Here is a 72089-nt window from a genome sequence, read left to right on the forward strand (position 1 = left end):
TCCTTGTAGACAGTGGATCAGTCCCGTATCTGGGTTTTGCCTAGTCCATAGACCATGGCCTTGTCAAAGGACTAGTCCTGAGGCATGTGCAACATTTGCACATAAAACACACAAGGTAAGTGAGGGTGCACCCTCGTAGGTGGCCCTTGAGGAATGATTACTCATACTTGGTATTGAACTCACAACTTATGGGCATTAACCGTTTATCAGTCTAAAATTGCCATTGAGCCAACCCCTCAAGGTTATGATTATAAATGTTCAATATCCATTAAACTCAAATGTAACCGTACAATTTTAAATTACATCTTCCACTTCATAAACAATTATATCACAACACTAATTTCTTCTAATTATACACGCAACACCTTAAGGCATATTACAACTAAGAGATGCATAACTTGTGATGTTTGCATGACTTCCGATTTTTTACTAGTCAATACATTTTAGATGACCATTATTGCAAATGTGTGAGCCCATAGGTAGATTCACTTTACTATTTACACTGTGATGAACAAAAACTCCCATTAATGTTGATTCTTTTATTGTCTAATATGCCTATCTATTACTCAATTACATCAACTTGCTATGATCTTCTTTATGTCAATCAAACAAAGTTCACAGATGACAATTGATGAAACAATAAGGGATAAATTTCATATTTTTTAAAGCAAAAAATAGAAAAATCTAAGCTTAAGGATCGAGTAGACACCATGTATGTCTGGCAAGTGAGACCAACCATTCGAATGGTTAGCACCTATGAGATTGTCTAATATATATATGGAATCATGATAATCTGACTTAGGCACATAGCATTCTCAATTGACACCCCTGACGTGATAGGGTCGGGAACTGTAGATATGCATTCCTTAGGATATAAACATGTACCTTTTAATGGGGAAGCACGGTTTTGTATCCCTAGGAATGCACATTTATGGTTCCCGAACTTGTCACATCAAGGGTATCGATTGAGTATGTCACGTGCCTAAGTTAAATTATCATGACTTATATATATATAATGCTAATGTCTAATACGTTGTCGGGATATTCCTCAATTTGTCTTTTAGTGAAAAAGACAAATGCATATTAGTCTTTTACATAGTAAATGTTTGTTTACATAATAAATACCACAAACATTTAAGGGGGGGTTAAGCAGACCGCCAACCAGAAAAAAGAAGGGCCTTACATTCTTTCATATACGTGCCTACAGGCATCCTTACATATGATGGTCTTAAGATTAGTAGGGAGGCTTAGAGGGTCCAACCTAATGCTACTAGGGGTAGTAAGGTAACTTGCTAAGAAGTCTGCAGCTTGATTTGTCTTTCTAAAGCAGAAGGAGAAGTCAACCTTGTGGAACAATAAAACTTTAGCTTTGATGGCTTTGACCAGCTTCTCTTCTTTCCAAGGGGTCTTGTTTAGTCCATTTATGTAGTCGATAGCTATTTTTGAGTCCGTTCTAACATTCAGGGCCCTAATGTGAAAGGAATTTGCCATGTCCAAACCTTTAAGAATCGCTTGAAACTCATGGTACAGAACTGATTCCCCATGGGTGGTTTCCGCCAAATGGACTAAATGCTTTGGAAATTAATGCTAACATAATAAATACATTTATTAACAACATAATAAATGTATTTATTGTGTAAATGATTAATATACCCTTGTCTTTTTTACTAAAAGACAAAATAATTAGGGGTATTATTGGGAAAAAAAAGTGTTGGATAATGTTAACGTCCCCATGAGGTCTTGGACGTTAGCATTCTCCTATATATATATATATGAGTCGGGTCCGTGTACACACATATCTACTCATATATTTACAACGTGTTTTGTCCTAGTGGTTAAAAGTTTCGGATTGAACTGATTTTTGGTGAGGATTATCTCTATGATGAGGAGATCATCTCACCAAAAATCAACTCAATCCGAAATTGTAAACCTCGTCAAAAGTGATTTACAAAAAATGGACGGTCCACGATTCTTCAACTCATAAATATGGGGTTAGAAGTTTTAGAATTAGCTGATTTTTGGTGGGGATGATCTCCTCGTCATAGAGATCATCCTCACCCCACATAGGACAAAACACGTTGTAGAGATATGAGTAGATATGTGTGTACACGGATCCTAATCATATATATATATATGACCATAACCAAGAATTCCACACAAGCAAGTATCAGTAATTTGTCGAAATCCACATCAAAGATTTTAAATAGAAAAATGAGAGCACGATTAAAATGATTGGAGTCACCATGATTTTAGAGTGACAAGATACATAAATAATCAACAAGAATGTTGACATTTTACAACTAACAACAAAGAACATAAGAAATACGTAGTAGTTGGAACCTTGTATTCTTATCAACATGGTAAAGGATTAGGGCAACAGGGCGGGTTTGGGCAAGATTTAGCTCAACTCGTCCCCTGCCCCAATAGTTGTTGCTCACCTTGAGCTCATCCTGACCTCGACTCGAGTCTGACTATTTTACCCATCCTCGCCCTTAATAATTTTTCTTGAACCCGCCCCATCCTCTCTCAGTTTTTTCTTTCTATATTTATGTTTTTTTTTTTTTTTGTGGGGGGGGGGGTTAAGATTTTATATGAACCTAATCAAAATTATAAACAACTACTGAAATTGGCTGAATGAGAGGTCTAATGTTTTGAAATGTTGAGATAATAATTTGAGGCCAACTTTGTAATACTTAAATGGTGTGTTTTAATCTTTAATTGAGGTGCGATAAATAATTTAATAAATTTAGGTGTAATAAGTAAAAGTTGGGGTGCCAATAGCAGCTCTCTCTCTCTCTCTCTCTCTCTCTCTCTCTCTCTATATATATATATTGGGGCGAGGTGGGTTGGAGGGCTGAGTGGGCTGATTGGCAGGGTGGGGCGGGTTGGAGGGGTGGTGTATATCAAAACCGTCTTCGCCCTAAAACCTAATTGGTTTTTCATTTTTAATACCAAAATCGCACTAAAACCGTATAAAAGCGTTAAAACCTGACCCTATAAGGGTGGGTCGGGGCGGGGCGAAATTGCCATCCCTAGGAAGGATGGAAACGTTAGTACTTAAAAAATTTGAGAAACACCAATAATGATTACATTTTGCTCACAAATCAAACTTTACATTTCCCCCTCCCACTCCCCCTTAGTGAACCTCGACACAAATCAACTTGATCACCAATGTTTTAAGTACCCAATCTATAATTGGACTAAAAACTTGAAAATTTTGTCAGACCATTGTGGTTTAATTCGGTCAAACCGACTTATTTCTATTAATAATTAAATTTTAAACGTATGTAAATAACTTATTTGTGAAGCAATAAACTTTCAATCATGTAATAATTTACTTTTTTTCAATATTTTTTGATATCTTAAGATAATTTTAACAATCTTGTTAAAAGTCTCCTAACTATACATTCATTAAAATTAAGGATTTTCTATAATTAAATAGAATGAAAGAATTTTTCTAATTATCTTCTTTTATTTAAGTAGAAGGATAACGTTATTAAGATTATCACATTGTTGAAATAATAGTCTTTACTAAAAATCTTATCTTGAAAATAAATTTTTTCCATTTTTTTTTATATAAACCGATTCATAAAAGTCTCTCTTGTACTCAAGTGGATGGCTGAACCACAAGTTTGAGCAAACCATACTTTTTTTTTTTTCAATTTCCGGTTCAATTTGATCTGAACCAACAATTTTACAAAATTCGGTCCAGTTGGACGACCGAATTTACCCAGAATAGTGGTTGTAGTTGCAAGTCGCGCGACTTGCTACTTTGGTCTTCTCGTTCCAATCCTCCAAACCACATGACATTATCACCTTCAATTGTACACTTGTAGAACTTCCAAGCAAGGCCAATCAAAAAGTACATTCGATCGATGTGTAAATTATAGAGCTTTGGTAAATTGTTCAGTAAAAAAGTGGTTAATTGAGGGAGAAGCGCCTTGTCCTATTCTCCTTTTACCACTATTTCCTTAAGTACATCCTTTCCCATTGTTCCCTCCTCTATCATTGTTTCCTTCATGTTTGCACCACTCAATTTCAAGATTCTCCAATCACTAAAGTCTTTGCCCCATGGTTCCCCCTTGGAACCCCATACAGGACTACCGTCGATGGGTATCACGAAAGTGACGAAGACATTGATTTTAGTTTCTGAAAGCTTACAAGAGGGATGAACTCCTTCCATATGGTCGTCAATTTTGGTAGATTGGAAAAACCCATTTTCTTAACTTAGGGCTCACAACATGATCTCTTCCTCAAGTAGCCCCCATTAAATTAAATACCTCTATCCTATCCAAGTCGAGTATCACTAATTTTTCTAGATTTGGCAACCTTTACAACAAACAAAACGGTAAAACATTGATTAATTAATTTATTCTAACTACGTATACACAAAACCTTTTCAAGTTTTTCCAATATACAAAGATCTCTTTGGACAAACATTTGATATTGTATACATTTAAGTGTAGAGTACTAGTCAATAAGTTCAAAGATGCCAACTCTTCTAATCTAGCATTACTTTAATTCTATCTCCCACTCACCAAAACCAAACTCCTTGTTTAGTTCTTCAAAATGAGATAAACTTGGCAATGTTACTTGGGATAGTTTCAAGAAGAGAGTTGTATGATAAGTCTAACAGCTTTAGATTAGTCAATCCCCCAATTTCCTCAGACAGCCTTCATATGCTATTCCAACTTAGAGAAAGTATTTGAATTTTATCAACTTTCCTACTAGAGATATATCACTTAGAAAATTATTTTCTAGACAAATTGTCCAAAGGTTTATGAAGGATGATGGTTTAGATCTAAAGCCACAAGAGATGTCATCTTTATAAAAAGGTTATTAGGGATTTTGTTCAAAGTGGGATTTTCTAATGATAATAAGGAAAAGAGTTGGGGGCATTGAGGTTGATTATCGAGCTCACTGATTATGTTCATCATTAGTGATACTCACTTGTAGTTCGGACAAATCGTTCTACTTCAAAAGTTGGGGTACCAATAGAAGTTCTCTACTTTATATATTTGGAAAATTCTAGATTTAACACACTGGTTTTGGTTCTCCATCAACATAACCATTGGGATATTAGAGATTCCCAAGACAAATGTATCCCTACGAAAACATTTCTTTATCCTTAGAAGATTGGAATTGATATCTAAGAATTCTGCACGTTTCCTCCAATCCTAAAGGTCATGTTGATGGAGAGTCACGGTTGAGGCTAAAAACATCCAAATTTAATTAATCGAACCGAGTCCTGTCTATCGACTTTTGAGCTGACTCGGCCATGTTTTAACACATAGCTTTATTGTGAAGTACCTTATTATGTGAAGTTGAAGCAAATATCTTACTTGGTTATAAAACAATCTCTCTCTCTCTCTCTCTCTCTCTCTCTAACCAATCTCTTCTTTCTCTAGTGTTCAAGCAAATATCTTAGTAATAAAACAAGCTCTCTCGCACTCTCTCTTTTTTATACATATAAATGATTACCTTGTGAGTGAAGAAAAATGCATAAAAAGACAAGATATGGAGTCAAAGATAAGAAGACCAACCATCCTTCTCATTCCACTTAAGGTCCCCCTCCAGACCGTTTTCCACTCTACCCATCAACCAACATTACCGACAGATTATTAAATTAATTAACGTGCATTGTAATTAGGTGTACACTGCTACACCATATCATTCCATATTCTACTAATTAATTTAAAATTAAAACCATTCCCCCTCCTTCATTCCTCTCTTATCATCTCTTTTCCATATTCTAAGCAGCCTCACAACCATCACCATCACCATCATCATTCCCTCCCCATCAAGCCTTCTTTCTTTCTTTCATTCTATATCTCCATCTCTATATATAAAGTATTTAATTCTTCTACATCAAATCTGTTGGAGAGAAGAAAAAAAAAGGTTGAGATGAGGAAGCCTGAACCCATAGGGAAGAACAATATTAACAGTAATAATAAGAAGCTTAGAAAGGGACTTTGGTCACCAGAAGAAGATGAGAAGTTAATGAAGTATATGTTGAACAATGGGCAAGGTTGTTGGAGTGATGTTGCAAGAAATGCTGACTTGCAAAGGTGTGGAAAGAGTTGTAGGCTTCGATGGATTAATTACTTGCGGCCTGATCTCAAGCGAGGTGCATTCTCGCCTCAAGAAGAAGAGCTCATCCACCATTTGCATTCCATCCTTGGAAACAGGTTGTCTCTCTCCTCTCTCTCTCTCTCTCTCTCTAACCAATCTCTTCTTTCTCTAGTGTTCAAGCAAATATCTTAGTAATAAAACAAGCTCTCTCGCACTCTCTCTTTTTTATACATATAAATGATTACCTTGTGAGTGAAGAAAAATGCATAAAAAGACAAGATATGGAGTCAAAGATAAGAAGACCAACCATCCTTCTCATTCCACTTAAGGTCCCCCTCCAGACCGTTTTCCACTCTACCCATCAACCAACATTACCGACAGATTATTAAATTAATTAACGTGCATTGTAATTAGGTGTACACTGCTACACCATATCATTCCATATTCTACTAATTAATTTAAAATTAAAACCATTCCCCCTCCTTCATTCCTCTCTTATCATCTCTTTTCCATATTCTAAGCAAGCCTCACAACCATCACCATCACCATCATCATTCCCTCCCCATCAAGCCTTCTTTCTTTCTTTCATTCTATATCTCCATCTCTATATACAAAGTATTTAATTCTTCTACATCAAATCTGTTGGGAGAGAAGAAAAAAAAAAGGTTGAGATGAGGAAGCCTGAACCCATAGGGAAGAACAATATTAACAGTAATACTAAGAAGCTTAGAAAGGGACTTTGGTCACCAGAAGAAGATGAGAAGTTAATGAAGTATATGTTGAACAATGGGCAAGGTTGTTGGAGTGATGTTGCAAGAAATGCTGACTTGCAAAGGTGTGGAAAGAGTTGTAGGCTTCGATGGATTAATTACTTGCGGCCCGATCTCAAGCGAGGCGCATTCTCGCCTCAAGAAGAAGAGCTCATCCACCATTTGCATTCCATCCTTGGAAACAGGTTCTCTCTCTCTCTCTCTCTCTCTCTCTCCCTCTCTCTCTCAAAAGCAAACAAAAGATGATTATAGGAAGAGTAATATAGAACATGTGAAGTAATGTAATACAATGTATGGGATATATGAGATCATCTTCGATGAATCTCATCATAATTTACAAATTGTGGTACAGATCATGGGAAATAATGTAATTCGATGCTATAGGATCATCTTCAATGTATCTCATCATAATTTACAAATTGTTAAGGGAAGATCTCTGTTGTTAGTAGAATCAATTAGATAGTATTTTCTAATTCAGTCATCATGAATGCACATGGTTTTGGTACACGGCTGACGTGTTAAGGACACAAAACCATAGATCTTTTTCATCAGGATACACAGGAAAAAGACGTGCAATTCTGTGCCCTTGCCACGTCTGCCGCATATCCAACCGCGTGCATTCATCATTATTCATTCTAATTAGGATTACTCATTGAAGAGAAATGGTTGTGATGAGAGAGTGAGATTTGAAAAGAGGATTTCTCACATCTTTCTACCTTGAAAATCATGTTTGAGACTTTCATTTGGCACAACTTTTAATTATCATATACAAAAGAATTAAGAATAATTTCATTTCACAGATTTTAAGGGACAGTACATTACAATTTTCTTTTGTTCTTTTAAACTTCTGTATTGCAAGATTTTAACATTTATGAGTGCTATTAATTATTATTTTTTATCAAATATAATGCTAAATATATGAATTCTTCCTTTTATATATATACCATCCTATAAAGTATTATTATCTTTATTATATATAGATATATATAGATATAAATCCACTTTTAATTTTTTAAATATAATGTTGAAAATCTCTAGGATTGTTGAATCAGACACTCTATACCTATGTCCAATTGTGAGACCTGTCCCATTTTCCATGCAACATAGATTTTAGTGATATTTAAATGATTGAAGCAAGAGTAGTCAGAAATGTAAAAACCACAATAAATTCAATGTCATTCCAGCATTAGTGTTGAAGCAATCCCTACGAAATGTTAAATACCCAATACTGATTTTTTACATTAAACACCTCCACTTCAAATAGCCACCCTAAGGGTATTTCAGTCATTTCGAAGACTAAGGAGACTTGGTTATCCATAGGTCTTAGAATACTCTTCAAAAGGACACATATATTCGATATCTGCACTTCAAGTTAAAGACTTTACACCTCTAACTAATTCTGTTTAGAGATTAGACACCATTCCTCCATGCAGACCATGAATTAAAGGAAAAACATGTCTTCTGTTATTGGTTTTATTGAAATTACATGTATCTTAATTATATAGTTTATATAAAAAGTCAATCTTTTAACCTTTAATTTGATTTTATATAATTTAGATGGTCGCAGATTGCGGCACGCTTGCCTGGACGAACGGACAACGAAATAAAGAATTTTTGGAATTCCACAGTGAAGAAAAAATTGAAGAATTCATCATCATCAACATCACTTTCAGCAAACAAAAGTGATTCTTCAGAATATAGAGATGTCACAAGAGGTCTCATGTCCATTAATGAACATGACATTATGACCATGTGCATGAACTCATCATCGTCGTCGTCATCATCCATGCAAGCTATGATGATGGGAAACCAGTTTGACCCATCACCTCTACTTGAGAATAGTTACAATGTACCAGCTGATGCTGCTGCTGGATACTTCAATGCGTCCACCTGCTTAACACAAATTGGTATAGAAGATTGGTTCTATGGGGGTCATGGGATCATAGGGAATGGTATTAATATGGGGGTAGAAAGGGAATTATATGTTCCTCCATTAGAGAGTATAAGTATAGAAGGGATTAATAATATTACTGATAATGCCACTGAAAAGACAAACAATAATAACCACTTAAATAATATCAACATCACCAACAACCACCATAACAAAGTAGAGAACATAATTGAGAGTGGGTGTTATTGGGAAGGAGAAAACTTAAGAATGGGAGAATGGGACTTGGAAGAATTGATAGAAGATGTCTCTTCATTCCCTTTCCTTGATTTCCAAGTTGAATAATTAGATAATAGCCCTCCCTTGAAATTATTTTTTTCCCATGAAGAGAATATATGTTGAAACCCTCCTTTTTTTTTTCTATAAATACCCAAACTCATGTCACTAAGAAGCTCATGAGAGAGGACAAAAAATCTCAAAATTACAAAAAATACCCCCAATAAAACCTTGAAATCATTTTATTCATGAAAAAATAAATAAATAAATTGGGAATAAAGGTCACTAAGTGCATTTGGTTAGGTGACAGCAAACATTTTGTATGTACATTTACCTTATTTTCCTGTAAGTGAGGACACATTGATCATTTCACCAGCATCAGGGATTGGATGAATCACAATGATGCTTGTGAAGAGACACGGGAATAATCATGTTGAACGTAGAAAGAGAGGGTCATTAAGATTAGTTGGTAAGTTGTAGTTATTATGAGATGTAAATGTGGTGGATGTTGTTACTTGTGCTTGAGAAAAGTAGGTTGTACCACACATTGATGAAGAAATAGAAAATCTCTCTCTCTCTCTCTCTCTCTCTCTCTCTGATGTAAATGAAATAAAGGGAAAAAATGGGATCCAATCACATAGATAAATAGGGTTTAATCGCTTAGCAAAGAGGTCCACTTGAAACCATGTAAGTATCATGTGAGATGCTTATATATGTTATTTTGTTCTCATTATAACATGAATTAGCTCATAATGTTAGCTGTTAGGTTCAACGCAATTGGATTCTTCTATCTTTCTCCTCGCACTTATGTGTAAAAGAGATGGTCAGCAAAGGTAATTAAATAATAAAAATGGCATGTAAGGAAAACATGTTCATTATAATGATATGTTTTATACCAAACATTTGGAGTTCGATAGTCAAATCCTATTCCTCTATTCCGTTTTGTTCAAGCCAAGTCCTTAATTTGTTATTGAGAGTAAGTTCATATCTACTTTCATTATCTTCATCGTCCACATTCTTATGGCTCTTTTTCTCTCTTATTTAGAATCTTCATCTTGAATATTTATTTTAATTGGAATATCTTTAATTAGCCTTCATTGAATATTATCAAACCTACAAGTGATTTTTTGCTCGCAGACCTATGAACAAGTTTGTTCATAACCACCATCCATTTGACAAGTGATTAAGAAGTCATAACCAAAAAGAGAGAAATAATTTTCTCTATCCTGCCCACAATAGAAAAAGAAATTTTCTGATTGCATCACCTTGTACCATCCAAAAAATATGATTTGATGCCACCGCATTGTAGAGGCCAAAATCCTATGAACTTTGATTTTTTTATTTTTTATTTTCAAAAAATGTTATTTTTCACTATTGAATTTTAATTTTAAATTTGGGAATTTGGTAGTCATCTATTTTCAACACCTTGGATCAAGTTCGATTTATTTTTTTAATTTTAGTTTTTCCATGAAATCTAGAAGGATGTAGTGTGTGGTATTGGGCCCAATAATCCTTTTCAAGACTTGAAATATTAAATTAAAATTTATGGGCAGAGGACAAGTGGGTAGGAGAGAGAAATTTCCTCTCTTTCCATTTCGTCTTTTAGCGTGCGTGTCAAACAATTGTGGTGTTGTGAGCAAAAATACACTCCTTAATTGACTATCTTTTAGTTTACCGCTTATTAGAATTACTCCTATATTTTCTCGAATGTGCCTATTTCTAAATTTATTCAGAAAGCTTATAATCATTACCAATTAAATGAATAAAGAGGCACTTTTAATGATTTCCCCTTCTAATTCTACCATAACCAACTTGCCATGATTTGTGGATTATAAAGTTATATATTTTAAAACCCCAGGTTTGGTGAGATGGCCAAGATCATGCCCCAGTAAGCAGAAGAACGTCTTGAGTTTGAATCTGCCTTAGAGGTCACCCTCAGGGATTTATCATGGAATTTTTTTGGTACATATGTGTGTGCGGGGGGGAGGGAGGATTGCACTTGCCCTAAAGATTAATCGAGTACTCTAAGAAGATGAGATGCCTCGGGTTTCAAAAAAGAAGAAGTGATAACTCATCTTATAAGTGACACGTAGATGGAGTGTCATTTGAAACTTGAGATACCAAGATGAATGAAGAATCATGATTTATGTTGAGAGATTGCAACAATCACATTGGTTTCCAACCTGACATGATACTTCGCCTTTTTCTTGGTTCAAGTCTTCCAATCAAGGGCGGATTTATAGTGGGGGTATTTTCCTCTACAAGAATTTTAAAAATCTAATGATTTATAAACTATTGCAATAGATAACAACGATAGATAAAAAAAAATGTTGGAGTTCACTTTTCATTAAAGTTCGAAAAAGGGTAATGCCTTTCTAAAATTCAATTTTCTTTTTAATTTTACAATTTAAGAGGGATTAATAATTTTAATTGGAGTTCACTTTTCATTAAAGTTCAAAAAAGGACATTATCATATTTGTTGTAGGCACCCCATTTTTTTTGCACTCGCTCGATTAATTAATTTGTCAACCCGATTGCGACGATTCCAGATGATAAACGAATGTTCTAAGGATTTTTGTTCGTTACTAGATATGTTTTCAAAGCTCAGATGAAGTATTCCACATAAAAAAACTTAGAAACCACACTACAATAGGAAAATGCAACCCTAAACATAGAAATCATTATTTTGGGATTAAAATAAGTTTACGAGAAAAAATGTAAAAAAAATTGAACAAATTATCAAAATATCCTTGATACCAAAACACCCTTAAAGATTGCATAACGCTTAGAAAAATCCTTTCGAATATATAAAATGACAACTAAAATTAAATAAGCTATTTCGTCAATTTTCACAAAGTTTAACAAAGTTATCAAAATGCCCTTCATGGGGTCCACACCCATTTCACTTTAAAAAGTCATAAATGACACAAATCGACAATTTTAGTAAATTCCTCACGAAAAATCTATTCCAAAATGTCAGAAAACAACCTCCCAAAGCAAAATCATAGATGGCAAAACGGCAATTTTTAACTCTAAAATTTAAAATCTGAAATTAATAATTAAAAATATTAATTAAGATAAAGTAAAATCTTAATAAATTAAATTAAAATCTTAATCAATTAAATTAAAATTTTAAACAATTAAATGCAATTAATTAAATGTGCGGACTCAACTCCAAGTGGCGGCCCATTTATTCAAGTGGGGCCCACCCAATATTTAATTAAAGAACCCTCCCTGGGGGGTCTCAAAGAATATCAAATATTTAATTAAGAACCCTCCTAGTAGGGGTGTCAATGGGTACTCATTTAACCGAAATCGAACCAGAACTAGAATCGAAAACCCCAGTACTAGTTCCCTTTTTATTGGAACTGATTAGAACCGGGTCTAAAATAGAATCAAACGGATAGGAATAAGAGCCGTTAGGTTCTATCTAATGGATACCTGTGGGTACCCGGAACCGATTTATTTTGTCACTTCTTTTCTTTTCATACTATAGATGATTTAAGGTATTTTTTATTTCAAAATAAATGCATATTATATAAAATTCTTCAATTACAAATTATCAATTGGAGCTTAAAATGAGTTCTCTTTTAAAAACTCATTTCTTTTAACCAAGATAAAAATTTTATTTTTGAAAAAAAAAATCATTAATTTGTATCTTTAGTATAACAAATTATAACTAAGTTAATACTGTATGGATAATGTATTAATTTTTTAAAAGAAGAAAAATTATAATTATTTGAAAAAAAAATTCACATTCGATTCTTAAGAATTGGAACCCACCTGTGATTTTTGGTGGTTTCGGTTCCAGTTCCATTTATTTTGGAACTAAACTAATATAATGGTTATGGTTCTAAGCTCCTTACGAATCAAACTGGAACAACCCATTGACACCCTTACCTCTTGGGGGTCTCTAAAACTTAAAAATTTAATTCTACGTAAGTTAAATAAATCAAATCCAAATGTTAACCACTTGAAAAATCATAAGAGGATTAGTTAGAGATAAAGCTATTTAAAAGAGATATTATCTAACACAAACCTTATTAATAACTTTTTTAAAAAGACAATCCTACCATCTAATCTTGTATACCTTCTGAAACCCTTGGAAATATAAGTCAAAATCTCCCTAAAACTCTCTCAAAATCCTAAATTTGAAGTCTCAACTCAACACCTATACCCCAGGTCTTGATATTCAACCTGAAAATACCCAGAAATCCTAAAAAACACTTGGATTTAGTATAAAAAAAAACTCAGAATTTCCGTCTTGAAGTTTGGGAGCAGACCTAGAAGCAAATACAAACTAACTTATTCGTAAGAGGAATGCTTACCGCCAATTTTGTGAGAAAACACATCACCAACAATCAATCGTCAATCGTATCCAAAAGTAATTATACTAACACTAGAAATTAGGTTTTTTACAATATAGATTTTTGGTTTTAATATAGACCGACTTTGGTCGGGTGGGATTGGTGCCTAACACTTTCCACTCCCATAACCTGATTCCTGTACCTGTAATCTCTTCATAGATTTTTGTTTTATTTATTTAGAATTAATTTTCAGTTCTTAAACCGTAAGATTAGGTGATGACTCCATAAATCCCGAAGATCATTAAAACAGATCTACACCAACGGATCGATACGCTTTCACTTGCAAATAAGTACAATACTTATCATCATGCAAGATATAAAAAAAAATCAATATGGATGATATTCACTTCAACTGATTAGAAACAAAGTTATCATTCACAACAAATTGAACCAGAAAATTTGTGGCCAGATGGATCATCTCACTTCAATGATGCATGAATGAGATCTCCTTGAAGCGGAAAGAAATCTCTAATTTGTCCTAAACAATGCGGATATATTTCCAGTGAACCTCATAGTTTCATGTTGATATGCAAGAAGAAACACATGAGTTCTATCAAGGCCAAACATCGATAGGAGCCTTCATGATTATAAGTACATAATCTTGATCAAATTTATATCTAAGGGAAAAAAGATCTTTTAAGCATCAAAACAAATCTATATTATCATTGGTTTATGTTTGTATATGGCTTGTCTTCTATTGGAAGTAGCTTTATGTTGGTAAAATTCATTGTGCACTAAAGAGAAATTTGTTGGAATAACAATTTACTTACGGTATGTTTGATTGCACAAGGGAAATAAAGTGAAAAATCATTTTCCATGGAAAATTACATTTTCTATGTGTTTGATTGCATTTTTACATGGAAAATGATTTTCCATCCTCCTCTAAAAGTCTCACAAAACCTAGATTTTAATTTTCCACCCATACTCATTGGAAAATGAAATTTATCCTTATTTTTCATTCCCAAATCAAAACCCTAACTTCATATTTTCTTCTTCTCCCCCTACCACCACTACATTCACCCTTTTGTCGTCAGCCACCGCCCTCCTCCCTGTCTTGTTCTTTTTTTTCCTCCTTATCCTCCTTTAGCCACACCCTCTTCTTTTCCTATCCTCTCCTCTTTTATTTCTCCTCCCTCGCCCCAACCCTCTCTCTTTTTCATTCTCTCCTTCTTCCATTTCTGATTTTTTTTAAATAAAATCAAACAAAATTAAATTTTCCAACCCTACCTATTTTCCACTACTATTTTTCATGGATTTCAAATTCTATGAAAAGTCACTTTCCATACAATCAAACATACCCTCAATAAAAAATACTTTAATTTCCTTACTAAGTGGAGTTTCCTGACCATTCATCCATGTGGCATCCAAAAACATGATCAGATGCATGCCACAAGGACGTAGGTCACAAAATTTTAAGAACTCTCAAAAAAGAAAATAAAATTTACCATTGTATTTTAATTTTAAATTTGAAAGTTCTATGGTAATTGTCCATTTTCAAAATATTGGATCAAGCACCCCCTCCCACACTTTTTTTTATGAACTCTAGAGGGTTGTGGTGTTGGATTGCCAATGTGGCAATCCATGAGGGCCAAACAACCCTAGTAAGATTTGAAATCTAACTAATATTTTGTTTTGTTAAATATTAAAAATACCCCCCTATGTTTTGAAAATGATGACATGCATCCATTGACATCAATTTTCTACAAAGACTAAGGGGAAAAGACTTGAACACTCTCATCTTCAACCTCTAATAAAAAGAACTTGGATATTTCTTCTAAAAATTAATCATCTTCAACCTTATTCAATAAATTTTTTAACCCTCATAAACTATTTTAAGATTTTATCTACTTCAAGTTTTCAACCTTCAAATCTCAAGGCAATATAGAATTTTTTAGGAAGTATGAAATGATAAAATTTTAGATTGAAAAATCTAGGATTTTCTACAAAGAGGGCAAGGTAGAAAATGATGGATTAAAATAAAGTTAAATAGATTAAAGTTACACTAAAAGTTGAAGATCTTGAACATGACTTGTTTTGGGAAGAAAAAATAAATAATATTTTTTTAAAATTGAAAATGATGGGATTTTGGGTAGAAAAATCTGGGATTTCATGTAAAGAGTTAGTTCAAGGTAGAAAATGATGAACTGAAGATTAAGTTAAGTAGATATAACATGGAGGTTTGGAGAGCTTGAAGATGATTTGTTATAAGAAAAAAAATCAAGGCTTTTGGCTAGAGGTTGAAGATGAGGGCATTTGAGTCTTTTCTCTTTAGTCTATATAGAAGACTAAAGTCAAGGGATGCATGTCATCAATTTCAAAACATAGGGGGATATCTCTAATATTTAGCAAAATGTAGGGGGGCATTTCTAAATCACGCAATTATGTATCACTTCCCAACTAAAATTAATACAATCCGTTTAAATTAGGAAGTAACATATCCACATAAAAAAAAGCCATGAATTGCCACTATCGACAGTAACCCATAAAAAAGGAATAAGTTGATTTCAACTATCTACTCTGACCTTTTGATTTTGATCATGTGCTTTTTGGTTTTCGATATCTCTCCATCAAGGTGAAGAAAATATTCATACCCAACGTTCTTTCCCAAAGGGAGAAGCTGATATTCTCAGTCTATTAATATTTGATTTTTAAATTTAGTTAGGGTGTAATAAGTAAAAGTTCGGGGTGCGAAAAAGTTCTCTAAATTCATAGGCAACTCATTTTAAGGTGCCTGAGTTTTTACAAGAAAAATGATATTGAGAGATTGTAACCTAGGTTTCGCAAAAATACTGAAAATATCTCATTATCACTCATTGACGTAAGCAATATTGTCAAACCACGTAATCTCTTTATGATGTTTTCTTCCTTTTTATTTGTGTTTTATTTATTTTTTATTGCTATCGCAATCTTTTACATTTATTTTCTACAACTAGATAGAGACTTTAGATTACCATTTGAATGAACACTCAAGTAGACAATTAGTTGTGACCAATTACAAATTCAGGTGGCATTCAAGAATTTGTTTGGAAAGTGCTTTTGGAATTTTAAATATCATTTGGTAATATATTTGAGAAGTGCTTCTTGCCAAACTTAGAAGGTAAAATGAAAAAAAAAAAGAATTGAGAAGCAATCCAAATTAACTTCTCACTTCCAACATAAGAGGGTCACTCACAAAACTTAAATTTACTAGATATTTGGATGCCAATCTCATACTTTTTACTAAAATACTCATTATAATGTTTCTAAGTTATTAAATCAATAATCAGAGTGGTCAAAACTTTTAATATAATTATTACAATGTTAAAAAAAAAAAAAAAAATTCGAAAAGGCTTGGTTTCGATGACTTGTGAAGAATAACTTATAAGAAAACAAATTATCCTCACAACAATTGGGATTTAAATTTATTATAATAACACACATCTCAAAGATACTTATCTCCGATGATGGATGTCAATTATATTTAAATGATTTGCATCATGAGTTTTTTCCATGAGTCACCGAAACCCAATCTTTTCCAAAAACACACTTTCTAAACACTCAATGAAGGGTCTTGTTACCGTATGTCTTAGAACACACATTAAAGTGCAATAAATACACCTTGGGAATAAGCATATGGAATATTTTAATAAAAAAGTATATTTTTAGAATATTTTCGGTACAAATTTCAATTTCCCAAGTGTATTTATTGTACTTTAACAAGTACCCTAGCTATTAAGACCCCTCAATAAATGTTGGATTTCGCAAACACTTTCTAAAGAGTGATTGTTTGCTCACAGCGCTCACAATCCAACACCATTTTGACATGTGGTGTTGATGACATAAGCAACTAGAGGAGTATTTTTCTCTTTCTTCTTTAGTGGGAAAAAATAAAATTTCCTAATTAGATCACTTTGTGGCATTAAAAAACATGATCCAATTATTGTAGAGGATGAAATTCTATGAATTTTAAAGTTATTTTTTAACAGTTGAATTTTAATTTTAAATTTGGGTGCTTAATAGGCATCTATTTTCAACACTCTTGATCAAGTTTGAAATTTTTTTTTTCTCTTTTGACCATGAGTTTTTTCATGAAATCTAGAAGATTATGGTGTTCGATCACCAATATGATAATCCATGTTGACCCCACAATACTTTTAATATTTGAAATCTAAAATTAAGATTTTTGAATAGGGGGGTGTGTGAGCCGGAGAGAGAAAATTTCTCTCTTATTACTTACGTCTTCAGCGTCACATGTCAAATCGATGTTGGATTGTGAGAAAAGAAACATTCCTTTCTAAACACTCGATGGATTGATGGATTTTGCAACTGTGATTCTTTTGGATGTGCACTTAAATGTTTGACCTACACCTTAGTTGTCCCACCTCAAAAGATTAATTTGATTTATAAATATTTTTCACTCATAATTTTTGGTCACTGAATTTGAGTATTTTTGAATAATTTAAATCAATCTATAGAAATCATGAATGAAAACAAATTCTTGGTTTCGAAGACCACTAAAAAAAAATGGATCAGACATTTTTATTTTTATGTTTATTTTTTTCTATTAAAATTAGCAAAACTTCTGACTCTATAACTGTATCAAAATTTTATCTAAAATTCCACGTGTCATCTCTCTATTGCAGGAGTATCTCGTTCTTCCATTTTTTTTATTTTTTGAGGTCAATCTCTCTTCTCCAAGTTGCGAAACATAGCACGTGCATTGCTGTGTTGAACGGCACCATACGTGTAAAGGCATTTTTGTCTTATTCAGATTCCTCCACTTTTTCTGTATTTTTTTAATTGCTTTGTTGTTGTTCTTTCATTCATTCGAGAATGATTTGGTTTCCAAACTCCAGAGGTGCTAACGTGAACTGTGGGCGCACCATTTCTTTGATATTTGAAGAGAACTGATACTGTCACTTGTTCTTTATTTCATTAAGCTGCTCCCATGGCGCATGTTAGTGACGTTCTCGCGTAAATCCATGCGTGTGCCGGTGCTTTTGAGAACGACGAACATCGAAATTTCAGAAGGACTTCGTAATATATATAAATAAAAAAAGGAAAATGCTGGAATGACAGAGAGGAGACAAATATGATGGGGTGGTGCGCACATAACCGTAGATGCTTTTAACTCGTATCTCGCGGAAAAGCATATACGGTAATGTGCACGACACCACAAGTTTTTGTCACTTGTGTCAGCCCAGAATGACTCATAAAAAAAAAGGAGAGAAATTTTTTTTCTGACAAGCCTCCTTAAATAATAAGAAGTATTAAAATACCTCCTTTCATGTAAGAAAATTTGAGTTGACCCATTGACCTTGAATTGTCGTTAGAAAGAGTTTGGATCCTAAAGATCTGGGATTATGATAGATATCTTACTCCCTACCATTTGCATACCATTGGATGCCCCATTAATCAATGAATATTTTTCTACCAACTATACCCTACACTTTCATAAATCAAAATCAAACTAATTGGTGTTTTTTTAATTTATGGATTCAATTATCATCTTATAATCCACTCATACGTTCAAAGTTGTGGTATCAGATTTGATTAATTAGATTGAATCATGAATTATTTTGTGTAGTAGGGTTGATGAAATTTAATGAATTTGTACAAATCAATTTCTGAATCCAATCATTTTTTATTCGTTGAATTTTGTCATTAGGTTCGATGAAATAAATAGTGAAAGTATAACATATTTTGTAAATTAATTATAATTACAAAAATTGAGAAGCAAATCTAGATTTTTGTTTTTGAGTCATTCTAAAATGATTTCCGTTGGACACTACGTTGATATGGTAGTATTGAGAAAGCCATAGATTTTTTCCCTTGAGATACCAAGAGAAAATCTATGGTTATTCCATCACTCATGTCAACACAGTGTCCAATGGAGTCTGGGCAATCTTTTCCTTTTTTTTTTTTTTTAATAACGTTATTGTTGTTAAAACTTATAACTTACATGCGTAAATTAAACTTGAGAACTTAAGCACATTAAGAAATGAATTATATTTTCCTACCTCTATGAAATGGATTTATACAAGAATGAATAATCCACGTATCCAAATTTGAAGTTCAAGGACATTATAATATCATAGATAGATACTTAGATGCAGTTTCATCCTACGCTCGTTTTATTTCAAAATTTCAAGGTCATTGCCCCCAGAAAAATTGCACAACGTGGCATGTAAGAAAGGTAGGGTATAAAATACTTAATCAACTCCCGGAACCACATATTACTTGGTTAATTGAATGTCAAAGTAGGAGGGATGTAAATCAAAATTTTATAAAAATAAAAGGATGCAAAAGGATATTCTTTATTTTCCAAGGGGGTATTTCATAAAAAAAAGTAACTGTATAATTAAGTGTCCATACTGTCTGCCTGAGATCAAGATCTAGCGGACCAACGACATTACTTTATAACCTTAACTACTCCCCTCTTTCTCTCTGTCACCCCATTTCTCTACAACTCGATTCTCTGACTTAGCGCCATTAATGGCGTCTCTCGTCCTTACTTCTCCCTACAACTTGGGGGTTTGTTCTCTTCCAAGTTTCAGATCTCGTTCAATCAAATCGTCACCAGTGAATCTTCGATCCAGTACCAGATCCAATGTTCTCTCTCATCAAAATCGAAATTCTTCACTTCCAAATCCACTCAAAACACCCTACCTAGGTTTTCTTTCTTCGAATCTCTCTCCAAAACTTGTTAATTCTACTCTCTCATTATCGAATCGAAGATTCACTGTTCGATCATCGGCTTCTACTGCTTCTACTACAGTAGTTCCTACTGAGCCATGGCAAGGAGCTTCGTTGAAGCCATTAATGGCTTCAATCGCGACTGGAATCATTATCTGGTTCATTCCTGTACCAGCAGGTGTGACGAAGAACGCATGGCAATTACTAGCGATCTTCCTCGCCACAATCGTTGGAATCATCACTCAACCATTACCATTAGGAGCTGTTGCTTTGATGGGATTAGGCGCATCTGTTCTCACCAAAACCCTAACTTTCGGTGCTGCATTTTCTGCATTTGGTGATCCAATTCCATGGCTAATCGCTCTTGCTTTCTTCTTTGCTCGAGGATTCATCAAAACTGGGCTTGGTAATCGAATTGCTTATCAATTTGTGTCTCTCTTCGGTAGTACTTCGTTAGGGTTAGGTTACAGTTTGGTGTTCAGTGAGGCACTCCTCGCACCTGCGATTCCTTCCGTATCCGCTAGAGCAGGAGGAATTTTCCTTCCATTAGTTAAATCTCTTTGTGTTGCTTGTGGTAGCAATGTTGGGGATGGAACTGAAGGTCGATTAGGATCTTGGTTGATGCTCACTTGTTTTCAGACTTCTGTGATTTCCTCGTCGATGTTTCTTACTGCAATGGCGGCAAATCCATTGAGTGCGAATCTTACGTTTAACACGATAAAGCAAACCATCAGTTGGACCGATTGGGCTAGGGCTGCTATTGTGCCAGGTTTAGCATCGTTAATAGTTGTGCCATTGCTTTTGTATGTTATCTATCCACCGACGGTGAAAAGCAGTCCAGATGCTCCAAAACTTGCGAGGGAGAAGTTGGAGAAGATGGGGCCGATGTCTAAGAATGAGATTATAATGGGAGCTACTCTGCTTGTTACGGTATAAACTCTTACCTTTCTTGTTCATGGTAGTTTCTGATAGAAAATTGATTGTTGTTGTATTTGTTTACAACGCTCCACCATGCATGACCAATCATTGTGACAATTGCTATGTTCTTCTTTTGAATGATTCTGTAGACTCAGAAATATTGAAGTGCTAAACTTGTACTAGATATTCCCTTGCAGTTGCCTTTAAAATGGTTTCAGTATTTATTTTGTTGTATTTCAACTGTTTGACTGAGGATCTAACCGATCCAATGTTTGATAGATATGTCTGCATAGTATGATTTGTTAACCATCCTTAATTTGCACTTTGACTTCATAGTTGGCAAATTGTTAGAACAACTTGAAGGTGCCAACTTAGCTAAGTTGGTAAGGCTCGTGGAGTGTTAATATCATGACCTGGTTCCAAACCTGTTGAGCCCACTTTCGCCTCTGCTGACCACTAACCCTTTCTTACCTTGCAAAAAAAGTGATTCAATCGATAATCTTGATCAACAAATGGATGAATCTCCTCAGCACTGTTGTAAATGGTGGGGTTGTTGAGGTAGGGCATTGGGACCGTTGATGTTTGAGTTTTAAGCCTCCCACTTTTAAAATGATTAAAAATTCAGATATGAAAGAAAGATGAGTTACTTGATTGCACTAAACTGTCTTATGTTGCCTTATGCTTGATTTGTAAACCTCATGCTTCCATCTTTGCATTGTGTACTCTTCCATGCAGAGTACACATGAAACACTAAAAAAGGGTAATTGTTTTCCGTCAAAATTTATGATTTTTACACCCTCTCGGCCTCTCCCTCGATACTGGATGGAAGAAGTACTGGTCTTCAAACCAAAGATGTGAAGAATCACCTTCGGATTGTTCTGGTTGTCCACATTCTTGTCTCATGCGAAGGTTAATGTGGCTTGGCCTTGTCAAGTTCAGGTTTTACCAGAGAAATGGAACTTTGAAAGTAGGACCGAAGCTGCTGATTTTTATTGATAGATTTGACGCTAGTGAGTGATTTTGGTTTTGTTTGAAGAAGTACTATTATATTTGGTTTCTGAGAAGTTATGTATTCTAGAATTTGGATATGAGATCAGTTTTTGATAGGTTTTGTTTTAAATACCATGAGTTTAATATTTGAGATACTGGTCATTCAAGTTTTGACTGATTCCGGTGAATTTTATCTCAAGTTGTGTGTCGTAAGGAGTGAATATAAATCCCAATTTTTTTGATAAAGCGTGATGCGTATTTCTAATAGCAAACATGTGAGGTGTGTACCTAGCGCAACCTTCTCCCTGTTTGAGGAGTACACATTAATGGGTATGTGCTTCTAAGGCCTCGACTGGATGCCTTCTATTGGGAATTGCCTCAAGGCATGCTGCTCCAAATGCTTTTTTCAAGCATTCCTCCCTTATGATGGAATACATGTTAGGTTGATCAATATTGGCTATAGAGTTTGTTGTGAGAGTTCTTGGCTGTACATAGCCTCAGATTAGGTTGGTGTTATGGACTTTCTTTCTTTGATGATAAGAATAATCCCTAGAGGTACAAACATTTTGATGTACAATCTGTTTTTCCAGAAAGAGTTTGCCTTCTTTTTTCAGGTTGTAAAAAGCTCCTTGTTCTTTCAACCGTGATTTTTCCAAAACAAATTTACCCATAAAAAATTGTACACCATACATTCACAAAATATCTTCCTATAGAATGAGTAAAAAAAAGTTGACCTAGGTCTTTATTGCATTCTTGTGCCACTTCTAACCCTACTTTCTTGGAAGTCAAATCTTCCGTATCATTTTTGCTAAACAAGCGATTTACATGTTTTCCAAAATGCTTTTTATTCTTTTCTACAATTTTATCTCGATCATTCCTTCCAAGATTGCAGCATGCTTTCATGTTTTGAACTTGATCTATAAATTAGAAGAAATACAGAAGAACTAGAACAAAATAAGAGTAGTGAATAAAGAGTACGTACATGTTTAAAGAAACTTTCTCAAGTACCCAACATAGGAGAAACCTTCCTCTAGTGAACTAGTGTTGCGCTAGTTTAAAGGATGTAATCGACACTTGTGTCACATCATCAAAATAAAGACTCAAACCTCTGGCTTATATTTCTCTGTCTTTTCTTCTTTCCTGCTTTCTCTTTTTATTTGTCAGACAGATATTTTCGACCTCAGGTCTCTCTCTCTCTCTCTTTATTGTTGTTGTTGTTGTTGTTGTTTTGAATTCAAATGAGTTTCTTACCCCTACGGAAAAAATAAAAGGAATTGCAAAACCATCACTGAAGAACTTTATAGATCTCTAAATCAGTGTACAGTGCTTCACCTGCCATCACTTATTGTGATCAGCACCCTTAGCCCCTGAATCATGGCTGTAAAGGGTTCTAGCTAAAGTTAACTCAATTTTATACAAATTAGAGCTACTCCCCTCTCTTTGAAGAGAAAGCCTACTATCCACTCTGGTAATATTCTCTTCCCTTCTTCACTAATGTGCAAGAAGGATGGCAGCTGGGAGCTCTATTTTTTATTTTTTTGCTGGGATCAGTATAATATGGCCTTCACCATACTTACTATTCAAGGGTTCATTGTTTGTTGGTCATGTACCAGCATTATCGCTTAATCATTTGTCGCTCAAAATTCCAGAGTCGGCTAAGGTATGCATGTCATTTAGTGTGTCTAGGAAATTGATCACATCCTAGCCAAACGTATTTTTTTTTGGGTCTATTAGATTAGCTAATCTCCTACAGTGTCCACTGGTCCATAAGATCACGTTTAACGAACATCCTTCAAACTCCAAGGACCATTGAAATTATTTTTAATATTTTAAAGGCTGTGAAAAAGAGGTATGTTCTCTGCTTCACTAAATCAACCAAACCAGTGGGTCCAAAAAGAACTATAATATTTTCACACAAATGGGGTTTATAGTGGAGCTGTGGAGCAATGGCAGGGCTTTTGCAGATGATTCAGCTATGATATTTATGGGCCATACAAGTCAAGTTGAGATATGATTTTCGGAATTTCATTACCTTCATGTGTCACTTGAATGATGACTTGGAGTCCATCAAATCCAAGGCAAGTGGAATGAGTACATAGATTCTGAAAATGTGCGCACTAATTCAGCTACATTATAAACCTTTATAGAGGATGCTTTTATCCAAGAAACGGCCTTCATGAAGGAGTTTTCACCCTGGGGTTTATTATATGTGTAGTTCAACCTCTTATGTTATATAGCTTTTCAGTGGTAATCTGTATTTTCATTTGCACCTGGCATGCATCTATATCAATTTTCAAGAGGCACAAGAATATATTCTTTCTTCCAAGACCCTCTATGGAAGCTTAGAAAACTTTTCCTTGAAATATTTTTCCTTGTAATTTTTACCATCCTGAAACTTCCAAAACAGTAGGAATTTCTTATGAGGAAGATTTTCCTAGGAAAAAAATCTCAAGTTTCCATACGTGACTCACTCATGTTTTGGTATCTGGGGTAAACATCAATTTTATTTTATTTTTTTGGTGCCATGCTGATAAAACTCCACTTTGATTGAATATACATTTTTGGAGATTCAGTCTACATTGTTTGCTTATGTACTTGTTTGCAGTTTCTGTGGTATTACTTTCATGCCTATGTGGAATACTTTAACGAGTAGAGTTACTATTGTGTCCCTGGAATTAGTGAGCCAGATAAATGTTTTTTTGTGCATTTTGATGCATCCAGGCACAGGTGTGGACATTCACATGCAGAAATGAAACATGCATGCTATCTAGCCATGCACATCAAAAAAAAATCTACATGCGCATAAAACTTTTATGTTTTGTAGTTTTCCCATGGAATAATAGTTTCAATGCTTTCTGGATCTTGCTATTCAGGTGGGGCTCTGGATTTTTGGAGGAATGCTGAATGTGGATGCTGTCACTGCTGCAATTCTTGGTTTGTCTGTCCTTCTCATATCTGGAGTTGTGACGTGGAAGGAGTGCTTGGCTGAATCAGTTGCCTGGGACACCCTCACCTGGTTTGCTGCTCTTATTGCCATGGCTGGCTATCTGAACAAATATGGTCTCATCGCCTGGTTCAGCGAGACTGTAGTTAAGGTTTGTTTTGATCCATCTTCTGAGAAGTGTAATCTTTTTATTCTTTTTTGCATCCATTTTGTCACTTCATTCATGGTTTGTTGATACAGTACATAATTAGGTTAAATGGATGTTATCCATTGAACCTAGTTGTGGCTGAACCATAGGTTAATACATCTAAAACTTTTAATGGTGATAGAACCTGTTTTTTTTAATATAAGTAGACCTTATAAAAAAACCATCCTTCATAATCGTCAATGAGGGTGTTATAACAGTGTCTATGTCATACCTCACTACATTATATATGGAAATATAAACAAACCATGATACAATGGTTATTGTTAATTACACTTACCTGGATGGGGTCAATGGGTTATCACAAAGGTCCATGGCCTAGGTTAGCAACCTCCATTGCATGCTGGAGGGGTGCCCCTCCCCAAGTGGGAGAGTCTACGCCATAATTTTTTATAGTTGGGGTATGCATTCGCACAACACCTATTATGGTTAAAAAAACAAATGAAAAAGGTCATTATTAATTATTATCCATGTTTTAATGACCACTATCTTGCTACGTTAGGATGATCAAAATCAGTCTTAACGGGGGAGAATATCTAGTCCTGGAGACCTTGGGTGAATCTAAAATGGCCAAAATGGTCAAGGAAGAGGAGAGATCAATTGACGAGGGAGAAAATTGGAAGAAAAAAAAGGGAACATGAGATGTTTGGATGGTTCATAAATCGGGTTGTCAATGTCTAGTAGGAATAGGGATCCAACGATGATTCTTAAAGTGGAAATTGGTGAAATCAAAGAGTTGGAAGTAGCATACCATCAATCAGAATACATGCCATTGCCCTAGACAAGGAAGGATGGAGATGGGGAGGAAAATCTTGGGGTCTTGAAGCCAAACCGGGCAAAAGTGGGGATAGAAAAGGGGGGCAATGACATGGCAGGCAGCTGGAGTTTTCTAAAGGATCCAAATCAAGAGGGTGTTGAAATTCGGGGGTTAGGGATGAATTCATGTGATCTTCAAGAGTCTAATGGTAGTGTTAGGCGGAGAAGAAGGGAGGGGGGGTCAACAAGTTTGATATGGGGATCAAATCATATCTTGGAATGTTAAAGGATTAGGGGAAAGACCAAAAATGACATCTGTAAAAGATATAATTAAAGCAAGGAATCCGCATAAAATAATAATTCAAGAATTTAAATTGCCTTCTACAAGATTGTTTGATGCTATATTGATGATGTGGAACAAAGATTTCCTCGATGTTTTGGATCATTTGATTGGGGCTTTCTCAGTTGCAATTCTTTAGAAATGTTCTTCTGAGGATTTCATTTGGGTGTTCATAGGAGTGTACATTCCAACAAGAGATCGAGAAAGAATTGAATTTTGGGAGGAACTGAATGATTTGACATTTTTTTGGGATAGGCCTTGGTGCGTGGGGGAGACTTCAATGTAATCACATTTGGATATTAAAAGAACGAAGGGTTCCTATCTTCAAGAAAAATAAGATTATTTGAATAATTTGTTAATAATAACTTCTTGGTGGTAGTCTTATGGAGGGTAGGAAATTCACATTGTCAAATAACCAATCAATTCTAAGAGTGTCAAGCCTAGAAAGATTCCTGGTTTCGTCAGATTGGGAAGAGCATTTCAACTCAATGGCCCTTTTCAATGCTTGTTGGGATATTGTGGCGGGAGGACTTTATGTTTCTAATCAAAGAGTTTTATGAAAATGACTTCCTTGATTATCACTCTAACAACACTTTGTGGCTTCAATTCCGAAAAGAGAAGGGAGTAGTGGACGTTAGAGATTTAAGACATGTCAGTCTTGTGCGGTCAATTTACAAAATTTTGCCCAAATCGCTTGTAGAAAGAGTAAAGGAAGTCATGTGAAGCATACCTGGATCAGAACAGGGAGTTTTTGTGAAAGGACATCAAATTCCAGGTGGCATGTTGATTGCTAATGAATGTATCGATTCAAGATTGAAGAAGGGGGTTCTGAATGTAATGTGCAAGCTCAATAATGAAAAAGCATACGACCATGTGAGTTGGGAGAATCTGAACACATGACGATTCAAATAGAATTTGGAGAAAAATAGATAAGATGGATCATGAAATGTGTATCGTCTGCATTCCTCTCCACATTGGTCAATGGAAGTCCAGTTGGTTTCATAGGAGTTCCATAGAAGAAAGACATGGGCATTCTCTCTCCTCTTTGTTATTGTTGCCAAAATTCTTAATCGTATGTTGAGAGGGGCCCTTGACATTGGGGCAATATCTGGGTTCAAAATAGGGTTGGATGGGTCAATGGTTACCCACCTTCAATTTGCGGGTGACACAATTATTTTTCTGGATGATTCAATTGACAACATAAGATTCCTTAGGGTTTACTAATTTGTTTTGAGGTGACCACAGGGTCAGTGTTAATCTTCATAAGAGCTAACTCTTTGAAGTGGGTCATTCTGATAATATTTCACAGTTTGTTGGATTTCTTGGCTGCCTCGTGGATACTTTCCCCTCTTCATATTTAGGTCTTCCTCTTGGGGCAACTTGTCAGAGCAAATCCATTTTGGATCTTGTGTTGGTTAGAATAAAGAAGAGTCCTGAAAATCAAAATATTTGTCAAAAGGTGGAAAGGTGACTTTGATCAAAAGCACTTTGACAAGCATCTCAATTTACTTTTTATCCCCTTTCGCCATCCCCAAAATCATTGTAGTTTGCATCAACAGACTGTATTGCAATTTTCTGTGGACTATCAAGGATGTGAACAAGAAAAACCATCTAATCTAGTGGAATCAAATTTGCCTCCTTAAAAACTATGGTGGCCGACGCATTACAAGTCTTGGCACAATGAACTGGCTCTGTTAGGGAAATGGTTTTGGAGGTTCGGGAATGAGGGGGCCAATTATGGAAGAGGTCATTAAATCTAAATACAGAGTCAATAGTCCGGAGTAGAAAAGCTGCTTGGTGTCAACTCCTTATGGGTGTAACCTTTAGAGAGGGATTCGTAAGATTATCCTAAAATTTTGAAATAGACTTACGTTTGATAAAGGGTCTAGAGTAAGATTTTGGGAAGACCACTGATGTGGTATTCTTATCTTTAGAGCCAAATTTATTCGTCTTATTTCAAAGAAAAAAAGCAGCTTTGATTAAAGATTTCAGGATTCATTTTGGGGATCAAATTTCTTTGGTTTCTGGATTCAGAAGAAGCTTTAATGACTGAGAGATCCATTAAGTTTTTGGCCTTATTAATTGCATTTCTCATATTCAGATCCAACTTGCTGGTGGAGGACATACAAGTTTGGGGAATTAGCAGGGATGAGAAGTTTTCTGTCAATTTTTTTTATAAGTCTTTCACAAGTACCTTTCCAATTTCAGCATTTAGGTTCCAAGAGTTCCTTCCAAGATTTCCTTTTTTTGTGGTTTGCCTTCTTAGGAAAACTTCTTACAATGGACATCATGAAAAGGGGATTTCAATCCATCAATTTCTGCTTTTTGTGCAAATTGAGTAGGGAATCGATAAGTCATCTTCTAATTCATTGCCCATTTGCTAAGGAGGCATGGGATAATTTTCTTTCGTTATTCAAAGTGCCTTGGTGCTTTCCTTATTCTATTTTAGATCTTTTCCAAAGATAAGTGATCTATGACATTCCTTAAGAAAATATCCTTTTGACCTATCAGAGGAAAAGAAAGATCCTTTTGGTCACCACCCCATTCGTCATTTGTTAGGGCATTTGGTTGGAGTGGAATAGTAGAATTTTTTAATGGATCGAACACACAGTTCGTGAGGTTCTATAGTCCATGATGGACCTGTTATTCTCTTGGAGTAGGCAGTTTGAAGAATTTAAATGAGTTTTTTTTTTTTTTTTGTAAAGACATTATGTTTAAGTGGGATTTTGTCTGTCTTTGTTGAAGGTTATTGTATTTTCTTTGCTTTGTTTGGCTGCTGTTTTCTGTATTCCTTTTTTCTTTAATAAATTCATTTTATACCCTATCGGAAGAAAACAAAAACATTTAAATCTTATCTCAAACTGTCTAGGATCGGTTATGCTACTCTTGTTCGTCTGTTCAATCCTATCTAAATGGGTGTCCTTTGATTAGTAATGTCTTAATGTGCTTTTATTCATCTTCATCTTCAACATCTTATCCCAAATATTGGGGTCAGCAACATGAGTCGTATTTTGCCTTTGATGCAGGACAATGTAATCCTAACCTAAGAAGATGATTTTGAGATAAAAAATAGTATCAAGAACAATAATATTCATAAAATAAACCAACATAGGTCATTCTCAGTCTTGAGGAGTGGATCCTAAGGGTGTGTCAGCCACAATCAAATGTTTCATCCTCGGGATAATAGCTTACATTTTTTTGTTTTGTTTCGGCTCTCATTACTCTGAATCCCTGTAGTGGTAATAGAAGATTACTTCTACCAGGGCAAGGTACTTATTCAGGAAGTCCATCCCCTACGTTGAAGGATTAAATGTAATCAAGTAAAAAAAAAAAAGTCTGTACTCTATGAAATTGATATTGGAACGATCATATGCACTAGAGCTACTATCATGCAATTGAAATAATTTGTCAGGTTCAGTTGATGTCTGCTAATGTTTACTTTTAAAATGATGCACTCATGGTCCTTATGGAGAGGCATGAAGGTCTCCCTTTTGGTGAGAACAATCTGTATGATAAGGAAATCATTCTCTCCGGAATCAGCCCATTTTGATATTTCTCACCTTGTGAAAAATTGTCCACAAGTTTTAACAATTATGGATAGGATTTCACCATTTACCTTGGACTCATATTTGATAGGGTTACCCCATGATCGCATCATTTTAAACTTCAACAGATTGTTAGCAAAATGATTTTTTTTTTTCTAGTTACTGATAAATCCGTTCTTACTAATGTACTTTTTCACAACACATGCATTGCACGTTCTTGCTTTCAACATTTTGCCCATGGGAACACAGTTCAGTTACTCAACTATCTGCTTTGTTGCAGTTTGTAGGTGGGCTTGGTCTATCATGGCAGTTCTCATTTGGAATTCTGGTTTTGCTCTACTTCTACTCCCACTACTTCTTCGCCAGTGGGGCTGCCCATATCGGTGCCATGTTCACGGCCTTCTTATCTGTAGCAAGTGCCCTGGGCACACCACCACTCTTCGGGGCCATGGTACTCGCCTTTTTCTCCAACCTCATGGGTGGCCTCACTCACTATGGCATTGGGTCTGCCCCAGTTTTCTACGGTGCAAACTACGTGCCACTTGGCAAGTGGTGGGGCTATGGGTTCCTTATCTCAATTGTCAACATAATCATCTGGCTTGGTGTTGGAGGAGTTTGGTGGAAGTTCATTGGCTTATGGTGAAGCAACAGATTTAGGATTTCACCACCCCTAAATGCAACAATTTACTGATTTTTGTCTGGCTCCGTTGCATTTGCATTTGAGGTAGGCTTTTAATTTTATTCTACGTCAATTCTTTATTTTCTTGGAATGAATTTTGGTAGCATTGGGATTAGACTTTGTAGACAAGGGTATACGGGTCTGCTTAGAACTGGGGCTAGAAACTCGAATTCAAAATTTTTACGTGGCAGAACCACCTGCTACTGATGAGATAGTGATTGGTTGGATGCTTGAGAGAGATCATGATCGTTTCTTTTTGCTCATCTGGAAAGTGGGAAACTAATACCTGATTAAATGGAAATATTTGCTGAGGTGGTACTGGTAGGCCTGAATAAAATTTCCATTTGATCTTGATCATGATCCATGATCATATTGATTGGAATCTCTGATACTACTATTATTGGGTTTCATCTTTTTAACTGCTAATTTTTTCCTTCCCAATAGTGTTATTCTTCTGTGGAAACTCTGATTCTATAGCTATCGGTTATGTGACCCAACACTTGACATCATCAACTGGTGCTGGGCGCATTGTTCTATTATCTTCTGATCAAGTATAAGATCGTGACTATAGAATCGCTTGGTGTCCTTATTGGATTTTTGGATGTTGACAGGTTCTACGTTTTTGTGGACCTGTGGGCCAAAAATCGTCTGGTGATTTCTAGTTATCTTATACTAGTAAAGTGCACGTGCAAAGCACGTAGATATATTGTTTATTACCCGTAAAATTATAATTCACTATTTAAAAAAAAAAAAAAAAAAAAAAAAGGATTTTTAAAATTCTAACATTTTATAAGCACCCAAATGTATCATATATTTGTTACCCGCCTAATTGCAAGCAGGACATCAATGGTAGGAAAGTAATTGCTTTTAAACTCAAATAGAATATATGTGATATGTTGCTGATTACATATCAAGTAAAATAGAAGGAAAGATGTAAAGATTGTGATCAAATACGAGATGCTCAATCTTTTAATAATTTCTGAAATTCTGATATCACATTTACCGGAGAATTCTGTTATTTATAACAAAGTTTACCGCAGTTAAAATGTGCAGAAATTGCTTACAACTAACTAAATAACATTGATAGCAGTTATGTCATGTCAGCAATGACACAGCAGCATAGTAATCCATGTGGTGCCAATGTAGAGATGGTACACATCATTCCCCACCCTTGGCCTCAAGGTCAAATGTAGGAAATTGTTCATGAATAGAAAAGCCCATGATTCCCAAGTTGCATCCTCCCGTGTTGAATTGCCCACTGCACTAATACTTCAGTGATTGGTTTAATACGCTTTTTAACAAATCATCATCAAGAGTGGCAATGGGTTCAATTTGCATGACACCATCATCCGAAAATGTCGGAAGGGAAGAGGACCCATCTTCTTCTTGAGGAGTGAAACATGAAAAACAGGATGGACTTTTGAAGTACTTGGGAGAGCTAGTTTGTATGCAACTACGCCAACTCATTCTAAAATATCATAGAGTCCAAAAAATCTGGGAGATAATTTTAGTGATTGTCGGACAGGCACGAATGTTTGACGATATGGCTGTAAACGAAGATAGACCCAATCGCCAACTTGAAATTCTCGTTCGGATCGATGTTTATAGCTTGGACTTTCATTCTTTGTTGAGCACCTTGGAGATTTTCTTTGAGTAACCGTAATACACGATAGCCATCATGTAATTCAATGTCTACTTGATGGACTAAAGAGCCTGCGGCATATAATGTGTTGTCCATATAAAACTTCATAAGGTGTAAATTTGGTGGCTTCAGGATAGGAAGTATTGTACCACCATTCAGCCCATGACAGTCATCGAGCCTAATGATTTGGCTGTGCTCTTGTGAAACATCGTAAGTATTTCTCAATGCATCGATTAACAACTTTGCTTTGTCCATCAGTTTGTGGATGGAAAGCAGTGCTCATCTTTAATTGGGTGCCTAGAATATGCCATATTTCTTTCCAAAAGTTACTTGTAAAAACGTAGTCACGATCACTCACAATGGATGATAGCATGCCGTGTAATTTGAACACATTATCAATAAAAGCTTGAGCCACTGTTGAAGAGCTGTAGGGGTGAGATAGCGCAACGAAATGTGCATACTTTGACAAGTGATCAACTATAAAAAAAATGACACTTTTTCCTTGGGATGATGGCAAACCATCGATGAAATCCATTGTAATATCGGACCATACTCTGTCACTTATCGGTAGAGGCAGTAATTACCCAGGTGGTTGCAAATTTTCTGTTTTATTTGTTTGGCAAACTTCACATTCTGCAATATGGGTACGAATGTCGCGCTTCATTCCCTTCCAATAGAAGGTGTGAGTGACCCGCTTGTATGTCTTCTTATACCCAGAATGGCTGGCTGTTGACGATCAATGGAGTTCTTCTAATATCTCCTTGCATACTTCAGACGATGGGCTTAACATCACACGTCCCTTATATTTCAAAATTCCATCTTCAAGAGAATATTTTGGATTTGTTACATTCTTGTTGCTTGGTCGTGCACTAATTTCTGGAGTGTAGGATCATGAATATCCGAAGCTTTGATGCCCTCTATGCCATGCCAAACAACTTTGGATATGGCTGAAATTGTAGGCTGCTCAAATTGTCTTGATAGCACATCGCCTGTCGTATTATCCCGACTTTTCCTGTAATAACCACACAAAAATAATAATTAAACATATAAAAATAATTTATAACATATAGATAGAAATGTTATTTCTATCATTCTATACATTTATAATAATTTTTTAAGGGTAAAAAGGTAATTTCACCTAGGGATAGTTCAGTTACTTTGAAAATATTATTATCAAAAAAGTATTTCTCATTTTACATGAGTTTTATAAACTCTTAAATTCGAAAAATCAGAATTTAATCGAAAATTCAGAATTTCTTTATATTAGGGATGTAATTGTCATTTTCATTCAAGTAATTTGTATTTTTGGACACCTAAATTTCAAAATATTACTTCAGCCAAAATATAAAAAATGCTTAGAATGTAATTTTACAAAACATATCAGATTTTCTAAATTTTAGGAGATAAAAGATTTTTAGACTATATTGGCCTTCACATATTTTTTATGACTTATTTATTTTCTATATGATTTATTTTGTTATAATATTATATTTATCATAATATATTATATAATAACATTTTAAAAATAATATGGTGATATTAATGGTCTTATTAATTAAAAGTTGAGAAATTTTTGAAAAATGGTATTTTCGTCTTTTTATGTAAACTCTAACGAGGAGGGATTTTCTTAAAACTTTTCAAAGTCAAAATGTGCCTCAAAATATCATATTTTAAATTTTAAATTATTGTTAAATTATGTGAGAGAAAATAAAATAGTTAATTGATGCTTATCCCATAAATTTAATAATTTTGAATTTGTAAAACTCTCTCATATCACGTGTCGCTTTCTTATTGCGTAGAACCCTATTTTTTTTATCCAAAAGTAATATGTATTTTAATATTATTGGTTTATTACATTGAACTCTAAGATGTTTCCATGTAGTTTAAAAAAATAATAATTAATGGTCATAATAAGGTAGAAAGTATTTTAATCTAAATGGGTGCAAACTATAAGATCAATGCCATACCAATTTGTTGGGAACCTAAGCTACTATTAGGGGATGAGAAAAATAAAATTTTGAACTTCTACAAACCCTAAAGGTCTCCTCAAATTCATGATCACCTCACCCCACCTAAAATATTTAAAGAAACATCATTATTTCCTTTAAAAAATACCATCAGAGCTTTTGCTCTCGAATGAAACACGAAAGTTCTTCATTTAATCAAGGTCTAAAACATGCTTCATTATAAGATCAAAACATTAGATAGGTGCACATCTATACTTTTTCTTGATTTTTTCGTTATATTTGAAAAAAAAATTCAACTTTTCTTGACGTAAAAAAAATTATGGATTTCTTCTTATATATCATTTATAGGAGAAAAATTCGTTAATAATGAATGAATCATGATAATAATGAGATTTGAAAAATGATATTTTTTGCATTGACATAACGGATTGGTAAAATCCTGATTTAGTAAGAAGGAGCTAGAGTGCCCTAGGGTGAAAAGTCTCAAATGTCCCGCGAAGGCCCCGTGTTATATAGGTATATAACCTGGTGCATGTATGCCCCATGTTATGTGGGTGAGATCTTTGCATGAATTATGATTGTATAACCTTTTTTTTATCTTTTACAAAATAGAAAATTTACAATATTCTTCATTTACTTGATATAATTATTATCTCGATTAAATCATGCGTGAGTATAGCAGTACCGATGAAAATTTTTGTCACGTTTATACAAAAATTTCAGGTACTCATCCACTTCTTAATCGAATTATCGAAAAAAAAATCATTTTTACGTTTTTTTCTTATTTCATTTTGTTTTATGTCGAAATAAATGGTGAAAAGTATAAACACATTGTGATTTATTTTTTTAATTTTTATTTTATCCTATTTGTGAGCTTTATGTGATGAGTCATTTAAGAAGAATGTTAGATTGACCTTATTAATTTCTTTAAATAATGGAATGAGATTATGTTTTATTACTATTTATTTATGAGTTGGGAGTATATTATATATAAATTAAATTTCATTCAATAAATTATTAATTTTAGAATATTCCATCAATGTGGTTTGATAGAGGTCAAAAATATATTTCTGAAATGGGCAAAATCATCGAAATCGGATGAATATTAAATTTTATATGTTTTTTTGAAATAAATCATTAGAATGTAAATTTCTGTTGTCTTTGTAAATATATTCTGTTTTGACCCATTTTTCTCTCAGAAATATTCTTTTTTCTAGAAATGGTTAAAACAAAAAAAATTTAGGTTTATGTGTTGGCTTTTCAACCCCACCAACTATTCACAAAAATATTAAGTGTGTAGTCTGCAGCGACCATTTCTTTAAAATGGAGTTGTTCTACCCACAATGGGACAACACATATTTGCTAATTTTTTCTGAAATTTTCTCTCGTATTTTCTTCTATAATGTGTAACTATTGTATTTTTATGAAAATAAATTGAGTTGAGAATCAACAGTTTAGAGAACTCACCATATAAGGGTGCTTTAGTAATTGAATAAAATCATAAATTTTACATTGTCGATGTTTACTACTAGAATAGACTATGTTATAGAAAGTTTTTTAAGTGTTAACTGTGAAATCCCTTTTATCAAAATCATACATTTTTTTCAATGTCTGAAATAATTTATAATTTTTTGACCTTCAATATTCAAATCTACATCCTGACTCACAGGTCATGGTTAGGGTCGTGGACCAAATTTATGTTTAAGACTTTGACATAATTATTAACTGGTCGGGTACGGATTAGATAAATTTTCAGAAAACCCTTACACCAACACAACACAACACAACAGGACCCAGTCCTACCTATTGCCACCCACAGTTGACGGTAGGCTTGCAAATGGATCGAGTTGGGCCGAACTTCCTAATGGCCAAGCTTAATAGTGTCAAGTCAGGTCGAGGACCACTGGAGGGTATTAAAGCCTGAGGCCAACCCTACAATATTCAAATTTCGGGTTGGGCATTGATAATCGGGCCTATGAAAAATACTTAAGTACAATGTAAAAAAATATAATATACATAAACAAAATTTTGTACATAAAAACTTGACACTGACACATTAATACAAAAAAAATTCATATTTTTATTCATTTTTATAAATTCTACATAAAAAATATCAGCAACACATCAATTACCTTATACAAATTAAAAATCGGAAAGAAGACAAAGTGAAATGGATTTTTTTATTAAAAATATATAATTTATATAAATATTTATTTAAAAAAAGGATAGACAAAAATATTTAAAAAATTGGGGGCTGGTTTTAATTTAATTAAAATACCATATGACACATGACATGACAATGATGAAATGATATGAATTGAAATTTTAATTTAAAAAAAAAAAAGTTAAATTTTAAATATTCTAAAATATTAAAGATTCTACACAGAGAAGTCAAATCATTTGACTACTAAAATGAATCACGTGTGCAAGCATACGGACGGGTTGTGCGGACTTCTGCCGGGCCAATTAAATCAAACAACATGTACGTACAAAACTGAGCGGGCCAGGATTGGGACAGGCCTAAGTTTGGTCTGGGCCGAGTTTTGGACCGAAAATTGGCCAAGTCGGGCTTTGGGCCGACGGGCCAAATTTTCAAGCCCAGTTGACGGTCAATATAACTTATGGTTCGCCTAGTTTTGCCTTTGGTAGAGGTAAGGTATAACATGCCCAAGCTGGTAGAAGGGCAGAATCAGACAAAAACATAAAACTACTATCGTGATGCCAAGTGGACCAATGCATGTTTGGGACTATCATCTCTAATAGAGTAGTTCAACACAGAATCAATGAGTCGCTTTCGTACAAGAGAGGTGTTCGATAGGAAGAATCGCACACGTCATAATACCACCAATGAGGTGACATCAAATCATGGTGGGACCCATTTAGGCTCTGGTTCCTAATCTTTTGTCGTGATTCAAATTTCAAACGAAGGAAGCGTTTGTTTGGGATTCTTAGATTTTTAATTTTGATTGTTAAAATCAGATTAGATTCTGATTTTAGATTGTTACAATCAATTTTGAAAATTAATTTCCAAAATCTATAATCTCTTTGGCTACAAGGATCCTTTAAACCGATTTCTGATTCTAAAAATTATAATCTCGTTTTAGCGTTAAAAACATAAAAAGGGAAAAGGAAAAGATTTAATAAATGCAAGAAATTAATATTCTCCCACTATTTTGTTTTAATGGATTCCTAATCACGAAAGCAATCATTTTCATAATCCAAAGAACTAAACATCATTTCAGATTCTAGGATTGGGTTATGGACAAGATTTGATATTTAGAATCCAAACCCAATGGCCAAAATGATAGGAGCCCACATTTCCTTTCAACCATCTATTATTACCATTTTAATGGGAGAATCTAGCCTCATACGTGGAGAGATTTTTTTTTTCTTTAACCTCTTATTTTACTAATAAAACACCCACTTTTTCCAATTTTTTACCCTCCCCCCCTTGTCAAATATAGACAAAAGACTCACGATAAATTAATTTTTAAAAAAATGGCATGCGCATAGAACCATAGATTTTTTCCTCGAGATATATTAGGAAAAAATCTATGGTTTTGTGCACATTCCGCATCAGTTGAGTATCCCACCCCCCGTTAAGTCTATTCTTAATAGTAAAGTCAAGTCTTTATGCATGTTGGTCATCAAAACCCTTATAGAGAAACCAAACAAGCTTTAGATAAACTTAAGAGCTCGCTTTGATTATTAAACTGTCTTACGAGTTACAACTCATATATTATGTATTTTTTTTTTTTTTAAGAAAATATTCAAGAAATGAATAATCTCATCCTTCACAGCCATATACCAGTTAGATTTATCTATTATCACTGCCCCCATCAACTAATCTTATTCTTGGATCTTGTTCATGATATAAAGAAATGATCAATAAATATCACTTTGGATTCTCAAATGGCTCTCAATTTAAGTACTCTTAATTGGTAAGACAATTTTTTATTAATAAAATTAGACTATAATCCTCCAAATCAAGATCAAGTATGCCTCTTATTAACATTCTAGGCGATCTAACTCCTTTGTGGATGGACATTCCTCAAAGTTGAAGGGGAGAGATGATAGTAAGATGAAAAATGATGGGTGTGCTGTTTTTCCATTTCCTTTTGTTATAAAATTCGTCAATTGGGTTCCTACTTAAGTACAAAAATCTCTTCAAGATCTAAAGAATCTGATTTTTAGGGTAAGATAATAGTGATCCACAAAGAAATCAAAAGTTATTTTAGTCCTCACAATTTATCCCATTGTTCCTCCTACTTTTTCATAACACCCCATTTGTTCTACGTACATAACTAGAAGGGGGTAAAAAAAAATTGTAGGGGTATTGTTAAAATTTTTGAAGTAAAAATAGTAAAAGAGGAAAAATAATAAAATGGATAAAATATGGGTAAAAGAGTAAATGTAACAAAGTTAGAAGGGTGAAGAGTAAAAAAAATAAAGTGAATCCCACAAACTATAACTTGATAGGAGGTTTATCCCTAGAACTTAAAATGGGTTAGATACAATTTGGATATGAGTATGTCATATTCATATCCAAATTTTTTATTCGAATTTATATCCGGATCCTAATAGTTAAAATCATATCTGAACCATTTTACTTTCATCAAATCTATATATAGATCCGATCGAATTAATTAATTCAGGTTAGATAATGTCAAACCATTGAAGGTTATTTCAAATAAAATTATTAAAATGTAGTCAAATGGTAACTTCAACTCAAGATCTCCCTATTTTGAAAAGAGGTCTTCACCACTACATCCAACTATTATTAGTTGATGGAAAATAACTTGAAAAATATAAAAATACAACTTACAAAGTAATATATCATTTGGATCTTGTCGAATATAAGAATGGATCTATATTCGACTTGAATCAAGGGACATCAACCCATATCCGAACCTTATATTAATTCAAATATACTTGATGGAATCAAACCCGTTATATTTCAGATAAAATTTGTCCCATTTTAAATCTTATTTATCCCATGAAATTGTAATTGATGGTTGGTTTATCCCTTGCACAACTATAGCAAGGTGGGCTTACTATTGTGTTTTATTATATAGATTTTATTAATTAACATATTTAAAATTTTAAAAAAATGGTGTAGCAATATAAGCTCTCCCTCGCTTATAAAGTAAGCAATTGCCTATTATGATTTTTTGCAAAGTCACTTACTTTTGCTTTTGCCCACTTAATTGAGATCATTCACATTTTAATAATGGCCTTTTTAATATTTATTTAACTTTACTTATCCTTTCTTCCATAGTTTTAGCATTAATATATTTTGATGGGATATTTAAGTACTAAATACCATACACATATATACTTATATAATACACCGCAATGCCCGATCCCTCCTTTAAATATTCTCTTGCCAAGTGTCATTCATGATTTAATAATATAACAAATGATGTCGATCATGCTAATATCACGAGGAAACAATTCTATTAATGTTTTGGTTCAACCAATGATCTCTATCCTATCTAAGCATTTTTTTTTTTTTTTTGGGTTGGAAAAAGATCGAATGGGTACAAATCATCAATCAGACTCATCCTTTCATTATGAAGAAGTGGGCCATATGATCATGAGATCAATGGGCCTAAAAACTCGACACATGGCAATTTAGGGCATGTTTGATTTTTTTAACAGAGTCTTGGAGGCCTAGGGAACAATGTAAGAATAGATGTGCACCATACCATGTTAAATTAATTTGGTTTTTAAATTATTTTCATTAAAAAAAATATTTCCTAGAGTAATCATAAAAAGTTCATGTAGTGGGCATTAAGGTATAAATATATTACCTTTTTAGAAAGAAAGGCAAGAAAAAGATGAAAACTGCATCAGTGGTGGGGCCATTATGTAAAGATGTGGGAGGCTTGGTTATTTATTTATTAATTATTTTTTTCTTTTCCCTTGTTTATCTCCCACCCCACCCCACCAGTTGCTCTCCCTTCCCTTTTTTTTTTTTTTTTTTTTAATGTATTATTTTGAGGATCCCGTGACTCCTTAGAATGACTCATGAAAAAAAACACATGATCTCAATCCTTTAAATGCAAAATCCAATGATTGAGATTTATCTTTGGGATAATTATCTTTGAAATTTGTGTTATCAAGATACTCATAAATCTTAACCGTTGGATTTTGTGTTTAAAGGGTTAAGATCATGTATTTTTTTCATGAGTCATTCTTAGGAGTCAACATATTCCAACCCTTATTTTTATTACATTTGATTTGCAAGATTTATGATTATTATCATTATTAATGGGACAAGTGGTGAAGAATTTTTTTATGCCAAATTTTACTTCTATATACCAAATTCAACAACTTGGTCCTCCATGATTCTAAGATTAGCAACCAAAAAAAATATATAAATGAAAAAGAGTCTTGATAATCTGACTCCCCCATGTGGCATACTCAGAATACTCTCCTGACATGGCATGTGTTAGAATCATAGATTTTATGCCTCGGAGTACACATCTATATAAAATCTATGGGATGTGCAGATGTGTATCCTGAGGCATAAAATCTATGATTCTAACACATGTCACATTAAGAGAGTATTTCAAGTATGTCACGTGGGGGAGTCAGAAAATCATTACTCCTGGAAAAAAGAAAAAAAAAAAAAGCAAGCAATAATATAGACATTTAGTTGAGGGCAAAGTGGATTGCGATAGGCGCATTTTGGTTTCAATGCTTTGTGGCATAAAATGACAAATGGACACTAAGTCAAGTCTTGAAAATGCCATATAGGTAGCTTGCAAAGTAGACTAATTAGGTCAAGTCAAGTGACACACTACAACATGTACATCAAATAATGAGCTAACATTACATGTTTGCCTAGTCAATATACTTCCCCTTCAAATGCATGGTACCACATACATTACGCCAAATAATAGGTCATATGGCATTTCAGGGAGGGTGCCATGCATGTACAACAACCTTTCATGTTTCTGTTCCTCTAACTCAATTAGTGTGCTTGGCTCTTGACAGAATTAAGGTATAGTTCTTTAGTCTAGGGAGAAGACTTGTCTTGGACACCTCCAACATTGCTAAGGTCGACAATTCACTATCGGACAAGGGAGCTTAAACAGAAAAAACTTTGAATCAGACATCCCGCTTCAAAATTTTGAAGGAACCCCCTTCCTTGGATTACATGTGGCATTTAAAAGGATGTATCTCAAATATTTATGAAAAAGTAGGGATGTAGATTAAATATAAAAAGTCATGTGCCATAATGCGAAGAGGTTCCTTCAAAATTTTGAAGCGGGCTGCCCGCTTCAACGTAGGAATCAGCCTAAACAGGGTTCTATATGGAGAAGTCAACAAGATGTCACTAAATAGTTGTCTATGTTGATTCCAATGAGACTAATCCAATCAACTGAGGGCATCATTGTTAGTGCAGTTGCCCCCCTCAACTCTTTGAGTAATTAAGCTAATCCTTTGGTTTATATAAATATTTGAAACACCCTCTTATTTCAAAATTGATGGTGTGGCCCTCGGTGATCTTGTTGCCCCTCCATGGTGAATATTGGTGATACCCCTTAGTATTTTTCAAATGATGATATGCCCCTTTTGACCGTGTTGCCCTCTCTCCCCAATTTTAGATACCCCTCTACATTTTATGATATTTGAGATAATTCCTTTTGTTTTCGAACGGATGACATTCCCCCTCTAACCTATGGTAAAAAAAAAAAGGATCAGATACGGTAATTGTTTGGTGGGTTTTCAATTGGGTTAATTTGGATAAATTCGTTACAAAAAATTGAAAATTTTGGGGAATATACCAAAGAAGTTTTTGGTATTCTAAAAAAAAAAAAAACCATCCATAAAAATTTTATCTTCTTCTTGAGATTTGAATGTTGAAAAAAAAAATTACATTGAAGGATAAAAATGTTATCATCTTTCACAATTAATTGATAAATCACCGATTAATTTTTTGATATGTCAACTTAATCAATTAATCCATTATTTGAAGCGTTCTATTTCTGGAAAAAAAAAATATTGGAAAACTTTGTGACTACATCTGCTCCACCGCCCCACCCCTATATAACTATTTTTTAGTATAAAAATAAAATTTTTGGGTTATTTAGACATCCCTCTATATTTTTGGTGAATATTCAAGGTACAATTTGCTTTCAACTAATAACATGGCCTATTTAACTTGGGAAATGTTCAACACCCTAAGCTTTACCCTACACTTTAACAAACGTGTTTTGTCCTACATGGGTTAGAAGTTTTGGAATGGGCTGATTTTTGGTGAGGATGATATCTATGATTAAAAGATCATCCTCACCAAAAATCAGCCCATTCTGAAATTTTTAGCCCCATGTTTACAAGTTGAAAAATCGTGGACCGTCCATTTTTTGTAAACCATTTTTTATGGGATTAGAAGTTTTGGAATGAGCTGATTTTTGGTGATGATGATCTCCTCACCATAGAGATCATCCTCACCAAAAATCAGCCCATTCCAAAACTTCTAACCCATGTAAGACAAAACACGTTTGTTAAAGTGTAGGGTAAAGCTTAGGGTGGGGAACGGACCCATTTAACTTTATTCTTCTTTTCTAAACTAACAAAAAATAATCAAACTATCATCATTGTCAACTTATAGTCAAACACCTTATTTTTTTCTTATTTAAACAAGTCATCTTCTAGCTCTTCAACCTCTATAGTAAATTAATTTTAACCTCATTTTCAATCCATTGTTTTAACCTTATTCTTTAGATAAAGTAGATTTATCTTAAGGTTGAAGATTAGAGTAAAAATATTTTCCTAAGAAATTAAAGATAACTGATTTTGAAAAGAGAAATTAAATGGTTTTTTTTATTCAAGGTGAAAACGAGGGTATTGAGATCATTTTTCATTAATCTATTAGAGAAGACCAAAGTTTAGGGGACATGTAGGTGTTTTGGTGGGCCAAACCCGAACCCAATGGGTTGAACATGACCTTAGGTAAGGTTTTGGACCCAATTAGCTGTGGTTGGGACTCAAGGTTGGGCAAAAAAATTTGGCCGACTCAAGCATAGGCATCAAACCCGAACCTAACATGATTATAACTTGAAAATATTTTAAACATCTTTGTTTCTTTCTTATTTACATTTCACATTTCAAACTTCAGTTAATCATCATCTTCTCATTGTTTACATTTACTTATAATTTCAAATATGTGAAATCTTCAATATATTTTTAGGATAAATAATTAAAATTTTATATTCTTTTACCTACCACACTCATAAGTCATTATCACTACTAAAATATATCTTTATTATTATGATGAGAGAAGGCGAAGTAGATGTGCTTCCGACACCAAAATTTGAGTGGTCATAAATGCCCTCACTTTTATATTAATTTAAATTTAATACAATCAGGGCCATTTTAGTATATAAAAGAACGAAAGAAAATTGAAATGTGCGGCCTACATTCATGCTGTTTAGTATTCAAAATTACAAAAGTATGACTATGCAATCTTTAAAAACTCTTTATTCATTATTTTAGAGTACAAATAAGCTCTTTTAATATGTGCTCGTGTGTGTGTGTGTGTTTGTGGGTGTGTTTGCACATGCCACATTCTAGTAGTATTAATGAAGAATGAACCAAACCGATCAACCCATTGGTTGGCCTGAGTATAGGATTTAATGCCCGAGACCAAGTTGAGGATGGACACGGGGTGGTGTTTGTCAAGTGTGGGTTGGGCAGAGGTTGATTCCAAACCCGACCCAACCTGCCCAAGTTGCAGCTCTATAGTTAATGTTCTTAAATTGATGATATTGCTCTCTTGACTTGGGTTGTCTCTGATAGACTAATTATGAATAATAAATAACTTAAATGTCATTTTCTTCAACCTCTAACGTTAAATCCTTAACTAATGAGGAGGGGATCCAATCTCTAAGAGATGAGAAGATCTCTTTAGGAGTAGAGTTATCTCATATCTTCAACTATCTAAATCTCTTGCCTCTTATGCCACTATCTATTTTTATTATTCATCGACAACAACGACCCAACAATTATTGTCTCAGTTTAGGTGGAATTTAGAGACAACTCACCCAATTCCACATCTAACATGTACGTCCATATAAACATTGGATTATCCACTCTCTTAGATATGGAGATTTTGTTGTAAGGTTGATAGTTAATATTATTTATTGGATTTTATTGAGTGTGAGATTTGAACTCAAGAATTTATTTTCTCTTGAGTGTGGTTGATATAAGATTTTTTCATTTTTGGTGAAACCTTATTTAAGAGAAAATTTGTCTTATTTGTGATAATTGAAAAGTCAAAGATTCTTTAATTTTCTTTCTTTTGAGAGTTGTAGAAATAATTCTTTAAACATTTAGGCAGTATTCGTTTAAGCTTCAAGAGTCTTTTTTTTCTTTTAAGTCAAAAAAGTCAAATAAATTATGTTTGATTGGACTTTTTTTTGCTCCCGCGGATTTCAATTGAAGTCCAAAAGTCATTCCTAAAAGAAGTTGTCCAATAAGGATTTCTTCAAATGACTTTTACAGAAAGTCAAAAATGTAAAATGGCTCAAATATAGTTACCAAAATACGTTTCATCTTTAATTAAATTTCCAACCAAACTTAACATTAAAAAATGAAATGAGATTACTAAAATACCCTTCATCTTTAATCAAATTTTCAACCAAACTTAACCTTAAAATTTTTTTAAAAAAAATCATCAAAATACCCTTCACCTTTACCAATTACCAAATACCTTCATCTTTAATCAAATTTAAAATCAAACTTAACCTTAAAAAATAAAAGGGAATTACTAAAATACCTTTCATCTTTAATCAAAATTTTAACCAAACTTAACCTTAAAAAATAAAAGAAAATTATCAAAATACCCTCCATTTTTATCAAAATACCTTTCTTCTTCCAAAATATCCTTCATCTTTACTATCAAGACCAAAAAAAATTCATCATCACTACTTTATTACCAAAATACCCTTCATTTTTATGTGGATGTTAGATTGTGTATTATGCATGTATTTTCTTTATCATATGTTTATTTTTAAAATGAAATGCTGTCAAAATTTTGATAGAATTATAAAATTTATAAATTTATTTAAATTGAAAATATTTATTTTTATAATCTTTTAATATAAATTTATTATTATTATATATATATCATTCTTTATGCATTATCAACATTAAGGGTATTCTAATCATTTTACTAGAATCCAACAATAAAAAGCTATTAAATAAACATTAATTTCTGGCTTATGTGCTTCTGTAACGAACAAGTTTCTGTTGAATGTAGCTTTTCAAGCTCTGGATTTCTACTTATTCCATAAGCTACCTTCTAGAACTTGAGTTGGCTTATGTAAAGAACATACCCTTAGTCTCACATCAGGTAAATATAAGACTTGTGCTCAACTTATAAATGTTCTCACTCTCATACTTGTTTGAGTGTGAGAGAAAAAGGGACTGGGCCTCGCGCGCACATAGGGGCCTAAGGTACCATGGGACTGCAGGTCATTGTGTTTAGGGTCACTCCGTCAAAAACTCCCAGTACGCGTGTACGCATACGATGGGCGCACAGGGGATGCAAATCTCAAATTTAAGCCTCATTGCTCAACGTACACCAACTGATTCAATTAAGTTCGTCGAAGGTGTGTTATTTTCGAGTGCACGATTAACAGACTTGGAACTGTTGAATCTCAAAAATCGATTGCCGACCGACTGTACTGTTGATATCATCCTAAGGGGGTGAAATTGATTTTAAGGGCAACGGCTTTTCCATAACTTTGTCACTCAATCAAGTCGATAAATTCATTCCAACTATTCTTATTATCAGATTTAATATAACCTTTTTTTTCTAATTCAGATTTATACATTAGGTTCAACAAAATTCTCATACTATATTTATTTATGATAAAAATAAGTTTACTAGTTTAACTTGAAAATGAAAACATAAGCCTAATAAATTTTCACGTTTATTATATATACTATGAGCTTATGTTCGAAGTAATGTATTGTTGGATTAGAACACAAATTACAAATGTCTAGAAAATTTATGTTGCTTTTTTCTTGAAACAATCCATGTTGATGTAATGAAAGTGAAGAACCCACAACAATGTTAGAACACCTCAAATAAGTTATGCTATTACTTAAGCAACTCATGCATTACCCACTCACGACACCCCGACATACCCACACCAATCTTTAATAATAATAATAAATAAATAAATAACTATTTTGCCCAACACGACTTTAATGAGAACTTCACGATATTAGATTTTTTTTTTTTTTTTCTCTTTTTTGAGGTTATGAGATTAGATGTTGCTTAGGAATAAAATGCCAAAAATGACATCTATGGTTAAAGGGTTTGGCTCACCACTCTAAGGTGAATCTCATTGTAACACTAAAGATTAGGAGTCTGAGGGGAAGGATGTCAGATCAGATTAGGTTCATTGCCCTTGGCACTATTATGTATATCAATCTTGGTTCGAATGCCAATTAACCCACAATTAGACCCAATTGTACTAGAGAAATTAGACATTGCACTTGTTTCACATGTAATTCATTTTCCTTCCTTTACACTTGCACTTGTTGCCCCCAACCCTTTTCAAAACACACCCCCAATCAGTAACAAATCACCGCAGCAACTTGCTACCTATATGTTTTTTAATGGGTTCGATAAGAAGTCACCAAATGGGTGCTTTTTGAGAACACATTGGGGGCAGTGAGTGTCATGAGTCCCACCTTTTAATACAGCTCAAATCTAACAAGATTCCAGAAATATGAAGTCATATAAATTCAACAATAAATCAAATAATACGAGGTCCAAATTAAAGAACAATCCCATATGATTTTGCAATAAAGCTCCTTAGAAATAAGATAATTCATTAATCTCGAGATACATTCATTGTGAACCTAGAATCCCTAGAACTTAAAAAAGGTTGAGTTCTCTATAGTGAGGCTCTCTAATTTTTACTAGGAAGATTGTCCTTCTAATCGTGAGAGAAATGGTAGTGAGGTTATATATATGGTCCCAATAACTTTAAGGAGTTGGCTTAATGGCAATTTTGGACTAATAAGGTTGTGAGTTCAATATCTAGTATAAGCATTAATTCATCAGGAGCCACCCGCGAGGACGCTCCCTCACTTAACTGGTGCGTATGATGTGTGGGTATTACACGTGCCCCAGGACTAGTCCTTGGACAAGACCATGGTCTATAGTCTAGGAAGTAGTTGGGAGTTAAGAATCAAGAATTTAATTGAATCAAATGAGAGACAAAAGTCACATAAAGGTATTATATGACTCATTGATCGTAACTGACATCCCACCAACTGGTGAATGGTCCTTAATTTGATTTGATTAAGGTGTGGATGACTCATACAACAGGGATATTTTTAATTATGTAATCAAAATATTATAATGAATTAACTTCAAAATCTCAGGGTTGTAGTTGATATATAAACCCATCAAAATTGTGTGTATAATTTGTTGTTATAGCTGACACGATTGATTAATTCATTGTGTGTGGCGTTGTATGATTTAATTGTGATTCTTGATGTGAAGGATCTCGAGTTATTGATGGCTAACCAGATTTTTCCTCGAACAATAAATCATTGACATTTTCAAAAATACTTTCAAATATAAATCGGTCTTCGACATTAAAAAAAAGTTAGGAGACTTCAAAGCAAACTGACTTGGAGCCTTCAAACAAAATCAGCACGCGTTCCATTTTAATCGGGGGAGTTTGTAATTGCTCAGTTTCGAATGATCACAACCATTGGTTTATGGATTTGAACATATAATAAACATTAGAACAAGATGATTGGTCTCTTAGCTTCAATAATTGGGCTCAGTGCATGAGAGTAGAACACGAGACGTTTGCAACCTCAACCATTCAAACACATCGGGCTGTGTGCACGTCTAGATTAAGAGCCCTAGGTGTTTCAAACTCCAACAAAAACATAATCACGTAGACACCTTACCTGTATTATAGGAACGGGACACCGTATTAGTTCCTGAATCTTTATGAGTCGCAATCCAAAGGTATCCCATTCCTATAACAATATTAGGTATTTATGTGGTGCATTTTCATTAAAGTTCAAGCACATCAGGCTACGTGCACGGCTAGATTAAGAGTCTAGGTGTTTTAAACTCCAACAAAAATGTGTCATGTGGACACCTTACCTATAATATGGAAGGGACGTCATTTTGGATCCTAACTCTGTTTTTATTAGTTTTATTTAGGGTAATTTAATAATAAATTTTAAAAAAAAAACTGCGAAATGGGCAAATATTAGTTCTAACCCCCCCCCCCCTTCCCTCCAGTAAAGATCACAAACATAATTTTTTCTTGATTTTTTCACTAAAACTTATGCCTTGAGAACAAAATTTTTAAAAGAACTCATATGAGAGTTGAAACATCTATCTATTCCATGAGTATGAGATCTTTAACTTGATTAACCAAAATCGAAATCACATTCATAGATGTTGATGGTAGAGTTTCAAAATAATGAGTTGAAGAAGATGAAGTTGAGTTTTCTTTTAATCCAATGATGTGAAATATTTCAATCCCATGGTTGAGATTTGATTAGATTTTTTTATTTTTTCAACTAAAATAATAGTATTTTGCTAATTTAAATGCTACAAGAGTAGTTTGGATATTCAGACCGTAGGCCATCAATAGAACAAATGTTGATAACAGTTTTACGGGATCAATGAAAGTCTAGGGGTAGACCTCATCTTACATTTCACGAAGATAACCCTAGTTTCGCCTATTTCACAAGAGGTGTTACTAAAATGCCCTTTTATATAAAAACTTTTATCGTCAAAAAAAGATTACCTGAAAGACACGTCTCTATTATAATGCCATGCCTCACACAAAATGTCAAAAATGCCCCATAGTTATCATAAATAAATTAATCTGACGGTTGAAGTTACTTTTCAATGTGGACCAAAACTTTTTTAAATATGTAAACGGTCAAATCTAGAAGACCATCTAAAAAAGTTGGTAGGATTAAATATTTTCTTGGTCAGTTTGAGCAATAAAGTTAGGGCCCTGTATATCAATTTCGTCATTTATGAGGGACATTAAAAAATATATCAGTAATTATAAAAGATGGGGACACATGAATGAGTGGGGGCATCTTGGGCATTTATTTCATTCCAATAGACTTAACTACTTGCAATCATGGTGACAAAGTAGGGATTGGGAATAAAATAAAATGTAATTAATATGTATTCTATATATTAAATGATAAAATAACACTTAAAAATGTTAAAAATAAAAATAATCTGTGATTTTTTGTAAAATTGTTAATTAAATCATGATTAAAAGTGACTTTTTGAAAAAAAAAATGATATTTAGTTAACAACTATTAAAACCATGATTTAATAAAAGTCGCATAAAGACCTAGAAAGTAATTCCCATTTACCTTTCCCAATTTCAAGATCGTTTGCGAGAATTTGACAGAACTTAAAAATTATTATCCTCAGACAACAAAGTTATTTTTTTTAGTTAATGTCTAAAATACCCTCTATTTCTATGAAATCAGACGTTAAACATGAGATTTTGTGTTAACCAAATATCCTAATAAAAAACTTGTATCCCAAAAGTTCTTCTTTAACATATTTACCAAATACAAATTTCACAACACACAACTCCACCAAAAGTGCCCCATGGATGAGAGAGAGAGAGAGAGAGAGAGAGAGCAAATGAACGCCTTACTCGAAATGCTAGATGGGATACTCTTTTGGTCCACTCGACCAAAAATTGGTAGAGCCTTCGGTGAACATGAAGACCAAATTAACAACCTGATTGATGATTATTAACTTTTGTATTTGTGAATTTTTCACCCTTGGCTCATGTTCATGATTGAAAACAACGTTCTAAAATTTGGACAGAACAGGTGATCCAATTGATAGAATTAAGGGTATGTTTGACTGCAGAAAAAATATTTACCTTGTAAATCATTTGCCAAACAAATGATGTACTGTCAAATCCTCTTCCGTTGTTTGAGCACATCATGAAATGTTAGGCAAAAAATCTCGTTGTACTCTATTATGTAAGAATAATGCTGAAGTGACCTCGAGATTGGACCTCATATTGCACCTCTTGTCATGAAAGTGGATAGGAACCATAGATGATTTTTCTTCAGACGTATCTCAAGAAAAATCATTTATGATTCTCATAAACTTTCACATTAGGGTATGTGATGTGAGGTCCAATCATGATATTTCTTATTTGAATTGGGTTCGTATAGATTTTTTTGAATTTAATTTTTTTTATAGCAATTCTAGCCTCATTAACTAGGTAAGATTTCAAATCTTATAAGGGTAGTTGAGCTCACCGCGTGTCATCCAAAAACATGATTTGATGCCACAAGGGTGTAGAAGACAAAATTCTATGATTTTTTTTTTTTTTGAAAAAACCTTTAAAAAGATTATTTTTTACCATTAAATTTTCATTTTAGATTTGGGGGTTCAATAGTCACCCATTTTCAAAACCTTGGATCAAGCTTTAAAACAAAAAAATTGATTTTTTTTTTTTTCCAAGATTGAGTTATCTATGAAATCTAGAGGTCTAGGGCATTGAGTGCCAATTTGGTTTAACATTTGAGTTTAACTACCCTTAGAGAATCTCCAACAATGTTCTTTACAATAAAGAGCATATTTTGTCAAAATTTGACAATTATTATTTTAGTTAGCCCAAAATTGGTTGGGTACTCTAACTAACTCGACAAATCTTTCATTTGTTAAAAATTGACTCAAATCGTAATAAAAGTTGTGACCTCACATTTTAGAATCCAAAAACATGATCTGATGCCAAAGACTTCTAAAGAACAAAATTCTAAGAATTTTGAAATATATATATATTTTTCCTGTTGATTTATAATTTTAAGTTTTGAGAGTTTAGTACCATCCATTTCAACACCTTTGATCAAGCTCAAAAATTATATATATTTTTTTTGTGAACATGAGTTTTTCCATAAAATCTAGAAGGATATTGTGTCGACTATCAATGAGATAATCCATTTGGGTCCAATGATCGTTAGTAAGATTTGAAATCTTACTGAGTTAGTAAGGAAAGTATTTTTTTCTATTTTAATATTATATTTTTAATAATAACGAGCCAAATACCCTAGCTACATGTGGCTCGATTTTTGTGTTAGCTAATTAAACTTTGAGTAGTAGAGAGTTTGTTGGACTCTTATTTTTTCATTTGACTCTTTACAATGAAGAGTATTTGACCTCTAAAGAGTCTGTTGGAGTTGCTTTTAGTAAAATTTGAATCTTACTTAGTAAGGAAAGTGTTTTATTGTTTTAATTAAATAAGAAAGTTAGCCAACATTAGGGTTGCAACTTGGGCAAGCTAACCCAAACTCAACCCAGGCACAACCCAAATTGATGTGTGAGCTTAGGTTGGGTTATATGGAAAATGGGTTGAGCATGGACTAGGAAATCTCAACCTGAATTGAATTCGGGTTGGGCTCGGGTTGAGGCTCTGGACAACCCAACTCAACCCAATGCTATATATTTACATATAAATATTTTTATTTATTTAAAAAAAATAGTTTTCTCTTCTTAAATATGTTTGTAAAACTAAGGAAAAATATATTTTTATTGATTTTTTTTTTTTACATTTAAATTTATTGCTATATATATATAAGCATAGTATTTTGTAGATTTTTGAAGATGAGTCATTTTTACATATTATATTGTTATGAGTACTGTAGACATGAGATGTTCGTCATAGAACATCAATGCTACGTTATTTGGAGTCGTCACCATTCTTTTTTGGAAATGAGTGTCAATGGACACCCGAAATAATTTTAAAATTAATTTTATCGTTGTAGTGACTCTCATATATGAAAAAGGCATAGTCTACCTAAAATCTAAGTAGGGAGGTCTGGTTAGAAGATAAGGAAAGTGTTAAGAATCCCATCCTCTCCACAAAATTGGTTACCTTGAAACTTGGTCAGTCTTTTATAATAAAAAAAACTTGAGAATATAAAAAATACATGAAAATGTATGTTTAGATGTGGTGTTTGCAATATGTGAAAATATTCCCTTAGAAAGGAGTCTTGAATTCAATGTGAGACATTGAAGACATCCTATGGAAAATGATAACCCATATATTTTACATTATTTTTATGAGTAAAAATGTTGGTTTGTAATTTTTTAGAGAGACTCCATGATGGAGTTCCCTTAATGCCACAATTTTAATGCATGTATACAAAGACTAGAAATTTAGTGTTTCAACCCCAACAAGAGGGTGACACATTTTTTCATCATTGCCAAGCATATATGAGTTAGTATATGGTGTACAATATGATGTATGAGATGTATTATATGGGAAAATAGGCTTCAACGCCCATTCTTTCGGTTGAACCAAAGTCCAAGCTACCGGAAGTGAAAGAGGGTATGCATTACATCCTAATTTTATTTTTAAAACATAAAATATATGGATGGTTAGAAATAGAAAATGCAAGTGCTTGAAAATAAATTCTAATCTATACTTACATTATCCCTTGATGTTTTTGAATGAGCTTGGGTCTTAAGAGATGAACTTGAGGGTTAAGTGTTTTAGTTTAAGGTAAATGGTTAGAGAAGATTTGAGTAATTGATTGAAGGTTAACAGATGGGTGGGAGTTCTTGAGTTGAAGGTTAGATTAAGAGAAGGTTAGAGAGATAAATAAAGATTTTGGTAGAGTTTGAGGTTGAGAGATGGAGGCTTGAGAGCATGAATTGCTCATAGAAATGGGATCATTTACAGAGTTTTTTGGAAATATTTGAAGATAAATTGGTTTAACCCTAAAAATGAAAAGAATGGACATGAGGTTTTAGTTGTTTCTTTTTAGATTTTTCACTTTTATGAGGGTAAGTGAAATTTGTGAGAAGAAACCCTAAAAGCATTTTTTATATTTGGTTTTTTGGTAAATAGATGTGATAGAACAAAAGTACTTTTGGGAATGTGAATAGGAGAGTGACATGTGTAAAGGTGAAGTAGTAGGTAAAAAGTAGACATTAGTTCATTTGTAAATAACGCATAAAGTAAAGGTGAATGTATATTTTTGAAATTGATTAATAGGAGAGTTTTATGTATGTACTTGAAAATTTTCTTATTTTGAAAGTAGGATTGGAAGTTCTCTCAACTTTAAGGATTTTTACCAAAACCAAAGTGTCTTTTTAGTTTGACCACACTTTTTGGGGAAGGCATTTTTGGATTTTCTAAAGGGAGTTGACTCTCCAATTAAGTTAAAGTATTGGGTATTGAGAGCTTATAGGAAACCACCATGTATTCTTTTTTAGGAGAAGATGTAAAACCATGGACTTAAAATGGGCTTAACTTTGGATTTTAATTTTGAGCTTGGGTTATGGGCTTATGATAGTTTATGTTTGCGTATTTAAAATAAGCTTGAATGCGAACTTGATATTGTATTAAGATATGGGTAATGAATTGATCAATGGAGAGTGGGTTTGAATTAGGGAGCGGGTATGAAATTGGGTCTATTCATGGATTCGAAAACATGGGTTAAAGAAGTAGGTATGAAACTAGATTGAATTAGGGAAGTGGGAATGAAACTGAATTGGATTATAGAAGTAGGTATGAAATTAGAATGGATTAAGGACAAGGCTTAAGCATGCAAAACAATATGAGATGATGCATATGTGCATATATGCATGAAAAATGTGTCAAATGGCAATGTGGACCCGTTGAAGAGCTTTAAACTCTTAATTTAAATCAACTTAAGAAAGTTTGGATTTTTCTAATGGATTTATGCAAATTGGGGTGTCTACATGTATTATCCCTTAGATAATTGATATGTACTAACCATCTTATTTATCTTTTTTTCTTTAGGAATGATATTGACATTAAAAACTAAAGAGTGGAGGGGGAGCATTAATTTTTTTTTAATCTTAATAATGTGGCATGTGGACAATTATTATTTATTAATGTGGAATTTGATTTAATATGCTTTGTCAAAATATTATTTAAATGATGGATTTGGAGGTTGAGTGTAAATTTATTTTTTATATTGTATTTCTTTTTCAATATATAAAATAAAATTTATGTGTTGATGAAAATCCGTTTAAGCTTGTTCAATGAGCCTAACCAGCCTAAAATTACCTAACTTGGGTTAACTTAAGCTCAACCCGATTGTAGAAAGCTCAATCTCGGGTTGAGCTTGGGTTAGAGCTATAACCCAATGGTTGGATTGGGTTAAGACTAGGTTGACCCTCCAACCTGCCCAAGTTGCAACCCTACTCAAGGTATCAAAAGGGTTTAATTTGGAATTTAAATTACTTATTAAAGATTACATAATGTTTTAAAAGAAAATATACTTTTTAGTGTTAAAAACAAATCCCTTGATTATAGGGTCGTTAGTTACAATTTTATTATTTTATTTTTACCAAAATGACATTACTTATATCAAGGTCAAACATCAAAATGAGGGTATTTATGCAATCCATTATTTTTGTATGGCAAATAATTTTCTTTGGAGGGGGGTAGGGGGGAAGATTTGCTACATTAAGGGGTAAATCTCATATGCGTGGCAAATCGTTCTTCTGGCATAATATTTTAGGGGTGTTTGGTTTGGATTCTAGAATCCGATCATTGTTTGATTCAGATTATCGACATGATTCTTTCAGAATCAGTAATCAAAATTATAAAGAATCAGAAATAGTTGTCAAGTTGTTTCTATATATTGATTTTCACAGACTATTCACTTATGACAATCTTTAAATATATATTGTAATAATAATAATAATAATAGTTATTATATAATAACAATGATATTAATAGCAATAGTAGTAAGGGGTAGGCCCCTAATAACCTTAGCTTACTGATAAAATAATAATAATAATAATAGTAGTAGTAATAATAACAAAAGCAAGAATTGTAATAATATATAATTTATAATTATAGTCAACAACAATAACAATAATAATATTATTAGTTTTTAAAATAAAAGTATTAAATCATCATAATTTTTTGGATAATCTTAACATGCCTCTTTACATATAATTTACTTAAAAACTAATAGAAAATGACCTAAATATCCTCTTTTTCAACTCTTTAAAAAATCTTTGATTTTTTTTTCTCTCTCAAAAATTCATTATCTTCAATCTCTGAGACATGTATTTTTACTCTCATTTTCAATCTCAAAAAGTGTAATCAGATAATTTTTTTTCACGAGATCAATTTTCAGAATAGTGTTAGCCAAACGAGATTTTGGATTCTGAAAACCAGTTTCTATAATTTGATTTTGACGATCCATAATCAGAATCAAGAATCAGGTTTTACAATCTGAACCAAATGCCTCCATAGCAACATGCCCTAAGGTTTTCTAAAGAACTGGAAGTGTATGACAAAATCAATAATTCGTTGTTAAATAGTGTAAATTATTTGTTTGTGTCAATATTTTTAAGTATAAAAGTTTGAATTTTTCTTTGTAAGGAAATATTTGGGAAGAATAAATTTTATTAATGATCTTCTTCTATGCACTACAGAGGCTCTCTTTAGGAGTTCATTCTCCTATTTATCTCAATGTTGCATGAAATGCACTTTAATTATGTTTTTCATTCTCAGATGAAGTAGTTCAAAATTGATTACTACTTTTGGTCGCGATCATGTTGCAGGAGTAGCAAATTACTGATCACGTCTTGAATTTCAATCACTTACAACTTATCTTGATTATACTCATTTTAAGTAGCAATATGACAAGCTTTCGTTATGGTCTGATCCCTATAGAATTCAATATGCTCATGAAGAGATTGCGATCAATGGTATTATTTTTTTCTATATCCAATATTGATTATTTTAAATACGATACTTAGAATTGATGTTTAAAAATACTCAAATCCAATGGTCATAATCTCCAATCAAAGGGTGGTTTATTAGATAAATGGGAACAAAAACTTTTTCCTTACTATGATAGTGAGGAAAAACGCGTTACTAAGCCTCATTCATCGTCAAAAAGACCTTGGGATGCGTAAAACAAGACCTCGGGGTTTGCTATGAATCTCAAAGAATTATTTTATGTATCTCGGGGTCTTTTAGATAGTGGATGAGGACTAATAAGGCCTTTTTTCCTCACTGTGATAGTAAGACTAGTCAGAGCTTTGCTTAGAGGGAAAAAATTAGAGATTTTCTTATAAATATCTAAAGAGCTAGATAAGCATAAGTAAAGAATTTAAAGTAGTAAAGTCCATTTTTATTCTTTTAATTATTTATTTATTATCCTCAAAATTATTTATTATTTTATTTTAAATAATTTATTATAAATTACAACTAATAGTTGAGATATTGGAGTAGAGGGTTTGAAATTTGAATCCATGAATATCTAAAACAATGGTGAATAAATATTTAGGTAATTTTTTAAATTATCACATTGCATATATTCAATTTCTTAAAGTATATAATAAAAAATTTCTTAAATTTATATTTTCCTTGCTTTTACATTTACTAATTACATAACATCAGTCAATTTATCAATATGAGTGATAGTTCTGTAAATAATGGTAAAACTATTTTAGAATTTGTGAGGTGTTGAATTCTATGGATTTTTATAATAATTATTTATGTTTGCAAATTTGCATCTCTAGAATTTCTTACATGGAGATTTCTTTTAATAATTAATTTCACACTTGATAATAATAATAATAGAATTAATACTAATTTTAAAATAAGAGTGAAATATTTATTTTCAATAAAAAAATTAGTTAAAATTAAACTTTCAAATTATTTACTTAATAAAAAAAAGTACTTTTATTTTTAAAAAATTCTTAATTAATAAAATACCTTTTACTTCTCTTTATTTATAAGAATAATATTTTTGACAAAAATACATTCCGGAAATTTTGAGATGTTGGACTTGGATCTTGTTAATTAGTAATTATTAAGAAATATATAATATATTTAATAAAAATATTTTTTAGAAAATATTTACTAGAGTTTCTAGTTAAAAAAATACATGTTGAGAATAAGTATCAATTAATAAAGTTTCTTATTCATTAAATATTTAATATAAGAAATTCTTAGCTTTTAAAAAAAATGATTTTTAAAATTTTAATTTTTAGTTAATAAATTATTTTGTATTTTCACTTATTTATAATAAAAAAATATTTATATAATCATCATCTTGTATACCAATAATACAATGGTTTACTAATGTATAACAATAATAAAATTTCTTAAAATATTGTAGGAACAAAAATTTTACACTAATCCCTAAATTCCCTCAAATTTACAAATAACTCTTTTATTATATATAATAAAAATAAAATCAAATAAAAAGGGCCTCTCAAACTACTTATGGCGTACGCCTTTAAACTGGTCTGTTTGTTAAAAAGCCTTTTTTTGGCTTGGACTTGGATTTTCGAAGATAAAATCCAATGTTATTATTGTGTACGAGGAATAAATATTAGGTCATTGGCTCATACATTCATAAGTTGGGTTAATTTGCAATCAAGCCTTCAAAGTCCACCAAGTAGGTTTGTTAATTCACTAGGTAGCTTGATAATGGATTATACAATAAAAAAGACAGGCTAAACACAATAAAAAGTCTTTATTGGAAAGAAACCATTTTGACCTTAAACTATTTTATTAAAGTCATCCTTACCTAATTCTATAAATACAAAAGCCTAGGCATTGAGAAAAAGTCTGGATCATTTCTCTCAAAGAAGATAAACAAGATCATTTTTCTCCCAAAGAAGAGATGATCATTTTCTCTCATAAAAGAAACTCCATTTCTAGAGAATAAGAAGCTCATAAGCCCTCTCACAGAAAAGTAGCAAAGATCTACAAAACTTAAACTCCAACATTCAGAAAAGATCAAGTTCAAAGTCTTTCTTCAAAGACAAAATCATCATTCTCACTAGGGCTTAAAATGGGTTGGATTTTATCCAAAATCCGAGTTATCTGACTTCGAACAGAGTGAGTTTGGTTCCTTCAAGTTAGGAGTGTCAATGGATAGTCAAAATACGAATTTGAATAATCAGTTCCGGATAAATGGGTACCCATCGACACCCCTATCTCCAGTAAAGTAGAGACATAAATCTCTATAAGAAATCTCCTGAAATCTCGATAAGAGAACTCCCAATTTTTTTGGAACAAATCTCTATAGCTCATCGTCAATGAGATTTGATTATCCTCAATAAACATTGGGGGTTTTATGGAGATCCCACAATTGTTTCATCAAACTGTAGTCTTCGAAGATTCCCCATAACTAGTATTCCTTATCGCACAAACCCTCCTCCATTTTCATCAGGTGACTGAGATCTTGTGTTACATGTAAAGCCCTTATCGCTCTATCTCAAGTTTCAAGCAAAAAACCCTTGATTTTTCTTTTAAATTCATCTTCTACAACTCATCATTTTCAAACCTTTCTCTAACCCTAGAAAACTTCATCGATTTTTCTATCAAAATTTTTCTCTTTTTCTACCTCCTCCAAATGATATCTTTACTTGTGATTTGAAAGTTGGAAGAAAATATAAGGTTTGAAGATAACTGGTTTGAAAAGATAAATTGTTGGTTATGTCTTCTATTCTTGTATGTGGAGGGTTGTCGTGGATTCAACCCGGATCTTTTAAGATTTGTTAACGACCCGCATGACCCGTTTAATTGGTAATATGTGGGGTTTTTGGTTTAATTTTGGATCTGACCTGTTTAACCTCTTTGTAACCCTAAAGGGGAAGAGAAATATACGAGAGACAGAGAGAAATTGTAACCGTGTTCTTCTTTGGTTAATATAGTGAAATCACCGTTTTTGCCCGTGGATTTAGCTCGATTCTTTGACCGAACCACGCATATTTTGTGTCATGTGAGATTCTTGTGTTCTTGCTTAATTTATATTTCAGATCATATGGTTAGTCTAACAAACTGGTATCAGAGCTATGGCTGCGAAGTATGATGTTGAGAAGTTCGATGGAAGGAACAATTTTAATTTATGGCGGGCTCGGATAAAAGCTTTGCTTGTTCAGTAAGGTTTATCAAAGGCGTTGTTGGGCAGCGATAATTTGCCTGAATCGTTGAAACCAGAACAGAAGAGGAGATCATGGAGAAAGCACACAATGCGATTCTGTTATCTTTGGGGAATGAGGTCATGCGAGAGGTCGGTGATTCAGACACGACAGATCTACTATGAACAAAGCTGGAAACTCGGTACATGACAAAATCTCTCACAATCGATGGTATCCAAAGAAACGATTTTACACCCTGTGGATGCGAGAATGTACTTCTATCCCTGATCATCTTGATGAATATAATAGTATTCTTATGGATTTAAAGAATGTTTATATTAAAATTGATGAAGAAAATTAGGCCATACTTTTGGTTTGTTCCCTACCACCCTCATATGAAAATTTTGTTGATACCCTAATGTATGAAAAAAATACTGTTTCGATTGAGGAGATTAAATCTACTTCAAATTCTAAAGAATTGAAGAAGAAAGTAGATGGAATTACAGAAAGCTCAGGCGAAGGTTTGTTTGTTAGGGGGAGATCAAATCATAAAGGGAACCATAATGGAAAAGGACGATTTAGATTAAAATCGAAGACTAGAAAATTAAAGTGTTTCAATTGTCATCAAGAATGATATTTTAAAAGAGATTGTCCGGAGCGTAAAGGAAAGGGAAAACAAAATTATAATAACCATGATGTTGGCGATGCAGCAGTGGCAGATGGAAAAATTGATACGGTGATGTACTATCAGTTTCTACCAATTTTTTCGGTGAGGAGTGGATTCTTGATTCGGCGTGCACTTATCATATATGTCACAATAAGGACTGGTTCACAACCTATCGACCTTTTGATGGGAGTAAAGTTCTTATGGGAAATAATGTTGCTTATAAGGTAGTGGGGATAGGCACAGTTCGGGTGAAGATGTTTGACGGTATTGTGAGGACATTATCAGATGTCAGACACGTTCTAGATTTGAAAAAATTTTGATTTTCTTAGGTATGCTAGACTCTAATGGCTGTTGTTACAAGGCAGAGATGGAGTAATTTGGATTTCTAAGGGTTCTCTTGTGGTAATGAAATGGCTGAAGAAGAATGGATTGTATGCATTGCAAGGACAGACAATTATAGGTACGGCGTCTGTATCAGCAACAGATTTAGACACCACCAGATTGTAGCATATGCGCCTCGGGCATATGAGTGAGAGAGGGATGACAATATTGAGCAAACAGGATTTGCTTAATGAAAAGAAAATTGGAAATTGGACTTTTGTGAGTATTGTGTTTTCAGGAAGCAGTGTAGAGTAAAATTTAGAATGGGTATTCATAGAACCAAGGGTACTGTGGATTATATCCATTCTGATTAATGGGATCTATCTCCGATTGCATCACACGGTGGAGGCAGATATATGTTGACGTTCGTAGATGATTTTTCGAGGAAAGTCTGGATATTTATTTTGAAGAGCAAAGATGAAGTTTTTGTAAAATTCAAGCAATGGAAGACATTGATAGAAAAACAAATTGGAAAACAGATCAAGAGATTGATGACTAATTACGATTTGAAATTTTGCTTTGGAGAATTCGATGAGTTCTGTAAAAATGAGAGTATTGTGCGGCATCACACAGTACGGAAGACACCACAACATAACGGGATTACAGAACGAATGAACAGGACTTTATTGGAAAGGGCGTTGTGTAAGCAATCAAATTCTGGTTTGTCAAAGTAGTTTTGGGCTGAAGCTGTTAACACAGCTTGTTATCTGGTGAACAGGTCTCCTAACAGTGCTATTGAATTCAAAACTCCAAAGGAGGTGTAGTCGGGGTTTTCTACTACATATTCTGGGTTGAGGATATTTGGGTGTCCAGCATAGTTCACGTAAATGATGGTAAGCTTGAACCGAGGGCAAATAAATACATATTTCTTGGATATCAGACTGGAGTGAAATGTTACAGATTGTGGTGCCTAGATGCTACAGGAGAAAAGTTTCTTATCGGTAGGGATGTGACATTCGATGAGTCTGCCATGTTCAGTGCAAATGAGGTACTTGATACTGAAAGACCTCGTGGTGTCATTAAATAGGTAGAGTTAGAGGCTCTTGTTTTGGAAAATCATGGTACAGATAACCTAGATCAAGAGGATGAAGAACCACGACAGGATCCTACTATCATGGATGAGGTTCAGTTACAACAGTACAGTTTGGCTAGAGACTGACAAAGGAGGCAAGTTAAGCCACCTCAGATATTTTCTTATGCAGATTTGTGGCTTATGCACTTAATGTGACAGAGACTATGGATGATGATGAGCCATGTACCTATCAGGAGGCCATCACATGTGAGGAGTCAACACAGTGGTGTGTTGCTATGAGTGAGGAAATCGAGTCTCTTCACAATAATCAAACATGGGAGATTGTTAAGAAGCCAAAGGATCAGAAGATTGTGGGATGTAAATAGGTCTTCAAGAAAAATGAAGGAATTCCAGGTGTTGAAGATGCTAGGTTCAAAACACGATTGGTGGCAATGGGGTATACGCAATGGGAAGGTGTGGATTTCATCGAGGTTTTCTCGCCTGTGGTAAAACATACTTCTATCAGGATGCTCCTTGCCATGGTTGCCTTATATAATTTAGAGCTTGAACAACTTAATGTAAATACTGTTTTTCTACATGGTGAGTTAGAAGAACAGATTTATATGCATCAGCCAGAGGGATTCATTATTCAGGGGAAAAAAGATCATGTGTATTTGTGAAAAAATCTTTATATGGCCTGAAACAGTCTCCTAGATAGTGGTATAAGAAGTTCGATACTTTTATGGTAAGAAACAACTATACCAAGAGTAAGTATGACAGTTGTGTTTATCATCAAAGGCTCATAGATGGTTCGTTTATATACTTACTATTATATGTAGATGACATATGATTGCATGCAGAGATACATATGAGATTAGGATGCTAAAGGCTCAACTCAGTAGTGAGTTTGAGATGAGAGACTTAGAGGCTGCAAAGAAGATTTTAGGTATGGAGATTTATAGGGATAGAAGAGCAGGTAGCTTATTTGTATCACAAAGGAAATACATTGAGAGGGTGTTGGATAGCTTTGGGATGTAAGAGTTTAAGTCTGTGAGTACCCCTCTAGCAGCTCACTTTAGACTCTCAACTTAGATGTCCCCACAAACAGAGGAGGAAGTGGAGGACATATCTCATGTTCCTTATGCTAGTGCTATTGGCAGTTTTATGTATGCCATGGTTTGTACTAGGCCTAACATTTCACATGCAGTTAGTGTAGTCAGCAGATACATGGATAAACTTGGGAAGATCCATTGGCAAACAGTTAAATGGATACTGAGATACTTAAAAGGTACTGCAAGAGTTGGTTTGTTATATGATAGAAGCAGTGATACTTCTGATAGTGTTGTTGGGTATGTCGATTCGGATTATGCTGGTGATTTAGACAGGAGGGGATCTTTGACGGGTTATGTTTTTTACTCTTTGCGATAGTACTATTAGTTGGAAGGCAACTTTGCAATCAACAGTCGCATTGTCTACCACAGAGGCAGAGTATATGACAGCTACAAAGGTAGTGAAGGAGGCAATATGATTGCAGGGCTTGGTTACTGATTTGAGTTTGAAACAAGGTGTTACTATAGTATTTTGTGACAGCCAAAGTGTCATACATCTAACCAAAAATCAGATGTATCACGAGAGGACTAAGCATATTGATGTTAGACTGCACTTCATTCGAGATGTGGTTACTCAGGGTGCTATTGTAGTGAAAAAGATTGATACAGCGAAGAATCCAATAGATTTAATGACTAAGGTCATCCCAAATATCAAGTTTAAGGGCAGCTTGAACTTGATAGGTATTTGCAGTTCTTGATGCCCTAGTGGGGCAAGGTGAAAGTGATTTCTTTGTTTTTTAGAATTGAAGCCAATGTGGAGATTTGTTGATTATGTTTTATATTCTTGTATGTGGAGGGTTGTCATGGATTTAACCCGGATCTTTTGAGATCCGTTAACGACCCGCATGACCCGTTTAATTGGTAATGTGTGGGGGTTTTGGTTTGATTTTGGATTCGACCCGATTAACCTCTTTGTAACCCTAAGTATATAAAGGGTAAGAGATGAAACCCTAAAGGGGGAGAGAAATATACGAGAAACAGATAGAAATTGTAACTGTGTTCTTCTTTGATTAATATAGTGAAATCGTCGTTTTCGCCCGTGGATGTAGGTCGATTCTTTGACTGAACCACGTATATTTTGTGTCGTGTGAGATTCTTGTGTTTTTGCTTGATTTATAATACTTCGGATCATAGGGTTAGTCTAACATAAATTTTTAGGATTTTTGGCTACGGGTTAAAAGTGAGGGCATTCGATTCAGTCACATGTCATGTTCGAATCGGATATTCAATAAGTTAATTGGATAATAATTTTAATGGTAATATACTACATCCGCCAGATTTAGATACCAATAATTTTTTTCGAATTCGAATATAAACATATCCGATCAGATAGATATCCATTGACAGTCTTACTTCATGTGTATTCAAATTAAAAAATGGGTCGGATATGGATTGATGTCTCTTGATCCGAGTCGGATCTAGATCCATCTCTATATCCACCTAGACCAGAATGATAAATTAAATTACTTTGTAAGTTATATGTTTATATTTGTCAAGGTATCTTTCTTCAACCAACAAGTGTTGGGTATAGTAGCTAAGGCCTTCTACGAAAAACGAAAAGGTCTTGAGTTCAAATTACTTTTGTAATTTTCTTTGAAACAACTTTGAATGATTCGAAATCATCCAACCTGATCCACCTGAATCAATTAATTAAGTCAGGTTGGATTCGAATACGGGTTTAGTGAAAGTAAAATTATTTGGATATGATTCTAGCTAGTAAGATCTGTGTTGGTTTTTGGATTTTGATCTAACTAAAGAATTTAGATATGGATATATTCATATATGGCCTGAGCTCGACCCGTTTTAAGTTTTACTTCTTAGTTGATAAAGTATGAAGTTCGGAGAGAAGAAAATCACACATCATTTTAAAAAATTCGAGTACTAATTGGAGAGAATACTCTATGTAGCGAGTGTACTAAGAATTGTATCACCATCATTTTCATCAAAATCAATTAAATGATTTTCTCATCTCTTATTTTATGAATCTCGAGGAAGGATCGTAAAATTTGTTGTTGACAAATAAATTATAATATTAATGTATAACAATAATACAATGGTTTATTTGTCCATTTCATCTTCATATTCAAAGCACTAACCCAAAGATTGGGACTGTCTAAATGAATCCTTTTTCCTGTTAGGTAAGCAAGGGTCAATGCTGAACTTGAAGGTGGGTTCATCAAGACTTGAAGGTACATGGTGGGATCCACTCTTTACACTAGGGGCATATTTACAATAGGTGTAATGGGGGTAAACAAAATCTCCCGCCATTGTCCACACAAAAAATTTTAAATTTTTTTATTACTTCAGTTTCTCCCATGTAGGCAAAATCACGATTCTACCCGTACTCCATGTATCTTAGCAAGTTAACTAAGTTGACACCTTTTTTGAATAAATGAATCTTATTCCTCCATTTAATGATATGATAGTTTACTTACAACTTAATAAAAATTCTATAACTCAATAATTATGTAAGTCATTATTTATGTTTATTTCTTCTTGCCTATTACTCACTAATCCTGTAAATGATCATTTACGATTATTTTCCATCTATTACTCAATAATCCTACAAGTCATCGTTTACGATTATATCCTGAGAGAAAATCAATTATCTAAAGATGAGATTTTTTGTTCAAGTCATTATGGTTGATGTACCAAGTTAGCATCCAAATTTTATCTCTAAGAAAAATACACGTGTACATCATATGGATGTTTGATGTTCAAAGTTCACATCTAAATTTTATCTCTAAGAAAAGACACGTGTACATCATATAAATGTTTGATGTGCGAAGTTCACATCTAAACTTTACCTCCTAAGAAGAGTTAGCCCTTAACTATGAAAGCCGTGTACTTTTTCCAAGTAGGGATAATATTTTTAATCACAATAACAAAAATCAGTTCGGAAATTTCAAGAATTTCAAAAAAAAAATATATATATTTTTTCTTACTTACTACAGTCAAAAGGGATGGTCAAGGCTTTTAATTTAATAATAATTATAATGTCAAACTTCATTAGATAGAAAAGCGTCCAACATCCAATGGAATGATTCCATCTGCTCAAAAGACGAGATTCAAATTTAACTATAATATTAAAGCGTCCACCGACGTTGAATCCCAAGGAGTGTTTATTAAAAGTAGGGATCCAGTCATGTGTCGCATTCCTAATCAAGGTAAGATGATACTCCATTTTAGGCCACGTGGCCTTTAAATTTATTTTCAAGAGATGGACCACATAGGGTAGGGGTGGCAATGATCCAAAATATATCTGATCCGAATCGAATCGATCCAATAAAATATGAAAAATCGAATTTTTGGATTTGATTCAAATTGAAATCTTATATTCGAAATAATTTTGGATCGAATGTATTCCAATCCGATCTGAAAAAAATTGATTTGAACATATTTCGATATATTTTTTTTTTAATTTATATAAATACATATAAATAAAATATTTTAATTTTTTTTTATTTCTTTATATATTTATATTTAGAAAGTAGATTTTTTAAAATTTGATACGATCTCATATTTTTGAACATTAATAATTTGAAAATAAGATATGTGTTCGAATCGAATCAGATCGATTTTAAATTAAGGATAAAATGAAATGGATTATATTTGATTTATATATTTATTGATCTGTTCAAATTAGTATTAGAGTGGCACTGATCCAATATCGAATCGATCCGTTGTTAGTGTAATCTATATGATGAGTAGGTTAAAAATGCCACGTGGTATAAAATGGGTGACGCCTGACCCTGTTTAGGAACGCGACACCTGACTGGATCCTTACTCTATTATTTTTTAAACTTTATCTCCTTTGTTTTGGGTGCTCCACGCCTTTTACATCGATTTGACTCTAACATTTAACAAAATTTGATAATTTTCTGAAGTCCGTCGTACACTCAGCGAAACTTTGATTCGCGGACGCGAGTCCTGATTCTGATCCAATATAATCAACTAAATAACGCGCATGCGGGCCACCTTTTCAACCAGTCACTACCTTCCCCACAAAGTGCCAGAGACCCAAGTCAATCCACTGGCACGACCGGTTTCCGTAGTCATTCAACTTCGCGAATTTAACTCTCATGTAAAGTGAATTTCGATGGAATTTTGTCCCCTCGGGCACATATGTGAGAGAGAGAGAGAGACTTTTGTTTGGTGATTTACATACCCATCCACATATTGTCAATATTAGAGACACCTCCTCATGTTTCCAAACTGATGACATGCCTTCTTGATGTATGTCTTGTACGAGAGACTAAAGTAAATGACCTAAATACCCTACTTTTTAATATCTAAAAAAAAAAAAAATACTTGCATTTTCTCCCTCAAATCAATCATCTTCAACTTGTTAACTTGATAAACTGTTTTTTAATTTATTTCTACCCAAGGGTATCTCTAGAATTGATCAAAACATAAAGGGTCATATCTAAATCAACCAATTTTGTGAGATCTACAATTTACTAATTTTTCTATTTAGCTCTATTATTAAATGAGTGAATTATAAAGTGTTATATCTTCATTCAAAACTTTTGACATGTTTCCTTGGACTCTGACTTTGATCTACACTAATTTGACAAAAATCATCTTTGATTTTTTATTTTTAAAGTAGACTAATAGATGGGATGTGCAAATGCACCATATTTAACTTTGAATTTGCATCATAAGATTAAATGTGCATATTTGTAATTTTTTAAGAAATTAATTTTGCATAAGATCATTATATAATTATAATATTAAAAATTAAAAATATATTTTTATAATTTTAACAAATTAAGCAATGTGGTTACAGGAGTTGCATGTTTGTAGTTTTATTCATTTTTGACTAAGAACATTCTAATAATTTATAAGTCTAAATGTATTGTGGGAGTATTTTTGGAAGAACAAAAAAGATTGATGCCGACAACTCTATACTTCACCTTTTCTCATTAAAATGGTAAAGATGTATGTATTATTCTTTGGCATTGATTTAAAAATTTAATCCTCACTCTCTTTTTGTTTATCGTGTGAAAAATGATTGTTCTCACTTAAGGGCACAAGTGTTTGATAGATGTTGTGAAAACTCAAAAGTTATCTTGAAGTTCAAGGACTTTAAAAATACGTAGAACTAAAGAACAAAAATATGTTAGGTACATTTTTAATAATGACATTTATAAATAGAAAATTGATAGTTAACAAATATCTTAATTCAAGAGTTTTAAAATAAGCAAAGCCAACAAAAAGTATATAATAAAATTTTAATAATGGCATGCACATTAAGGAAAGATCGATAAAAAAAATGATGGACAGGGTTTAAAAACTTTGTTGCTTGAAGGTACCAACAACTTAGTAGGTAAAATCTTCAAGTGTTAGCATAATAGACCTGAGGTAATTTTCCATCGTACTTGATTTTTATTTTTTTACTTTTTACGATGGATTTGTCTAGACCCATAAGGCGATTAGTAAGGGCGAGACAATAAGATTTTTTAGAGCATCGTATCTCACCAAAATCCCTTGAATATATGCAGTACTTACTCAAATCACACATATGAGGTAAGTCAGGATAAGTCCTTATGGGTGACCAACGACGAAATTTTAAATCAAGACCTTTTCCTTTTTAGAGGGAAGTCCTGATCTCTCTTTTGTTGATCTCATTGAAAATATATTTATTCGTCTAAAATAAAAATAAAAATAGAAAAAAAATTTAACTCAATAACGTATTAATGAGTATAGGACCTTATTTAAGAGATATAAGCTAAAGGAGAGTTGATCCCATGACCTAAATTCAAATTCCATTGAACCCATCTTCACCTATATTAATTATTTTCTTACTTAGCAAAATAATAATAATAATAAAAATAAAATAAAATTATTTATGTGAAAGTCAGTGGTGAAGTAAAGTAGGTCCAATTTTTTATTTGTAGGTGGGGATGAATTATTATATTTATTATTTATCTAACAAAAGGGGGTAAATAAAAATCCACTCATTCATTCAAATTTATCCGCCTTTTTTTTCACCTTCATTTCATTTCATTTCATTTGTATTTGGATTTTGGAGACGGTCGAGAAAGTGCTTTTTTTTCTCTCTCTCTCTCTCTCTTCTCTTTCTCGAATGCATCGGCGAGTTTTTCAACAAAGTCTTTCTGTGAGTTTGAGTTGAAAACGCAGACAGTAACTCTCTTTCTTTTTCTTCCGTTTCTCTTCACGATTTCCTCGTTATCTTCGTCTGAATTTTTAGGCGTTTTTCTAATTACACATTCCAGATCGGTGAAGTTTTCGTGATGTTTCTGTACAGATCCGTAAAGCTTAATCGTCGTCTTCTTAGATGATTTTCTCATCCGATTATGGAAATCTGTAAGTTTTTTTGTTTGAATCCAATCGTTTCTTGCTGAAATTAGTGTTATTTATCTTCAGATTTGAGTACGGCTTTGCAGATTTGGAACTTTGGATAAGTTGTGTTTCGTTATCGTTAGGTTTCTTGATTTTTTTTAAACTTGAGATTCCAGAGATTTGATGATCGTTTCTTCTGATTGTTGATCGTGTTTTGCTAATCGACTGTTCAGTTTCTAGAAATTTAGTCTATTTTCTTTGAATCTGCTTGTTTAATGCTATCTTAATGTTTGGATGCTTTAAATCTCCAGTTTTTAAATTATACTTTCCTTTACCAGATTAAATTTGAGATATTTTAATACCTTCTGTGGTTCTCCATAGAGTTTTACAGACAATATTAGGTAATTTCTTGTGTTGTATAGTTTTGTTTCTGTAATTTGCCGAGGATATTGATCTTTGATGTTCTTATGTGTGCAAGTGTCAGAATTTGGGATTTGGTACTTAATCTTTCTGCAATTTTTTTGTGCTCTTCGTTTCTTCTAGTAGCTGTTTTGGCCTATTTAATATATTTTCTAGTGCTCATGTTCTTACTAGAAGTTTTCTCAAGCAATCTCACAAGATCTTATATTCAAGGCGTTTTTGCGACGTTTGTCATTTTCGCTTATTTACAGATTTTGTGAGAATTGAAGACTAATTTTTTTTCAGATTTTGTCTAGATTTCTTACCATATAGAGATTTTCTTACCAAACATGATCGCTTTTATATATCCCCAAGGTTTGATGTGTTCATTACAGCTATTTGGTTTATTTACTTCATTTCTTTGCCCTAAACAAGTTTCTTTTCCGGCATGTTTGAAACAGTTTTCAGGCAATATACTTCGATGTTGTTTTCCGGTTTCCCCTTCTCTATTTGTATTTTTTGTTTTACAAATTCTTATTAAAAATGTCTTCTTTCAGGTGGATTTCCAGCTAATCGAAGAATGTGCGGATCTCCGGAGAAGTTAAAATTTATATTTCCATCTACCTCTCCATCGGAAGAAAGAAAAACTAACACCAAAGAAATGAATCACCTAACTGTCGAAACCAATGATTCTTTCTCTAGCTTGCTTGAACTTGCTGCCAACAATGACCTCAATGGGTTCAAGCAATCAATGGAGGACGATCCTTCAGCTATTGATGAGATTGGATTCTGGTATGGTCGTCAAAAGGGGTCTAAACAGATTGTCCTGGAGCACCGAACCCCCTTGATGGTTGCGGCGACGTATGGTAGTATTGATGTCCTGAAGTTCATACTCTCTATATCTCAAGCTGATGTAAATCGTTGTTGTGGCTCGGATAGGAGCACTGCCCTCCATTGTGCTGCATCAGGTGGATCTGTAAATGCCATTGATGTTGTCAAGTTGCTTTTACTTGCTGGTGCTGACTTGAATTCCATAGATGCTATTGGTCGTCGAGCCGCCGATGTAATTGTTGTTCCTCCAAAGCACCCAAACCTAAAAATTTCCTTAGAAGAACTTCTTACCAGCAATGGCTCTGATGGCCCGACCGATGAGACTAATCTTCGAATCTCCACTGCTACATCTTATTCCCATTCCCCACCTCTCTCATCATCGTCCGAGAATGGGTCTCCATCGTCTGAGTCAGATTCAACATCTTCTCCAATGATGATGAAGTTAAATGGTCTTCCTACATCTTCTGTCTCAGAGAAGAGAGAGTACCCTATTGACCCGTCTCTTCCTGACATCAAGAACAGCATATTTTCTACTGATGAGTTCCGAATGTTCTCATTCAAGGTCCGACCTTGTTCTCGGGCATATTCCCATGATTGGACTGAGTGCCCCTTTGTTCACCCAGGTGAGAACGCTCGGAGAAGGGACCCGAGGAAGTTTCACTACAGCTGTGTGCCGTGCCCTGATTTTCGTAAGGGGGCATGCAGGCGTGGTGACATGTGTGAGTATGCACACGGGGTTTTTGAGTGCTGGCTGCATCCAGCACAGTACCGAACGCGTCTATGCAAGGATGGTACGAGTTGCATGCGTAGAGTTTGCTTCTTTGCTCACACGTCTGAAGAGCTTCGTCCCCTCTTTGTTTCTACCGGTTCCGCTGTTCCCTCTCCCCGTTCAACTGCCTCGTCTGCTACTGTAATGGAGATGGCGGCAGCCATGAGTCTCTTACCCGGCTCTCCTTCTTCAGTATCTGTCATGTCACCTTCGCCATTCACACCACCCATGTCTCCATCAGCCAATAGTATTTCACACTCGTCCTTGGCTTGGCCACAACCCAATGTTCCAACCTTGCATTTACCGGGAAGCAATTTTCAGTCGAGTCGCTTGAGATCGTCCTTCAATGCTAGAGACATTCCATCTGATGACTACAACATGGATTTCGAAGTACAGCAACAACAGCTCCTCAATGATTTGGCCTGCTTCTCGCAGCCACATCTCGGTTCCTCGTCCATGAACCGCCCTGTTCGATCAAAAACCCTAACTCCATCAAATCTTGAAGATCTCTTTACCTCGGAAATCTCTCCGTCTCCTCGTTATTCAGATCAGGCCGCCTCTGTATTCTCGCCATCACACAAATCTGCTGTCATAAATCAATTCCAACAACAGCAGAGCATGTTATCACCAATCAACACTAACATGTTCTCTCCCAAAAATGTTGACCACCCTCGCTTGCAGGCATCATTTGGTTTATCGTCTCCAGGAAGAATGTCACCACAAAATGTGGAACCTATCTCCCCAATGAGCTCACGCATGTCAGCCTTTGCTCAACGCGAGACACAGCACCATCAGCAATTACGCAGTCTCAGCTCACGTGATCTTGGATCCAACACTGCTGGAATTGTAGGCTCTCCCGTAAATTCTTGGTCGAAATGGGGATCCCCAAGTGGGAAATTAGATTGGGCTGTTCAAGGGGACGAATTGGGCGGTCTGCGAAGATCATCCTCGTTCGAGCTAGGGAACAATGTGGAGGAACCTGACTTATCATGGGTTCAATCATTGGTAAAGGAATCACCGCCTGAGATCAAAGAGAAGAGGCCAATGCCAACATCTGCTGATGCATCATCATCGGGTGATGGTTCAAATTCGAACCCTCAGGTTGAGTCGGGTGATCATTCTGTTTTGGGAGCTTGGATTGAGCAGATGCAGCTTGATCAACTTGTTGCATAGTAAATTAAAACTGCTATCAAGCTCTGATAGTAGTGAAAAAAAAATGGGGATTTAATAAATAATGTTGTATTTTTGGGTTTGTTGGTGAGAAGCTGTGAAGGTGAAGAAAGGTAACAGTAACAGAGTGGAAGAAGGGGGGGGGAAAGAGTAGAAAAAGGACAAGAAATTCATTTTCACCACCATTTATTATTACAAAAGAAGTCAGAAAAATGGAGAAGCCTCTCTGGGTGAAATTTCTAAGACCCAAGCCCTTGGTAGGTAATTTTCTCCCAACATTTTGGATTACAGATCTCTATTTTATCAGTTTTTTTTTTGTTCCTTTAAAAAAAAAAAAGAGTTCAATTGTTTCATTTTGATTGGAAATGAAACAAAAGCTCTATGTTTTCATCTTTAATTTATTATTATCTTCTGGTAAATCAGTAACTTGGGTTAAAAAAAAAAAAAAATCCTGCCAAGGAGGGCTTTTTCTAT

The 72089-nt window shown here is 33.7% G+C and overlaps 3 protein-coding genes and 1 pseudogene across 3 annotated transcripts in view; all 4 read left to right on the forward strand.

Moving 5' to 3' along the window:
- Window positions 1-6695: 6695 nt before the first annotated feature.
- LOC147396865 (transcription factor MYB46-like) lies at window positions 6696-9806 on the forward strand. Its single transcript, XM_086452369.1, has 2 exons — window positions 6696-7027; window positions 8400-9806. Exons 1-2 carry the CDS (start codon window positions 6744-6746, stop codon window positions 9073-9075), a joined length of 960 nt encoding a protein of 319 aa, XP_086308495.1. The 5' UTR covers window positions 6696-6743; the 3' UTR covers window positions 9076-9806.
- A 9938-nt stretch (window positions 9807-19744) lies between these two features.
- On the forward strand, window positions 19745-30736 carry DIT1 (dicarboxylate transporter 1). Its single transcript, XM_086452146.1, has 3 exons — window positions 19745-20978; window positions 24830-25051; window positions 30027-30736. The coding sequence occupies exons 1-3, from the start codon at window positions 19848-19850 to the stop codon at window positions 30387-30389; spliced, it is 1716 nt and encodes a 571-aa protein (XP_086308272.1). The 5' UTR covers window positions 19745-19847; the 3' UTR covers window positions 30390-30736.
- On the forward strand, window positions 25378-25529 carry LOC147396867 (U1 spliceosomal RNA; annotated as a pseudogene).
- Window positions 30737-68193: 37457 nt separating the features above from the next.
- Window positions 68194-72089, forward strand: part of LOC147396868 (zinc finger CCCH domain-containing protein 30-like) — a 4065-nt gene continuing 169 nt past the window's right edge. Inside the window, exons 1-2 of the mRNA XM_086452147.1 lie at window positions 68194-68470; window positions 69403-72089. The exon at window positions 69403-72089 is cut by the window's right edge and continues 169 nt beyond it. Coding sequence (XP_086308273.1) covers window positions 68461-68470; window positions 69403-71618 — 2226 coding nt within the window. The 5' untranslated portion in view covers window positions 68194-68460 and the 3' untranslated portion in view covers window positions 71619-72089. The remainder of the gene's footprint in view (window positions 68471-69402) is intronic.

This window comes from Akebia trifoliata, chromosome 8 (assembly GCF_017979445.1).
Source record: "Akebia trifoliata isolate Shusen 1 chromosome 8, ASM1797944v1, whole genome shotgun sequence".
Classification (NCBI taxonomy): domain Eukaryota; kingdom Viridiplantae; phylum Streptophyta; class Magnoliopsida; order Ranunculales; family Lardizabalaceae; genus Akebia; species Akebia trifoliata.

Coding starts and splice junctions, on each gene's coding strand:
- LOC147396865 (XM_086452369.1), top strand. CDS start 6,744: ATGAGGAAGCCTGAACCCATAGGGAAGAACAATATTAACAGTAATACT. Junction 7,028..8,399: donor CATTCCATCCTTGGAAACAG/GTTCTCTCTCTC, acceptor TATATAATTTAG/ATGGTCGCAGATTGCGGCAC.
- DIT1 (XM_086452146.1), top strand. CDS start 19,848: ATGGCGTCTCTCGTCCTTACTTCTCCCTACAACTTGGGGGTTTGTTCT. Junction 20,979..24,829: donor GAGCTACTCTGCTTGTTACG/GTATAAACTCTT, acceptor CTTGCTATTCAG/GTGGGGCTCTGGATTTTTGG. Junction 25,052..30,026: donor TCAGCGAGACTGTAGTTAAG/GTTTGTTTTGAT, acceptor GCTTTGTTGCAG/TTTGTAGGTGGGCTTGGTCT.